This window comes from Gossypium raimondii, chromosome 1 (assembly GCF_025698545.1).
Source record: "Gossypium raimondii isolate GPD5lz chromosome 1, ASM2569854v1, whole genome shotgun sequence".
Taxonomy (NCBI): Eukaryota; Viridiplantae; Streptophyta; class Magnoliopsida; order Malvales; family Malvaceae; genus Gossypium; species Gossypium raimondii.
Genome location: NC_068565.1, coordinates 11,668,555 through 11,740,643, shown reverse-complemented (window position 1 = coordinate 11,740,643; position 72,089 = coordinate 11,668,555). Strand labels below are relative to the sequence as shown.

The 72,089-nt window shown below is 35.2% G+C and overlaps 2 protein-coding genes and 1 pseudogene across 3 annotated transcripts; all 3 read left to right on the top strand.

Annotated features, from left to right (window-relative positions):
• Positions 1-36,474: 36,474 nt before the first annotated feature.
• LOC105782444 (uncharacterized) lies at positions 36,475-39,584 on the top strand. 2 transcript variants are annotated; one of them, XM_012607188.2, is made up of 3 exons: positions 36,480-36,943; positions 37,816-38,004; positions 38,441-39,584. In XM_012607188.2, exons 1-3 carry the CDS (start codon positions 36,764-36,766, stop codon positions 39,017-39,019), a joined length of 948 nt encoding a protein of 315 aa, XP_012462642.1. In that variant the 5' UTR covers positions 36,480-36,763; the 3' UTR covers positions 39,020-39,584. The 2 variants fall into 2 exon arrangements, with proteins under 2 accessions (XP_052487770.1, XP_012462642.1); XM_052631810.1 differs by lacking the exon at positions 37,816-38,004 and having other exon boundaries at positions 36,475-36,943.
• A 1,248-nt stretch (positions 39,585-40,832) lies between these two features.
• Positions 40,833-67,510, top strand: LOC105782438 (uncharacterized protein At4g15545-like; annotated as a pseudogene).
• Positions 67,511-71,480: 3,970 nt separating this feature from the next.
• LOC128040464 (secreted RxLR effector protein 161-like) lies at positions 71,481-72,071 on the top strand. The gene has a single exon (XM_052629223.1). It carries the CDS (start codon positions 71,481-71,483, stop codon positions 72,069-72,071), a length of 591 nt encoding a protein of 196 aa, XP_052485183.1.
• Positions 72,072-72,089: the final 18 nt, after the last annotated feature.

Below are 72,089 nucleotides of genomic sequence, written 5' to 3'. Positions count from 1 at the left end.
TTTGGTATAGTTAAATACTATCAAACCAAAGTTTCATTATCCAACAGTTGCAAGTATTAGCATATATAACAAAAAAAAAAAATACTCTGACCAAGGTTTTCTGAACTAGACTGGTGGTCAAACTGGTTAGGCCACCGATTCGACCACTTTGACTAGTCCGCCTGGTTCAATTAAATAAATCATTAAAAATAAAAAATAAAAAAATCCTGTTCAACTGCTCGGGTCAACCATTCTAGTGGCTTTCTTCGAACCAATACCCTTGTTGTTTCTCATCCAACTGGTCGATCCGTTACAGTTCAAATAACATTGATTCTAACGACTATTCTCATTATCAAATGGTTGGTCTAATGTCACGTATTCATTATGATTTTAGGGGTTTAATTTCCATTAAAAAGTTAATTTTAATCCCACATTGACTAGAGAACACTCCCATATCTCACTTTCACCTTATAAATAAGTGATAATTTCTTCCCTACTTTCATAAAAAAGTTAATTTTAATCCACATGGACTAAAGAATACTCACATAGTTCACTTCTTTACTATTTTCATTAAAATTTAATTTTAATCCTTCATTGACCAGAGAATACTCTTATAGCTCAATTCTTTACTAATTTCATTAAAAAAATTATAATACTTAAAAAGTTCATTTTAATCCCACATTGGCTAGAGAACATTTGTCACATCTCAAAAATCGGGTTAAAAGAATTGGGCTTATGAAAACCGAAAGTGGTCATGCCCCAATTTATAATATTATCTTTGAGTATTTATAAATCGAGGGTTTGAAACGAATATCAAAATTAGGGTCATAAATAAATAATTAAAAGTATTAAAATAATATAATCGTATTATTATATTAATTAATCTAAAATGAAACTTGATTACAAGGTTTAATTTGAAAATAATGTGTTTTAATTGAGTTAGGACCTAATTGGAAAATGGGTAAAATTAATTAAAATATTAATAATGAGACTTGACTATGATTATTAATTATTCTATATAAACTAAAATAGGAATGTGTTAAAAACTATAAAGTTAAATAAGTTAATAAGAAAAAATGAGTAAATGTGAAGCTAATAAAAATATGTAAGTTGAGCTCGAAATAAGTATATTCAATAAATAAAAAATAAGACATAGATTGAATAGTTAAGTGCTAGCTTCCCTCCCTAAAGAGCTTAGGTTTAAACCCCACTCCTCCCTCTCTTTTTTTTCCTTTTAATTTCAGCAACCTAGGATAAAAACCACACTAAGATAAATACTATTGGGGGTAAAAACTAAATAAGAAATAGGTTTAGGCCTAATGGTTAGCACACTAAAACCCTTCATACAAGTCTCTACATCTTTTTATCTTCTTTTCCCAATTAGAATTTCAATTTGTCCCTTTTCAAATCCTAATAGAATTTGCCCTTCATCCTTCTATTTATTTTCTTTCTCCTTTCTTTACACCATATTTTGAATTTTTTATTGATTATTTTTCTTTTCTGGATTAAAACATCCTCCATTCAATCGTTCTTTCTCTTAGATTTGTGATTGACATCAATAGCATCTCTATTCTTGCCAAGAATCAATAAGTACATCTTGTTTCCAAAATTTAGATCCCGAATTTTCGTAATATTACTATTCGACGCTAATCTGACATTCGATTAATCAATTCTTTATGATTCTTGCAAAATCTTCATTAATCTTGTTAAATCTTGATACCCAATGTTAATTCATGTAAATTTTTCGTTGAACGACCTGATTTGGTCACTCGGATTAGATTTGGTCGCAAAGAACATCGATCGAACTCCTGATGAAAGGTGTGTGTTCTTTTACAGCGAATCTAGACAAACCGTGCCATGGAATAGGGCCACACAGGTGTGTGGACCACACAGTCCCTCACACAACCATGTCTCTCCTGAAACCTTAGGTTTTTCAAATCTCACACTGCTTAGGACCCTTCACACTGCTTGAAACATTGTCGTATCTACCTTGTAGCTTAATTTTGCATATTTCACACAACCATAGTCTGTTACACAGTCTAGCCACACAATCGTGTACCCCTCCAAACATTTCGATCACATGGCTGTGTGTCCCTTATATCTCAGATTTTACAGTTTTGGCCCAAAATTTTTTATTTTGTTCAGTTTAGTCCCTAATTGATTCTCAAACTATTTTAGTATATTATATTATTCAATTAAGTCTATGATAATATGAAAAATGTTAGAATCCATGAATTGACTGACCGTATTAATATGATGTTTATATATATTTGCATGAATTGTGAACAATTCGTGTGATTATTGTTTCGATGCTGATGATTGTATGTATAGTATGCTTTATGGCATTGTTAAACCAATCATATAAAAAGAATGAATTTTGCTACTAAGTGGATTCGTCTAACTTCTCTTTAATGTGTTGTCTTACTCCTCCAATTACTAATATACCGAAAATTATTGAAATTGAATTGATTTGACAATGACTTAGTGTGAAAATAAGTTTTTAAGTTGACCCTAAGTTAATTGTTGAAATTCATGCACTTACCTAATAGGAACATACATGAAAAATAATTAAAAATGCGATATGAATACAATATGATATGAATAAATAAACATATTAAAATTTATATAATACACTAGTTGATTGAGTAGAAACCTAAAATAGGAAGTACCTAAAATAGGAAGTAGTTATGACCACCGAAGTGAGCTAATTACCCATGCTTAGATTTGGTTGAGTTACTTATTAATTTTTCCGTTCTCATTATTTTATACATGTTTTATTATTTTCTTATAAAACTTAAATTCTTTTACTTTACATTTTGTTGTAATATAATTTATTTAAAGTATTAATTAGATCTATTCACGTTTAAGTTAATATTAATTTAGTACTCGCCTCTATTGGGTACGATCCTCGGAGTACTTACCAACTTTGTTGTAAAAACTGTATTACAACCTGACCCGAATACTTGCAGACACCGCCTCAATTTCATATATTTAGTTGCAATATTTACACTCTGGACGTTAGTACGTCCAGAGGTGGTCAAGTTTTTACAATAGAGGATCGTACTCAAGGGAAGCGACTACTAAATCAATATTAACTTAAATGTGAATAAATCTAATTAATACTTTAAATAAATTATTTTACGACAAAATGTAAAGTAAAAGAATTTAAGTTTTATAAGAAAAGAATAAAACATGCATAAAATAGTGAGAACGGAAAAATTAATAAGTAAATCAACCAAATCTAAGCACGGGTGATTAGCTCGCTTCGGTGGTCATAACTAATTCTTATTTTGGGTTTCTACTCAATCAACTAGTCGTTATCCTAGGAAGATCTCTCGATCTTCCACTAAACTTACGAGTCGACAATAACTACTTATCTCTCAACCTCACAGTCCAGACCGGATTGGGCTAAGGGGTTCATGGATAGGCAATACCAATTTTGGGTTAATTCCCACCTGAATGACTTCCTAAGGTTGTCAGGCCTATGGTTTAAGTTCTTCCTGTCCCAAACAGCTGATCTGCTAAGAAAACCCTATATAAAAATTAATTCATCACACATCCACTCGCTAATTCCCTAAAAGAGGATTAGTTCCTCATGAATTTCATAAACGATACAAACTTGATAAATAAAGTAAACATGAAGAACGATTCAAGAATAAAGGTTTAAGAAGAATTCTTGATTGTATTGATTGATTGAAGTGCAGAAATCCACAAAGTGTTTGGTTGAATCAACAAATCAAAATTTCTGAATATCATTGTAACACCCCTAACCCGTGTCCGTCGCCGGACTAGGGTTACGAGGTATTACCAAACAATACACAGTTTAGATTGGACAATCTTTACAATTCAAACGCCTAGTAATGTATTCTCTTTTATAAAATTTTCTGAAATAAATTAATTAACCAACCTCTTATTTATACAAGTCAAAAGCATCTATTTGAATCATATATCTAACCACACAAATCATTCTTTATCGAACATTCTCTTATACGAATTATAATTCAATATCTAATCATTTCAATTACGTTTGCTAATTCAAAACTTTCAATCCAAGCAATCAACTATCAAAACCGATTTGTACATGATTCATAATTATAAAAATTCAATTACCAAATCATAGTATTTTAAACATTATAACCTTATGTACATTTTACTAAATCAAACTTAACTATTTTCTAAGTCAAATGCCAAGTCATAAAATATCTAATTTGCAAGCTAAATAACATATCTAACATGTTATATTCAATCACACAGATGAACCACATACCTAATTCGCATGCAATTATCATGCCTATATTTCATATACACAACCAATTAATATTTTCAATAATCAATCCTCCAATTTAACTTCCATATCAATTAGATCATATACATTCTTTTCATTCAAAACCGAGCCTAAATAGTCAATTACCATAGCCAAACATATAACTACTTATATATATAACACATTTTATAACCATTCATTGAATCAACGATTTGACCTTTTTAAAACGAACTACAAGCAAACATTAAATAGGCATAGGTATTCATATCTCAAATGTCCAACAACTTAAATAAACAACCTTTTGGTTATCAAATTTAACTCAATAAATCATAACATTTCCATCACTCAATCTATAAGCTAAACATATTATCTCATATCTTAACATCAAAACAATATGCCATTTATATCTATTCAAATGACCCTTTTACCAAACCATATTATTACCACTTTCATGCTACCAAAATGAGTTAATTAATAAGCCAAATATATATACCCTACTTACCACTCCTCATTACTAAATCGTATAACCAACATCACAACATATTTACCATAAATCATACCTCTCAATTAAGTTTCTAACATGACCAAATATAGTTACTAACATTTGCATCTTGAACAAGCCATTTTCGCATGGTTGTATACTTATACAAATTTCAAAACCAAATATATCAAAACTAGCCTATACATGCCACATAACCAAATCTTAAAGTATTTATTTACCGAAACAAATACTGGATAGTGTGATGAGATCTCCCACGACTTCAAACCCGAGCAAGTCTCCGAAACTCTATAACATAGGAAAAATACACAGAGTAAGCTTTGAAAGCTTAGTAGCTCAAATCTTAAGAAACTTAATATAACATATAAATTTATTACAATGCCATAAGCATACAATGCCATCTCAAACGTCAAAACACAAATTATCTCAAGTTTATATCATGATATCATACCAAATCATCACCATTTAATAATATACTTACTTACTCACGACTTTAACTTTTACAAGTTTATTCATTTCTATTCTCATATAACATTCAAGTCTCATTTTCATGTAACCGATTAAGCACAATATGAGAAATAATATATTTAATCACATATCATTTTCATATGATTTACATATCATCACTTATATCCAAATTCATTTTTCATTCATATAATATCGACAATTCACATATGTCACTTTTTAAATCATATCTTATTCATTTGTTCATGCTCTATATGTACATATTCACAATCCATTTGCATACACATTACATAACATTCTTTGCACATATATACTTACCTTTCAATACCAAATATTGTATCTATTTCAACGTACCTGAATCAGAATGTCATTCATTTATTCACTTATTTTTTGGAACGCCCGTTAGACCGTTTGGAATTAATAACGATACTCAGATAGACAGAAATATCGTACAATGCCAACATCCCAGACGTGGTCTTACATGTAATCTTATATCAATTCCACTGTCCCAGACAGGGTTTTACACGAATCAAATACGATGCCAATGTCTCAGACATGGTCTTACACGTAAACACAAGTCGATGCCAACGTCTCAGACGTGGTCTTACGCGTAAACACAAGTCGATGCCAACGTCTCAGACGTGGTCTTACACGTAAACACAAGTCGATGCCAACGTTCCAGACGTGGTCTTACACGTAAACACAAGTCGATGCCAACGTCCCAGACGTGGTCTTACACGTAAACACAAGTCTATGCCAACATCCCAGACGTGGTCTTACACGAAATCATATCTCAGAATCCTACGTCATGACATATGTATCCTATACCATTCCTAGGGTTCGTACGGAACTTTTCTGACGTCTTCATGTTATCTAAACTTTCTCGTATTCATATATTCTGCTTCTCAAACAATTCAATATCAAATTTCATAATTTAATAACACTTCCACTCCAATTATCTACTAATCATACATTAATTTATTCCATAATGTCACATTCCATAAACCTCCATTCAATTAAATTAACTTATACCTCCATAAACTTCCATTCATTTAATTAACAAATGCATTAGGGATATATATATATATATATATATATTAAGGCATCAAGTAGCAACTAGATTAATTAAACAATTTATAAAGCTCAAGTTTGGGGACTACGAACTTACCTCGTTCGCAGTAACGATAAATTAATTCAACTAATCCGATACTTTGATTTTTCCTCGATCTAGATTCGAATTCCACTTTTTTCCAATCTAATAAATATCAAAATTAACTTAATTATTCAACATTTTATTCAATTTCATCTAAGAACACATAATTTGGGTATTTTGAATTTTAGCCCCAAACATTTCACATTTTCACAATTTAGTCCCTAATTCAAAATAACACAAAATACACAAAATCTCATCAAACCAATGTTCGGTCGAATTTACCTTAAATCCCTAGCAGCCCATTAATTTCATTTACTTCACATTTTGAACTCTCAATTTACAAATTTCTCAATTTAGTCCTTAATACATATTTTTAACAAAAATCACTTAATTAAATATAATAGTCTATCAACAAAAATTTATATTTCATCATCAAACCACAAAAACATTAAACTATATCAATGGCAAATCTCAAATTCTTCAATAAATCCAAAAATTAAGGCGTGGGTCTACTAGTATTTGAAGCAACGATCTCAAAAACGTAAAAAATTATTGAAAACCGAGCAAAAGCCACTCACCAATTAATCTTCAAAGCTTGGCCGAATGTAGCGTCATCCATGGCTATTTTTTTCAAGCATTTTCGGTGGTGGATGAATTAATGAAGATGATATTTTGGCTTTATGATAATTATTATGACATTTATTAACCATTTACCAATTTAACCTTAAAAATAATTCAAAATTTCATTTATGCCAAACCATTAACATCCACTAACATAGAAATGGTATATTTACCACATAAGGACTTTAAATTTAAGGTTCTATAGCTATTTAATACCTTTAGCTAATAGAACATAAATTTTACACTTTACGCTATTTAGTCCTTTTTACCGAATTAAGCCTTTAAATGGTAAAATTTCTTAATGAAATTTTCACACAATAATTCTATCATACTGCAAACCATAATAAAATATTAAAATAAATATTTTAACTTTGGATTGTGGTCCCGAAACCACTGTTCCAACTGGGGTCTAAACCGGGCTGTTACAATCATGAACGGAAATAAAACTAAAAATAAATCCTAAGTCTAAAAAGAAATAAAAACTGAAAACTAAATTGAAAGGAAAATTTTAAGTTACAAAAGAGGTCTCTTCTCAAGTGTTTAATAAGCCTATTTATAATGTTAGGGTCGTCCTAAACCCTAAGTTGGTTGTTGATTTTACGTTAATTTTAATTTTGCAGACCAAAATGCTTTTAGCTCGTTAATGTTTTTACGTATAGGGCCTATATCGTGACACTAAAGGCAGTTTGCTTGGCTCAAGCTTAGCTTCAAGGGTGTGTTGCGGCACCCACTAGCTTTGTCACGACACCAAAGGCAAACTTGGTATTTTGGCAATTTGTTCACTGTTTTGCAACATTGAACTCCTCGTGTTGCAACATTGCAGCCAGCCTTGAGTCCTCATGCCTTTGAATGGTGTCTTGCATACTCACTAAGTATGCTAGTCTTCCCTTAGGCCTCATTCGGCCCCTAAGGTCATAAAATGACTCAATTACACTTTTTATTAAATGAAAACTAAGATTGGAAAAACTAAATAAAACATAATAAATTTGCTCATATTCAAGCTCCTTAAGTATGAAAACTAGTTTAATTTGTTACAACGAATTGTGGCAGATCAAGCTTCCCCACACTTAAGTCATTGCTTGTCCTCAAGCAAAGAAACATAAAAACAAAATATGAAAGACGACTCTTGAGTAACTAGGATACAAGGACAGGTTTTAGAACACATAGCTAGGAAAAATCATATCTTCAAATAATTCTGGCATGATATATAAACGACTTACCCTTTTCAGTATCAAACACCTAAGTTTAGTATATTACAAAATATATAAACAATAAGTTCCTCAAATATATGTATCCATCGATAAATCATACAGGTAATTTGATTATCCTAGCAGAATACAAACAATTATTATTTTAATTACTTAATATAATGTCAATTCATGAATAGAGTTACCTAGATCACATAAGGCTTTTCGGCTTGTAACGTTCTGAGGCTTGGGATAGGTATGGAATTTAAGGGCAGGAAGTATTAAAATAGTTTTAAACACGAAAGTAGTTTGGCACATCATATTGTTCCATATTTCACCCCTTAACAACTCTTGCCCGCTCATCGCCTTATTTCTCCTTCTCTCATCTTTCTTATTTCTCCACGTAGGAAGTCACAGCATAATAAAGCAATTATGGCTAGCTCACAAGTTTTTGTGCATTAATGACTGGTTTTTCTAATTTTGTTACCTTGTCACATTTGACTTTTTCAATACATCACACTCACAATTCTTTTTTTATTCATTGCTCAAGTACTTTTTTCTAGTCGTTTTCATCTTTTTCTAACTTTTCTTTTGTTTCACACATGTTGGCTAACCTATAATCACTACACCACACTGCTTCTTCCTATTTCACTCTGATTTTTACAAAATCCTTCATGATTTATCTACCTATTCGTCAATACGTATGGCCAGATGTCTAAATTCGTGCAATTCTGGGACCAAAGAAAAAATGGTAAGTACAAATTGATATTTTGACTCGGGTTTTGTATGAAGGTTCATCAAGAAGTGTTTTTTGGCCTAAAATAGGTACTAAGGTTCACTGAATAAAGTTAGCTTTTTGACTCTCAGTTATACCAAACAATGCCTTAGGTCATCCCTAGGTATTTCAATATTCACAAATTTAATCAATCCAATAATTAAAAAAATAACTATTTTTCATACATACTAACATGCTCGTTTCTTTGTATTTTCTATATCATTTAGTATATTTAATTATTTAATGCTTATTTACAGTATAATATATAGAACTTAGTAGTCTAATAACCAAACATTTAAAATCATTCACTATCATGTTAAATTTATAGTAAATACAATCAACCTATACACATACTCTTAACCAATCACTTGTATTTCTACAAGCTTAAGCACACTTTGATAAGAAAAATAAAAGCAAAAACATAAAAACAAAATAAGCAAAATTTCCTAAGTTACCTTCCACACTTTAGATAGCAGATTATCCCTAATGTGCAGACCTATAGATAAGGAACGAAGTTACCTGATTGATCGTGACATTGTTGTAGTCTTATGGTGGGTGCTCCTTTCTTTATTCATTGTAAGCTCAAAAATGTCTTGCTTCTTTCATGTGAGGTTCTTGCATATAAGACTTTTGAAAAAAGAAAATACATATTAATCTATTGTTAATCCTACTCCTAAAAAAATAAAATTATCCCAATTAATGATTTACAATCCAAAAATTAAAATTAAAAGTTCAATCAATCATCCTCCTCTTCTTGAGAATCCATCTCATCCTCCTCCTCTTCAGTTTCATCATCATCACTATTTTCCCTTTCCTCACTATCTTGCTCTTCTGCATCACTATCTTCCATGCAAATTCTTGAAGAGTCGAGCCCGTCTCTTGCATCCATCTTATCATCGATTACATCTATGGAATGCTACTCTTTCCTTTTTTTTGAGGTGTCGATTTTTTTCGTTTAAGTGAAGCTGGATCATCCATCCTTTCCTTTTGGCGTTTGTTCCAATCCCTTATTTACTTTTGTTGAAGCTCCGTATATTACTTATATAATGAATCTCTATTAGACTCTTGGATGGCTTCATGACTTGTTAAGTGGTTGTCATTGGAACTCTGACCTTTTTGCAAAAAGCTGTCACTAAGTAGGGGAAGAAAACCCCGATTTTCTAGCCACTAATGCACCGCTTCATATAATGATAGATCCATGTCCCGATGCACACTTGTTTTTTCTGCAAAACAACATATAAAAAATCGCTCAAAAAGTATTGAAGTTAGACACATTCAAAGTAGGAACAATTCAAGTGCATAAAAATTGCATCCACATCTTTGCAATAGGGAACATAATCGTTTGATTAAAAGACATAGGGATATCATCACCAAGGAGATTTTTCCATTCACCCCTACCATCTGTTAAATAATTTATAACATTATCCATATTAATATCTCTAAAATATTCTAAATCGCTTTTTTCCACAAAATTAAATTCATAATATGGTGCGTTATAAAATTCACAAATCGCTCTAGGGGTGACTCATACCTCCTTCCTTCGTACTGATATAGTTTCCCAATTTGTGCCCTCTAGTCTCCTAGGCTCTTGGTCCCTAAAAGATGCATAGAATTCTTGTAATACTGGGGCCATAGCTGAGTCTTTAAGGGTTACGAAAAAACGTTCCCATTTATAGTATTGTACCAGAGGCCAAATTTCCTTACATAGAATCATTGAGGGCTCAAACCCCCGTTCTTATATAAACGTCTTTCCAGGAAGTTCCAAAAAGAATTTTTCGCCGTTTGGATTTGGAAAATTTGAGGGGTTTGTAACCATCGATGGTTCGGGTTCATTAATTCTTCTAGTTTTTCTAGGAGACATTTTTTTTAATAAAATTTTTTGACTATACAAATGAACTCAATATCAAGCAATTTGTTTCAAGATAAGTAAAAACAATTCAATGGAACAGTAAGATTCGGTTGGGAACCCTTAAACTTGTAGAGAAATCTATTGGTTCCTTGCGAAAAGCCTGTTCTCTTTCCACATTAGTGCAATTTGTTGTTCTTGCACCAAACAGAAGCACAAGGGAAAGCAAGAAAATTGCAGCAAAAATAGGAAAAAGGAGTAAAGGGATTTTTAAGGTTTAAGCATTTTGAAGGGTTTTAAAGAGGATTTAGATGTTAATGGGAGTTTAGAACTAAGTAAAATTAATTTTAGGTTAAAAGTTTTGTATTTTTAAGCTTAAAATCAGGTTAAAGCAAAAGTTAATCTGTCGGGTTGCGCGACAGGTCGAATCAACCCTGCAGAAATTTGCAGCGATGTCTCGACATGAAGGGATAAATGAAGCTAAGCATTATTTATTCAAATACTCATATTTATATCATTAAAATATTCATGTTTTATATTAGTTTAAAATATGTCATATGTCCCTATACTCTTCGTACAATTGGAATTTAGTCTTTATACTTTTATTTTTGGGAACTTAGTCTTTTTACTTTTTAGATTTCAAAATTTAAGTTCAACTGTTAACATTATTAAAATTATTTTATTAAATTCAAGTTTATTACAATGTCATTTTTAGTCACATGGCTACTAAGCGAATTTTTTATTTAAAAGTTCATGTCAACAAAATTGATAAAAAATTAATAGCATTAACAATTTGACCTAAATTTTATAATTTGCAAAGTTGATAAGCTAATCTGCGCTTGGTTTTAGAAAATAGAGGCCATTTTCATTTTCTTGAAAAATGGAAAACATAGAAGAAACATATTTGGTTGAAAACTTTAAAAACCATTTTGGGAAATGAAATGAAATATGTTAAAATTATAAAAACAATAAAAAATATTTTCACTAAAAATTCTTTGGAAAACTAAAATGATAAAAATAAGTGGTTTTAACTTTAAATAAATTGACTCTAGTTCAAACCCATATAAATTTAGAATTTCTTTTATTTTATTTCTCATGTTCCTATTATAGAAAAATATGTACCAAACATGTTTCTTATTAAAACCATTTTTTATTTCTTTTACTAAACATGATGTAACATCCCAAACAGCCTAGATGTTATGACCAGATCTGGAGATGTTAATGCAACTTATTTGAAAATCCAGAATCCATATGACTTGTAAAACATTACTAGCTCTTGTTAAGAAAATTTTGAGTTTGTTTGGAGAAAAATACATTTGTTGACTAATTTGATAAAATTTTTGATTGTTTACTTGCAAAACACTTACGTTTGCAGCAGAAATCCTTAGTTGAGTCCAGTTTTGAAAAACGCGGTTTGTTATTAAAAAATCCAATGTTTTGCAGATCAAATTTTAAACCAACCAAAATCGTTTAAACAAATAAAAACGGAAAATAAAACCCAAACCTAAAAACAATCTGAAAATAGTCCAAAACAAAATAGACCAAAATAGAATGGCATAATTAATGCAAAGTTGTTTAACCGAGCTCCCGTCATTGACCAGTCCTAAGTCTAGGGGTTACCTGAAAGTAAACAGGCAAAGGTGAGCTTTCGTGCTCAGTGTGTAACTTAAAAAAAAACGGAAACGCACATTTTAATTTCAGACATGTTCTCAGAAATCATCACACATATTATAACAGAGCAGAAACAAAATCTATCAGATGCAAATTTATAATCTTATCCCCATCCGCTACGCACCATCTTCGTCCATCCCTACACACCACTTAGTATCGGTATGACACTTTTCAAAATATTCGCAGCCAAGCTGCCAGATCAATAGGCGATATTTCGCCAGTAACAGAAATCTATGTGTCGTTGAGCCACCAGATACGACAGATCAATAAATTGATTTAACTGCCCACACTTCCTCCACAACATATACCCCACCCAATGCATATTCATAAATAACTGATATCGAATATGTATATGACATATATGCTTTTTATGACAGATATAGAACATGCTTAACAGATAACATATTTTACTTATTTTATTGTAGAACGTACTTATCAAATTACTAATCAAATATGGCATGCAACATAATAATTTTGCATACGTATGATACATAACAGATACAGAACATTAGAAACCAAAGTTTACAGTCCAATTTGTACCATACGGAGCCTATAGGATGTAACAGCCCTAACCTGTATCTATTGTCAGAACAGGGTTATGAGCATTACCAGAGTTTATAGATCAATTAATCAGACATTTCATATAATATAACATTCATATTAGAAATCAATCAAAATCAAACATATTGTCCCTTATATGAGCCATCGAGGCCCAAAATACACATTAGAAACAAGTCGGGACTAGATCAGGTACTCAAAATTTTTTTGAAAAACATTGAAATTTTTCAAAGTTGTAGCGGACACACGGCTGTATGGCCAGGCCGTGTGACTCACACGGTCAGGAGACACACCCATATCTCAGGCCGTGTGGTCATTCGAAATAGGGATACACGGCTGTGTCCCAGCCCGTGTAACTCTCTGACTCGAGTCACACATATAAACACATCAAAATATACCAAACACAAGTCATTCAAGTGGCTAGTCTTAACAAAACAATTATATGCCAACATTGGCCAAATTAACCTATACATACCATTAGAACTGGAATTAATTTACTGAAAGTACCAAAAGAGCCGATGGATAGTGTGAAATAACTCCGACTAGCTTCCAACCCGAACGAGCTTCCGAATTACTATAAAACATAGAAAATAACACAAAGTAAGCATTTAAGCTTAGTAAGTTCGTATAATACAAAAGTTAACTTACCATATTTCCACAAAATAGGTAAGTAAACATAGCATATCTCAATCAATTTGGCCAAAAGCCTAAACACATGATCACCAACATATTAGCCATGAAAATCACATATAAAATCCAACACATATGGTTGAATTCATCAAAAAATCATATTTCATGTATTTCATGTATATATCGGAAATAGTTCATATCAAACTCATATGATTTCATAACAGAACTGTGCCCGTTGAACTATTTAGAATACCGTTGGATACACGGGTAGTACACATGAGGTGTACTGAGCTGTAATCCGTCAATTCATATTCATGTATACTCATATGAGCTGTAAGCAGTAAGCTCTTTCCGAGCTGAATAATGGAAAGCTCATGCGAGCTGAATAACGAGAAGCTCATACGAGCTGAATAACGGGAAGCTCATGCAAGCTGAATAACGGGACGCTCATGCAAGCTGTGGTGTGTCCGCAACACATGCAGTACCCCAACCAAATCGGTAACCCTAATGACATATCATTTGTATCCTACGAATTTCATAAGGTTCAAACGGAACTCAGTATTGTCGAATATACAACCGATATTTATTCATGGCAATTGTACAATTCACAAACAATAATTCAATTTAACATATATTAATGTACAATTTAATTACACGAACTTACCTTGACGAGTTTATGTAGATACTAAGGCGACGAATCCGATATTTTTCATTTGCCTCGACCTAACTCCATACTAAGTCTAACTGGATCTATACGAATGAATTTAACTCAATTCAATATAATTCATATTCAATTTAGTCCAACAACACATTTTTGGCAAAATTATTATTTTTCCCTATACTTTTAATTTATTACAATTTAGTCCTTAGGCTCAGAAAATGACTTTCATGCAATTTAATCCTTACTCAAGCCTAGTCAATTTTTATACAAATTAATAGCAGCCCACATAATTTACAATTTCATAATTTTACCATAAATTTATCATCTTTTTAATTTAATCCCTAGTTGATAATTTCATCAAAATTCTCTTTGTAAAAGTTGTTTATCTAACATCAACCTTTCATTTTCTATCATAAAACGTTAAAATTCAAGCATACTCGTAAATGGAAAAACCTTAATACTTTAACAATTTTACAAATTAATCCCCGAGCTAGCTAGATTAAGCTACTATGATCTCGGAAACATAGAAATCATTAAAAATAGGACAAGAATACATATCTAATTAAGCAAAACAAGCTTGCTAATATCTCAAGCTTCTGTGGCTAGGTTTTCTCTTCTTTTTTTTTTTTGTGGAAGATGATGATAGATTTTTTTATTTTATTTAATATCACTTTAATTAATAATTTCCAAAATTAACTTTAATGTTTCATGAAATTTCCAATGATGAGTATTCATGCTTAACCACTAAGCATTTTAATGGTCTATTTACTATATAAGGACCTCCGATTTCAAATTCTATAGCTATTTAATACCAATAGCTATTAGAACTCAACTTTTGCACTTAATGCAATTTAGTCCTTTTCATTAAATTAGGTATGTAAACAATAAAATTTTATAACGAAATTTTTATACGGTATTTCTATCATACCGTGGAACATATAATAATATAAATTTTCTGACTTTGAATTTGTGGTCCCAAAACTACTGTTCTAATTTTAGTGAAAATGGGTTGTTACATGGGAGGCTTACATTTGACTTGTATGGCGAACACGACCTTAGGGAGAAATTTCTATATTTAAGCCTACATGTCCGTTTGGCCCACATGACTACTTGGTCAGCCCGTGTAGCCTACACGTTCTAGCACATGGTCTTACAGACACCAATATAGCCCACACGGCCCAATAGGCTCAGACCGTGTGTCTCACATAGTCTAGCACACAGCCTGTCACACAACCGTGTGTCACACATGACTGTGTGGTGTCAACAGTTTCAGTTTTTGACTTTCGTCGTTTGCTAATTTCTCGAGTTTTCGTTACACACCTGGGTATTTTTTTATGCGAATTCAACCAAGATATTCTCAGAACCTAAAATAACCATTTATACGATTAATTTCAGTATTGATTACTAATTCCAAAGTAATACACTCGATCACAACACTAACGAATGCATTAATAAACTGAGATTTAACCCTTAGACGTTCAAAAATTTACCCAATCGTCCGCAACAACTCCCAATACAACTAATTCAAAGGAGGGAAGTTTTGATTCTCATGATCGCCACCTAAAAACACAAATCCTTTGCAAAATCAACCTCATGCTACTAACCAATTAAACAACTCACCCATTAAAGAAACCCTTTATAGAAATTCATCAAAGAAATATATTAATAGAACAAAACTAAGACTTACCCAACTCAAATATGCATTGAATGCAAACCAAAGGGAAAGAATTAAAGCAAAAAAGCTTCGTACGATGACACTCTTGGAAGAAGATCTAGAAGTAAAAAGATAACAATTGAAACCCCCTTGCTAACCCAAAACCCATGTGAAACAGGGGAAAGAAAGAAAAAAGAAAAAGATGCCGAAGCAAAGAAAATGGGAGAGGGGAGAGGAATGTGCGTGAGGAAAAGAGAGTTTTTGGGAAAATAAAATAAAAATATATAAAAAAACTTTTTGTAAAACAACCCATATATTTTTAATAAAATCTAAATCCTAACCAAATAATCTTCCAACCACTTGACAACTTATCTCATAATTTGATTTAAGCACAATTTTTGACTCTTGGACAACACAAGTAAAAAGTAAAAATATTTTCACTTGCTCGTGCAAAGATTCAAATATAAGACCTTAAGGTAAGCTAACACTTTACCATTGAACCAACAGGCTCATTCTGAGATGGATTTAACGAAAATATAATTTAAGTCATAAGGACCAAAATAGGAATAGAGACAAAAATAACAAAATTTTCTAAGAGTGAGATTTAAACCTATGACCTCTAACACAATCAAGGCACTTAACCACTGAAGCAGATCACTTAAATTTCGATAGAATTTAACAAATCAAATATTCAAATTGTTGGGGCGTTACACATGACATGTTTTTCAATTAAAAAGAAGAAGAAAATGGACATAAGTTTTTGAAATGAAAATAGAAAATATTTTCAAAAAACAAACATACCTTGTAACACCCCTAACCCCTCTCCGTCGTTGGATTAGGGTCACGAGCATTATTAACAAATCAAAACAAGTAATCAATCATAATTAAACATGTAAGCTAGCCATTAACACTATAATATACAGGGGCAGGTCCCAACAACTAATACTTTCATGTTAGAATCTTATACTTTTGAATAATAAATCATTCTATGCATTTCTAAACTTGGTCTTCCACTATCTACACTTTTATCACTATTTATCCCTTCTTGAATGCTAGAAGTTGGTTACACACAAGATTATTCCAATTATTAGCATTAGAGTATAGGTCAATACTTCGACTATTTATTTTCTTCATTTTCGATGATGTTAGTGGAATGCACTTAATTTAGGTTGGCTAATCCATTCCAATTCAAAGTAAAAGTTACTCTTCCAGCCCTTATTTTGAGTCTACAGGACCATAAAAATAGTTTAGAAATAGACAGGGACTAATTTGGAACAGTTCTGGAAGTTTAGGGTCAATTTCAAAAATTTCTAAATACAGGGGACACACGACCATGTGGAATGCCCCATCCCGTGTGACTCTCGAAGTTGGGACACACGCCTGTGTCTCAGCTCATATCTCTGCCCGTGTAACTCACAAACTTGGGTCACACGCCCGTGTGTGTTGCCCTTGTGTGACACACGGCCGTGTGCACCTAAAAGTAACTTAAAACTCAAGTTTACCATTTCCTACTTACTTAGACACGAAGCAATTCAATTACCAATCATTTAACCTATTCAAAACACGATTCTACCTGCTCAAAATATACCAAATCCATCACCTAATATGCCTAACCAATGTACCCTCATTGGTACCACATTTTATATGTTCAAACATTTCAATAATGCATCAACCATTCAAGAATTTCATCGATATGAAATTTTCCAATATTGAACTAACATCTAGCTACTTAGGATATCAAGCTTTAAAACTAAAAATGCATACCAAAGCCCAACTTCAACTTTAACCATATATACATATAAATATCATTTAACTAAAAAACCAAAATATCATCATTATAAACTTGTCAACAAGGACTCCCTAGGTACATGCCATTACAAAATAATATATCACCACACTTGAGCTTGAGATTTGTTGTTTGATACTAAGTTGGGGCTACGTCAAAAAGTACCTAGCCTGTTCACGAAAAAAAAACGTACGCTGAGTAAAACTCAGTGGTATTTCTATAATCCAAACAATATAACTGAATATGAGTTGTTGACATCATTTTTTTGTGAAAACGGGATCGACTTGGATTTGAAAATAAAAACGAGCAAGGGAGTCGCCACCAATCCTTTTTAATAAGGTGTGATCGGTTCACCTTGAAAAGTGGTTGTTTTTAATAAACAATTTCATTTTATTAAAACAACGATTTTGGTCCATGAAATTGAGAAAAACGAGTTCGGGAGTCGGTTATGTACGAGGAAGGATTAGCACCCTCGTAACGCCCAAAATTGGTACATAGTTGATTAATTAATGTCTTAGTGTCGAAGATTTAAAACTTTAAAGAGATTTAAAATACGATCTTTATTGAAATGTTGAAAATTTTCGGGAAAGTGGCATATTTCACGTTAATCGAGAAAGAGAAATATATCTAGTAAGTTAGGACACAATGTCTTGAATTCTCGATGTGCGAATGAATGTAAAAAATTTACTTATTTAAAAGATATTTAGCTATCTTGGCTTTAAAAAAGGGATCATGCCCAGTAAGTTAGGACACTATCGTTTCTTAATTCCCGAGATCGTTTAAAACTTGAGAAAAAAATGGATCATACCCAGTAAGTTAGGACACGATCTCTTCTTAATTCCCGAGATCGTTTAAAACTTGAGTTTGAAAAGATTCGTGTATTTAGATTTATTGTGAAAATTGAAACCGCATAAGTTAGGATACGACTTTTCCGAATCTCAAAATACGAAATGTTATTTATTTGAAACAGGTTTTGATATATCGAGTAAAAAATAAAACACGAGGTTGTAGTAAAAAATGCGAAAACAAATTACATTGTTGGTATGCATAACAAAACAATAATGAATACGATGATGCAAGCATAAATAGCACGAGCGACAACAAATAAAAGATAAATAAAAAGACGAATCAATTATGTAAGATAGTAAGTAAATAAACAAGTCGAATTAAAATGTCTTTGAAATAAAATGGGCACATAAATAAAAAGGTAAACATCATGCGAAGCAACGAAACAATAAAGAAAATAAATAAAAATTATAAAAATATAAAATATATATGTATGTATATATTTTAAAATTATAAAACATAAAAATAAATGTAAGTATGTATATATAGGGGTGAGCATTCGATCAAATCAAAAATTTTCGAGTTAATCGAGTTTTCGAATCTCATTTTATCATCCTAACTTTATTTGAAGTTTTCTCGAATCGAGTCAAGTGAGATGGAATTCGAATCGAATCGAATCGAATATATTTGTTCGAGTTAAATTTAAAAAAATAATTTTGGGTCCTTGTAACCATTGTCACCCATCGTAATAAAATTTGTCCACATTAATCAAATTTTTTATTAACTTTCATCACTTCATAATTTATTTATTAATTTTTATATATTGGTTAGCTTCTTTGCTTGCTTAGTTGTTTCAATTATCTTGATTCTTGTCACTATGTATTTTAGAATTAAAAATATATTAAATGTAAAAATATGATTTTTAATAAAAGTTATTTTAAAATAAAATGTGAAATTAATACCAATATAAAATTTTAACACGAATATTTTATGGCATAATTAATAATTCAATTTTAATATAAATATTCAATATGACTAAACAATTCAATAATATAAATAATATAAAATGTGAAATTTAATTTAATAATATAAATAGTAGATATAAATAAAATTATTACTATTTATGTTTAGTGATTTTTTGGATAATTTTGATTTTTATTTGAGAGTAAAGGTGAGAAGTAAAAGTTTAGGGAAAAATAAAAGTTTTGGGGAATAAAAGTTTGAGGGAAAGTAAATAGGGGAGTAAAATTTTGGAGGAAAATATTAAAAAAATTGGAGGGGGGAGGGTTTGGGATAAATGGGAGGTGGGATGGAAAGGAAATAAAAGTTTTAGGGGAAAAGTGGGAGGGAGTAAAAATTTTGGGGGAAAATAAAAGGTTTTGAGGGTTTTTGGGAGTAAAATTTTGAGAAAAAACAAATGGGAGAGTAAAATTTTGGTGGGAAATGGATTTTGGGTAGATTGGGGGGTTGGGAGGGGAGGAGAGTAAAAGTTTTGGGGGGAAAGTGGGAAGGAGTAAAAGTTTTGAGGGAAAAGTAAAAAGGTTTGGGAGTTTGGGGTAAAAATGTAAAATATTATAGTTTGATATTCGAATTATTCGAATTATTCGAGTTATTCGAATTCGAAAACTCAACTCGATTCGAACTCGAAATTCGAAAAAAAAATTCTAGTTGATTCGAATAACTCGATTAACTCGAATAACTCGATTCGTTTAACTCAAAATTCGAATTTTTTTCGATTTTTTCGAGTCGAATCGAGTTTTGCTCACTCCTATGTATATATACATATATATATGTATATAAAAATTACAAAATATAAAAAATATATAAAAGTATGTGTATATATATTTATAAAAATTAAAATATCTACGCATATATATATTATAAAAATGTATGCATGTATATATATATATATATATACATATATAACAAAATTTGAAATTTAAAAGTATAAATAAGTAAATAATAATACAAGATTAATGGTATAATATAATAATGACAATAACATTAAAATAATTAATTAAATAATAAAATAACTAGAATAACAAAAAGAGGATTAAATCGAAACTAAACAAAATTTTAGGGCCGAAATCAAAAATGAAAAACAAAGAAAAGGACTAAATTGTGACGTGCGCGAAAGGAGGGGGACCAAAAGAGTAATAAACCCAATTTCTAGGCCACGCCAAAGGGTCCGACGAATTGAGGATCGAATTGAAAACAGTGACAAACCTACAGTTTAAATTACAGAACACAAAAAAAAGGAAAAAGGACTAAATCAAAACAAACTGATAATGCGGAGGGGCCAAATGAGCAAATAGCCCAAAACCTAAAAATGCACGAATCCTCTAGTTGAATCGAGTCGACGCACGAATCCTGGGGGCAAAATGACGCCGTTTGGGCTGTTGATGCTCAAGCCTAAAACGACGTCGTTTCATAGGCCTATTTAAGTTAAAAAATTTTCCAAAAAAACTCACTTTTCCCTCCTTCAAGAAAAAATTCTGAAAATGCTCTCCCTCCCTCTTTCTTTGTTTGTTATTTCGAAATAACAGAGATAAAAACTCATTCTTTCTTTGTTTGTTATTTTGAAATAAGAAATGAAATGAAAAAAAAAAAGAGCGAAAATAAAAATAATAATAGAACAAAGCACCTTTAAAAATGATTTCTCTTTTTTTATTTCTCAAATGTTCGTGTGTTTTTTTTTTTGAAAAAATCCCCCCGTTTTAATCATTTTACAAGTTTTTGTATATTGCTCATCTGGCCATTTTTACAAAAGTCTTTTAAATCTCTTCTATGCAGTCCTTTCTATCTTCTTTTGCAGGTGCAAGTGGCGACGTGACAGTGGCAGTGGCAGAAGAGTTAGTGGTGGCTGACCTAGGGCGGCGGCAGTAGGGTGGCTGTCAGAGGCTAGGGTTTTTTTTTTGTTTTTCTGTAAAAGTTTAGGTTTTGGGCTTGGTTTGGGCATTGAGTTTGTTGGTAATTATCGGCTGTAAATGGACTGTTTATTTTTATTTGGTTTGCTTTCTATTTTGAGCCTGGGAAAAATTGGGCTACTACAGCTGCCCCTCTTTGCTCGTTGTCGTGCAACGAGAACAGAGCAAAGACCAAGAAAGGCCAATTTTGCCCGGTCTCGCCGAATCTTGACTTTTTCAGGCAGCCTTCTTGCAGTCCACTAGGTCTTGTTGCTTCAATCTACTCCACTGCACTTCAGAGAAATATGGTTTGTAACTTCAATCCACTCTGCTGTAACTTCAGGGGGACGAGATTCGTGGTTTTAGTTTGCTCCACTGTAACATTAGGGAGATAAGACTTGTTGCTTCAACCTACTCCACTGCGATTTCAAGGTGATAATGTTTGATATGATAAGATCCGCTATCTACAGTCTACTCCACTACAACTTTAGGGAGATAAGACTCATTATGGTAGATTTAATCCGACCTACTACAACTTCAGAGGTATAAGATTCTTCGCTTTAATCCACTCCACTGCAACTTTAGGGAGATAGGATTAGTAACTTCAATCTGCTCAACTGCAACTTCAGAGAGATAAGATTTGTATCTTCAACCTGCTCCACTGTAACTTTAGGGAGATAAAGTTTGTAGTTATCTTCAATCTACTCCACTGCAACCTCAGGGAGATAAGACTTGTTATGGTAGACTTAATCCAACCTACTGCAACTTCAGAGGTATAGGGTTCATTGTTTTAATCCGCTCCACTGCAACTTCAAGGAGATAGGATTAGTAACTTCAATCTTCTCCGCTACAACTTCAGGGAGATAAGATTGGTATCTTCAACCTGCTCCACTGCAACTTCAGGGAGATAAGGTTTGTGGTTATCTTCAGTCTACTCCACTGCAACCTTAGGGAGATAAGACTTGTTATAGTAGACTTAATCCGACCTACTACAACTTCAGAGGTATAGGATTCATCGTTTTAATCTGCTCCACTGCAACTTCAGAGAGATAAAGTTTGATATGATCTACTCTACTACAACTTCAGAGAGATAAGATCTGCTATTTTCAGTCTGCTCCGCTTCAAACTTAGGGAGGCAAGGCTGGTGTCTTCGATCTACATTGCTGCCAATACAAGAAGACAATATCTACAATATTCTTCAATCAATTCCACTACAACTTTAGTGGTATAGGGTTTGTGGTTTCACCGATCTGTTTTGGGGAACATAACTTGTAGAATCCATTTCATCGGCCTACTTATGCCTAGTGATTAGAATATTATGATCGGAATGAATCAAAATCTCCGAACTAAATGTGCATGCATGAATGTAAAATGTCATGAAAATGATCCCTCAATATTTGAATTGTTATTGCTCATTGTCCAATAAGACTTTATTGCCAACATGTCAGAATGCTATCTTGTCCAGTTGGTAATGCTCATATCTTACTTAACCAAATTGCCCCCACTATAATCTTCAAGGTTCAATTCACTGTAATCTTCAAGGTTCAATCCACTGTAATTTTGGGACATAAAATTTGAACCATCCTCTTCCCACTATAATTTAGGAGTATAAGATCTGACTCTCTCAATCCTCTCCTACTGCAATTCAAGGATACAGGATCTGAATCTCTTTGGCCTTACACCATTCCCAAGGTGTCATACCAAATGTTTATGCATAATTGTAGAACTTTCTCTTCTGAGAAACCTCTTCTTATCACTTGGTGATCATTGCTTGTTTGTTCATTGAAGCTTTGTCACCAACACGACATCCTGTCATTTTGTTCAATCAATGTTTTGACAACGAAATCTGAAGGGATTGTCTTAGGCTTTCCTTTCTTAGATATTTCAACCTTTAAACTTGGTGTGTTCTAAACAGTAGTCCTGTTTCAGGTTCTTGTATTATTTAGAAACTTCTAGAGTAACATGCAAAACTTCCCTTGTGAAAGTATTATTAGTCCATTAATCATTATTCCAAAGCAACATGCCTGTAAAAGATCATAGCGATGGATAAAAATAGAATTGATTTGGGAGCCTAGCTCGAAATAAATTATCAATGATAGCAAGAATAAAAGAGGAATTGATTGGAACACTTATCTTGAAAAAGAATGAAGTATTCCAAGCACAACAAATTCAATATAAATAGTATAAAGATTAGGTGACCCAGATATCGTAGCTTTTACTTCTCTGTACAAACTCTTTGAAAGACCATTCTGACTTTGACATGTGTTTAGGAGATCTACAGGACTTTGTCGATGCCCCAAGATGTCGCCTACCCTTTCCTGTTGATTCAGGTATAACAAGATCACCACATGCCCCAATCTGATCAAAATTTAAGCCACTCTTTTTGGGTTTTCAACTCAAATCCCTTTTGGTCTCAAAGTGCCGTTTGCGGGTTTTCACCTTGGCCTTTCCATTTTACTTTTTCCCCCTTTTTTTTCTAAGCGCCCTTTGCGGGTTTTCACTTTGGTCCCTTTCCTTCTTCAGGTGAAATATTTTTTAACTGAGTCCAAGTTTACAAGATTTGGCAGGCTTTTACCATCCATCTCACCCAAGATTAAAGCTCCTCCAGAAAAGGCCTTCTTTACAACATAAGGTCCTTCCCAATTTGGCATCCATTTCCCTCTAAAATTCTTTTTTAGAGGAAGAATATTTTTCAACACCAGGTCCCCCTTATGAAATTCTTTGGGACGAACCTTCTTGTTATAGGCTCGCATCATTCGTTTCTGGTACATCTGACCGTGATGAATAGCTTTTAGCCTCTTTTCTTCTATCAGGTTCAATTGAGCATATCGAGATTGAATCCATTCGGCCTCATCTAACCTTAGCTCAACTAACACACGGAGAGAAGGGATCTCAACTTCAATGGGTAACACTACCTCTATCCTGTAAACTAGAGAAAAAGGTGTTGCCCAGTAGAAGTCCTAATAGATGTTCGATATGCAAGGAGAGCAAAAGGTAATTTATCATGCCAGTCTTTGTAGGTTTCAGTCATTTTCCCTACAATTCTCTTTATATTTTTGTTAGCTGCTTCCACGACTATAATAGCCCGATTTTGACCCTAATCGGAACGGTGGTTTCGGGACCACGAATTCAAGTTGGAGAAATATTTTAAAATTATTTTTTTGTGTTTATTATGTGAGAATTTACTTGTGTGAAAATTTCGTGCTTTAGTTTCGTCGTTTGAGTGTCCGATTAAATAAAATGACTAAATCGCGTAAAATAAAAATTTAGTGGTTATTTTTAGAAAGGCCAAATAGTGGTTGTTCTTTTAATATGAAGGTTTCATGTTGCAATTTTGCCATTGAATTAATGAATGAACGGCACTATGTATATATTATATAGTTTTTATAATAATTATAAAGGTTATAATAATAAATAATATATTATAAAGTTATTATAATAAAAACAAACATAAGTTAAAAAGCCATTATCATCTTTTTGTTTCTACCAACCGAATGTAAAAGAAAAGAAAAAGAAAAGAACAAGCTAAGGGTTCAGCCATTGTTGAGTTTGATTAAGGCATCTAACTAGCTCGGTTTTTCGATAATTTTTACGTTTTTGAGATCGTTGCTTTGTGTTTTAGCTAGCCCATGCTTGAATTTTTGAATTGATTGTGTATTTTTTGATTTGCCATTGAAGAGAGCTTGTTGTTTTTGTTGTTAGATGATGGAAAATAAATATAAGTTGTTAGATTTTTCATGTTTTAATTAGTATTTTTTGATAAAAATGTGTATTAAGGACTAAATTAAGAAAAGTGTAAGTTGAGGGACTAAAATGTGAAATAAATAACATGCAAGGACTTATATGAGCTTAGTGTATATTCGGCTAAGCTATTGTGCAATGAAAGTTTGTTTATTTTGTATTTGTTGTGAAATAGAGACTAATTTGTGAAAAATGTGAAATGTTAGGGGCAAAAGTGTAACTTGCCCATTTATGTGCTTTTGGATTTAATTGAATAAATATGTGGTTAAATTAGTTAAATTTGAACTTATTTAGATCAAGAACAGAAGAAAACGAAATTAGATTGGGAAAAGTTGAAAGTAGTCGAGTAGTCGGCTGTGTCTGTCGATATCCGAGGTAAGTCGATAAGCATTTAAATGTTGTTAAATTCTAGAATATATAAATAATAAGTGATAACTTAAATTATTTTATTTGTTATATGCTTTGGCCAGATGTGATATTTGAAATATGAATTTTGTTTCGAGTTTGATTCGATCGATAATCAATGTTTGAAAGCCCCGTACGAACCCTAGGAATAGATAGGATCTTATGTCCTGACATAGGACTCTAATATGTGTTTTCGTGTAAGACCACGTCTGGGACGTCGACATCGATATTTGATTACATGTAAGACCCTGTTTGGGATAGTGGCGTCGATATGTGATTACATGTAAGACCACGTCTGGGACGATGACATTGTACGAGCTTTCTGATTATCAGTGTATCCTTTTTAATTCCGAACGGTTCAACGGGCAATGTCAAGTGAAGACCGAATGTGAAATTGAAATAATAGGGTTCAGGTATGTATTTATATCATGCTATGAAATTAAGGTAAGTTGTATATTGAATTAATGATTCAAAGTTAATTAATATATGAATAATGTGTGAGCATATTCGTGCTTATACGAAGCATTTGTGATATAAGAAGATTTGGCCTATTATTATAGTCTTAAATTATAAAATGTTAAGTATACAAGTATTTGAGTATTTGTGCATTAAGCTTCATAAAGTTAAACGTTTACTTATATTTGATTTGGTTGGCTTGGTAAATTGGTTTGATATTAATGTTAAAATGAATAATGTCTGCTTACGACTTACTAAGCTGCAAAAGCTTATTGCGTGTAGGTTTATTCTTCGTTTTATAGATTTTGGAATTCATTACGAGCTCGGGGATCGTCAGCAAGACTTATCACACTATCGATAGTTACTTTCGGTACTTTATTAAATTGTTTTTGAGTATATGACAGGTATAACATAATCGAAATGTTGATTTTGGGTCAATTTGTATATGAAATTAATAGCCATGCGAAAATGACTTATCTCCTTTTGTTTGAGTTTTGTATTGATGCATATAATGTTGGATTGATTTGGCTATGAGATCAACTAAATACCGAATGTATTTATAATGAATAATATTAAGTTGAATGTGTGTGTGGATTGGTATTAGTAAGTATGTCATATATGTATGGTGTGTTTGGTTTTGGTATTATATAGGTTCGATTAAGGTATGTAGGCAAAGAGTTAAGTTTGGTCTTTATGCTTTTTATAAATTAGCTTGAAACGATATTGTTAATTATGTATATTCGGCTATGGTGGTATGAGTTCTTGATTATGCGCTTATTGAATTTGCTTTTAATAACTTGGCCTTAGCTTATTCTATAGGAAACATAGTTGATATGTTTATGTTTATGCGTATGATTTCAGTCATGGTAAGTTCATGTGTAAATTGATTTAATATATTTTGATAATGGGTGATAAATTAATCATGATTTATGGTAAAAATAAGTCTTAACGTGCGTCTTGAAAATATTAAGTCATTAGCTAAGTTATTGATAGGTAATAGTTGGTATATATATATATTCGGCCTTATGGGTAGCTACAAAATTCGGCTATAATGTGCTTGTGTAATTGGATATGTGATATATTAAAATGATTAAATATATGGTTGGTTATGTTGCATATTCGGATATATTAATTAATTAAATTAGGCTGGTCATTGTATTATATAAATGTCTTGTAAATTGAATAATTTTTATGAAATGACCAAATATGCTTTTGTTAACTATGTAGTGATTATGAAATATGGATGGTTGAATTTGCAACTTAGTTTTGTTTTGAATGGTTCAAGATAGGTAATTAGAATTGACTATTAAGCATACAAATTTGATATACTATGAATTGTACTTGTGATTTTAAATGTTTAATGTGAACATAGTGCTTGATGCATAACATAGTGATAGCAAAAGTATATATAGCCACATCATAACGTTGCATAAGTGATTAAATTTTAAGTTGGATTCTTACCAGTTCGAATTTGACAAGTATGGAACATGATCTATTGTTTTGATATAAGATCGAATTTTCTAAATTCATAATATTGAATAGTGCTGATTTGTATAATATGATTAGTAATATAATTGATATGTGGATATTTAAGTCTGATAATGTTATAAAGGTATAGCTATTCTTTGGTGCATAAAGAGTGTTTAATGATTGTGCTAAATCATGCTACGTCTGGTAATGCCTTGTAACCCTAATTCGGTGATGAATATGGGTTAGGGGTGTTACAACGGCACCATTCATTTTTGGGCGATACAGTGACAAATCGTAGTGTCTGATTTTGAATTGATTACAGACCTCAGCTATCATGCTATTGTTCAAGTTCAGCGTATTGTCCAATATGATCCTCTCTGGCATTCTATATCGGCATATGATGACATTAGCATATGAAGCAACCTCTACTCGTTTGGTGAAGTAATTAATGACCTCAAAAATGAAACAATGTCTATTAGAAGTCTTCAGTGATATTAGCCCGATGACATCCATGCCCCACATAGAGAAAAGCCATGGACTCCATTTATTCTTTGTAAGGTAGGATCTATTTCTCATCTTGTTCTACTATCCTCAACAAGTCCGGAGATAGGCTACAATCTATGTCATCTTTAAAGTCATAAGATCCATCTAAACACATGTCTCGCTCAAAAGGAGATTCTGAGTCTGTAGCAGCGTCACTCATGTCGTTGATATTCAAGGACCTATTGTAGGTACAAAAGAATATACAAAGAATGTATAAATTTATGAATAATTATTTGTACAATATGGTTATGAATGAATGAATGAATGATTTGGAAGAAAAATTCAAAAGAATGAAAGAATCGTAAAGAATGAAAGAACATTAGCTCAAAGATTATTGCAATAATGTATCTCATTAAAATAATGACATTCAGACATGAGCCTATTTCACAAAGGAATTCCTATTGCCACTATGCTAAAAGCAACAAATGTGTTCTGGACATTACTCTAAATAAGCTCTAAATACTACAGAGATTTCTTCTGCAATCTGATTACTAAGAACACTCCAAAGTTTATAAGGGTGAATATCTAATAAGGTCCCTTTTCATTTGTGTTTTCATATGTAGCATTGATGTGAACGTTTCCCTACACTTTTTCGTACATCGCATTCACTCCATTATCAATATGATTGGGTAACGAATTTTTTACATTGGATGAATCATTAAATTTGACAATGCCCATACTGATGAGCCTTTCGATCAGTTTCTTGAAAGTGGTGCAGTTTTCTATAGAATGTCCTACAATTCCTGCATGGTATTCGCATTAGGCGTTTGCATCATACCACTTTGAGAATGAAGGTTGCACAGGTTCTTAGTAGAATGGGTATACCACATGTGCATCAAACAAAATTTGATACAACTCCCGGTATGGCATTAGAATTGGCGTAAATTGGGGTTTCTCAGTGTTTTGTCTCATGCCGGATTCCTGTCTTGATGGACCTTGTTGATTAGTAGCCACCTTTCTCGGTTGGTTCTCCGTGATCGATTTTGAGTAACCCTGGTTATAGGTGCTTATGTTGTTCACCTCATTTTTCTTTTTCTTCAGAGCCGTCATGCGATTACTTTCTCCATCCTCGATCTTCCCACTCCTTATTGTGTTTTCAATCATTTCTCCATTCATAACTATGTCAGAGAAGTTTTTCGCGGCACTTCCCAACATATGTGTGATAAATGGTGCCTTCAATGGTGTTAATGAAGAACATTGCCATCTATTTTCCAGGAGCAGTGGCTGGACTTGAATGGCAACCTCCCTCCACCTTTGCGCGTATTGCCTAAAACTTTCATTAGGCTTCTTCTCCATAGTTTGCGGTGTAATTCTGTCAGGTGTCATGTCTGTTACATGATTGTATTATCTCATGAAAGCTTGTGCCAAGTATTTCCATGAGTGGATATCGGCACGGTTCAGTTGGTTGTACCATTTGGGAGCTGACCCAATCAGACTATCTTGGAAGCAATGAATTAGCAGTTGATCATTATTAACGTATCCTGTCATTCTTCCACAGAACATCATGATATGAGCTTCAGGACAACTAGTCCCATTATACTTTTCAAATTCTAGAGTCTTGAATTTCGGCAAGAGCACTAAATCTGAGACCAAACACAGATCCCTAGCGTCAACCTCGTGATGGTAGTCAGCAATTTCTATTGCCTTAAGTTTTTCCTCCAACCACTTGTACCGATCTTCGAGTTGTTTTGGAAATTCTACTCTTTCTTTTTCTATTTCATCTAGATCAGGAACTACAGGATTGGTTGGATTGTCCCCCGGATTGGAGCCTGAGCCTGTCGGGTAGTTCACTGGCATTGAGGTACCAGCCTGAAACTGTTGAGGCCTGATTGTGACAGAGGACCTACGTGGGTGTACATCAGCTCGGGGTTGTGCATGCGAAGGAGTAAAGCTTGGAGGGTAGAGGGGTCCATCATTATCTCATTCTTCAATATTAACCATGGGGTCATTTCCTTTGTCATTTCCCCCAGCCAACAGTTGTGTTAACTGAGTCACCATGTTCTTCTAGAACTCCATCATCTTTTCCACCATATCTTGCTGAATTTTTTCTAGCCGCTCTTGCATTTGGTCTTGCATCTCTTTTTGGAGCTGTTCGAGTCTTTCTAATCTTTGATCCATGTTTTTCAATTTTGCCCGAGTACCGTAAGGGTGTTGATTTTCCAGATTAACTGAAATAATTTTACTCAATTAGGGTCTTTTAATGGTCCTTAATGCATATGATGTCATGTAATGCAAATGCGTGAAATGAATGCAAAAAGACGTTGACTCTGATTCAATTCCATTTAGAAAACTTTACTAAAAAATAAATTTCTTTACATAAAGCGGATGCATGTACGGCCTTGCCCTCATACTCCAAAAAACAACATTGATCTTTCCCTTTTATCCGGATGTTAAGATAAATCTTGTAAATTACCAATAGATGCCACTACTAGCTCATTCTTTCTTGATCCTGGTTGCGATCCATCGTCTACCCATCCTCGTAATGCTCATCAGCTTCCTTAAGGAAGTCAGAATGTCGGTGCCTCTCAAATAATTAGCTTGAATCCTCGGGCCGCGAAGTAAAGTCATGTACTCTTCCATAACCCTTCTTTTGTTGTGTTTCTTGAAATATATTATGACGACCATATTGTCTCCCACTTTATCAAGAAATCCATTTTCCATGATAAGCTCTCTATTTAGTAATTGAACGTGAGTCAACACCTCTTTTTTATGATGAAAAATGCAATGCAATCATAACCAAAACAAAAGAAAACACGTTAGTACAAAACATAAATAACAAAAAGAGCACCTATTTGGATGACCACTAGGGTTTGGCATGGTTCTACCTAGGGTAGGCTCCTAAGGTCTTCTACATTTGGTTTGGTTCTAAAGTTAAGGGTACCTGAACCAGCAGATTCCTCTATCTTCACCCATTATAGGCTCATATGGACCGAGTTCAGTTCAGGGGAATACATTTCCCTATGGCTGCACGGAGATGAAAATCTCACGAAGACATAGGTATAGATGTATCCCAGAAGCGATCCACTATCCTGCACGGAGGTGAAAACCTCATGAAGGAGTAGCTTCTCACTCCCACTTAAAAGGGTATGACCAATGGTCATGCAATGCAATGTGTAGAAAGATACCAAAACATAAACTAACACAACAATTATAAACCACAATAATGACTATCATAATAAAGACGGGTGAAATGCAATGAAAGGATCGTATATTTAAATCAAGTTTTTAATTTTTAACAAAAAGACAAAAAATAATCAATTCGTGGCTTGACTCTCTTATTTTGGGTCCCCAATGGAGTCACCAAGCTATTGACACCATTTTTTGTGAAAAAGGGATCGACTTGGATTTGAAAATAAAAACGAGTAAGGGAGTCGCCGCCAATCCTTTTTTATAAGGTGTGATCGGGTCACCTTGAAAAGTGGTTGTTTTTAATAAACAATTTGATTTTATTAAAACAACGATTTTGGTCCACGAAATTCAGAAAAACGGGTTCGGGAGTCGGTTACGTACGAGGAAGGGTTAGCACCCTCGTAACGCCCAAAATTGTTACCTAGTTGATTAATTACGGTCTAAATTACAAAACACAAAAAAGGAAAAAGGACTAAATCAAAAAAAACTGATAATGTAGAGGGGCCAAATGAGCAAATAGCCTAAAACCTAAAAATGCACGGATCCTCTGGTCGGATCGAGTCGATGCGTGGATCTTAGGGGCAAAACGATGCCGTTTTGGCTATTGATGCTCAAGCCCAAAACGACGTCGTTTCATGGGCCTATTTAAGTTAAAAAATTTTCCAAAAAAAATCACTTTTCCCTCATTCAAGAAAAAAATTCTGAAAATGCTCTCCCACCCTCTCCTTTCAACCCAATTTTCGACCAGGGCTCCGGCCATCATCCGTTACGCCGGCCACCGGTCGCCGGTGCTGGCACCGCCGTATACGGTGGCAGGAAGCTAAAAAGTTTCCTTTTTTCTTCCGACGCACTCCTTTTGCCCCACGTACCCCTCCGGCTACGGCGAACAGAGGTAAAAACTCCTTCTTTCTTTGTTTGTTATTTCGAAATAAGAAAAGAAATGAAAAAAATAAGAGCGAAAAAAATAAAAATAATAATAGAAGCAAAGCACCTTTAAAAACGATATCTCTTTTTTTATTTCTCAAATGTTCTTGTGTTTTTTTTTTGAAAAAATCCCCCCGTTTTAATCCTTTTACAAGTTTTTATATATAGCTCCTCTGGCCATTTTTACAAAAGTCTTTTAAATCTCTTTTATGCTGTCCTTTCTATCTTTTTTTGCAGGTGCAAGTGGCCGATGTGATAGTGGCGGTGGCAAAAGAGTTGGTGGTAGCTGACTTAGGGCGGCGGCAGTAGAGTGGCTGTTAGAGGCTAAGGTTTTTTTTTGTTTTTTTGAAAAAGTTTAGGTTTTGGGCTTGGTTTGGGTATTGGGTCTGTTGGTAATTTTGGGTTGTAAATGGACTGTTTATTTTTATTTGGTTTGGTTTCTGTTTTGAGCCTGGGTAAAACTGGGCTACTACATGAGTAATCAAAATGTGAGAATATAACAAGAAATGTTAAGCACTTATGAATAAAATCAATAATACAAATATTCTCATTCTTTATTACATCCACTAAAATTTCACATATTCAAGTATATATATATCAATGGCATTTCATATAATATTTGAGTATATCAACTCATGCAATGGCATGATTCATCTCTTTGGTCACTACTTGAATTCATTTCAAGTTTCACATCACATCACATCTCATCTCATCATTTCATATTTCATTTATCATCTCATATTCATTTCTCATCTTTGCCATTTCAATATCAATCACATAAACTTATTATTTAATTTCCCCTATTAGCATGGCTTAGACTCGGACGGCTACACGGATCCAACCAACATACCAGTTTGGCACCCAGTGCCTCATCGAATAAATCTGAAGTAATAACTGCACTCAGCGCTATATAAATTGACACTCAGTGTCTCATCAGTTAAACCGAAGCAAATTGGCACCCAGTGCCTTATTGACTCGAGGTTGAAGAAATCCCTGAACTCTTCTTAGCATATGGCATGCCATCTATATCCGACTCAGTCCAATACAGTTAATAGGGTTTCATTTCACTTTTCAATACAACCAATGTCTCAATTTCACATATATACATATGATCACATATAAACATATATTCAATTTGATAATAACCACATTTTCTCAATATTCAATTCAACAATCATAAAATACTACATTTCATGATATTCATAATCAAGTCATTTTAATAATCATTTGATTATTTCTACCCAATGTTCAAAATTTCTCACCTCATGATGTACCATGCACAATAGTTCAAAATGTAACAATTTACTAGAGTTTGAATTATAGAAACACAAGCCGTGAATTTCGAGCTATTCGACGTCGATTTTATCCTTCCCTTTATTACTTGAGGATTTCGGTACAACGTTAGCTACAGAATAAAACAATTAAATCATATTAATATTACACATTTTAGTTTCACATTAAATTTCAATTTTCACACTATCTTTTGCTTATTCTTCAATTTACTCCCTAAATCAAGGCTAGTTTTTAACCTTCACATTTAATTTTATATTTTCATACTAATTTCACTTTAGACTAAATTTTGCTTCCTCTTTTCCAATTCGACCCCTTAATTTTGAAATTTTCTCAATTTAGTCCATATTGCTCAAAATCAACAATTTATTCCACAATTTAGTCCCTTTTCATTTCTAACTTAAAATCTATCTATTTAATCCCTAATACTTAAACTATTCAACAATTTCAACATCTAAAATCTTGAACAATACTAAAAATTACAACATGGGTCAGGTAACCCTAAGTACTGAGATTCCAAAAACGTAAAAATTACAAGTATAGGGACTAAATTGCACTAACCATTTTGGATTTGAACTTCAAAGCCCCAAAGCCGCGCGTTCTCCTTGCTTTTTCTTTCTTTTCTTTGATTAATTTTGCATGTATCCACTTTCATTTCTTTTTCTTTCTTTTATAATAATAATAATAATAATAATTTTTATTATTAACTTTATATTATAACATATATAATATATATACATGCATTACACTTAACCATAACCGGTCACCTATACAAAATCATTAATTAAATTACATAATTGCTACTTTATCCCCTTTAGTTTATTTTAGTTTATAATTGAACTTTTAACCCTTAAGTGATTTAGTTCTTGTACCTTAATGACTTCTAATTTCACGAAATTTACTTAACCAGAATCTAATTCACTACTAACTAACCTTGTAAATATTTAATATAAATATTTACGAGTTTATTTCGCGGGAACAGAGTTCCAAATCTCACTTTCCGACACCCCTAACTATCGGGTTGTTACATACCTTAAATTTTTAAAAATAAAAATAGAGGGAATAAATTTCAAAATTTTGAAATGTCCATGTTCTTATGGCATATTTTAACTTTTATTCTATAAAAATTTGTCATTAATATATTTATAGTTGTAATATATATTTATTATTAAAATATTAATATAAATATTTTTCAAGAATATTATTTTAAATTTAAAAGTATTATTTTTAAAATAAAATTGTAATATTATGCAAGTTATTAAAATAATAAATTATATTAACAATATTAAAAATTTATTATATTATTAAATATAGGGTATTTTACCAATAAAAGCCTCTTTTTTTCAAAATTTACCGAAATGGGCCAACTATTTAATTATTTACCGGAATGGTCCATTTTCCGCGAAATAGCGTCCACGTCAGTGCGATGTCAGGGTACGCGCCAGGAAATCGCGTCCACATCAGCGCGACTTGCTGATGTGGATGGAAATTGCGCCCTAGAGGATGCGATTTGCTGACGTGGCATGAACATTTTATGTTTTTTAGCTTGAAAAACTTTGAAAGGCCATAACTTTTGGCTCGGTTGTCCGATTGAGACGATTTTGTTTTATTTCGAATAAATTTTCGAGATCTACGCGCTGACAAACTGCTTAGAGATGAATAGGGACTAATTTGTAAAGTATAATTTGTTAGTTACGAGTATAGGGACTAAAGTGTAATTATTTCAAAATTAGCATGAGATTTTTGTATTTAAGAATATTTGAATGTTATGGAAGGATGAAATTGAATTTGAATTGAAAAACGAAGCTTAGATTTGAAAATATGACTATTTAGGTTTTAGGGACTAAATTGAATAAAATGGAAAATTTTAGGGAACTTCTCAAAAGTGGAATGAGCTGACTTATACCTATAACAGGATGATATAAGACAATTCTGTAAAAAAAAGATCCGGTGTTTACTTCAAATAAATAAGGAAAATAATGATTTGAATGTTTCAAAATTCAATTTTAAACCGAAAAAAATCAAAATTTAGGGGCAAAAAAGGATCTTTTTCGACGAAAATTGCGGCAAACCGCCTTCGGCTGTTTTTCAGCGCTTAGATCTCAAAAATTTATTCGAAATCAAAAAAAATCGCGTCCTCGTAGGCGCGATTTGTGTCCACGTAAGCAAATCGCGCTGATGTGGATGCGATGTCCTGACACGTACCTTGACATCGAGCTGACGTGGACGCGATTTCGCGGAAAATGGCCCATTCCGGTAAATAATAAAAAAATCGGCCCATTTCGGTAAATTTTGAAAAAAAACGGCTTTTTTTGGTAAATTGCCCTTAAATATAAATAATTAAATATGTATGTTTAATAATATTAAAAATTATAATATTTTATATTGATATTTTAAATATTTTTTAAAAAAAAATATATTATTAATATAATAATATTAGGTTTGATTCAAATTAAATTTTATATAAAAATAAAATTACTCATAAAAGAGTTTTTTTCGAAATGACTTACCCTCTTAAAAGGAGAAAATTATATTATAGGCTTATTTTCCATTGATTTGTAAATTATTTTCATTGGTCAAGCTACTTTTATGAAATAAATAAAAATAATTAAATTTTTTTTTGTAAGTTATTTTCTATGAAACAAACTAAGCTTAAATAGATTAGTAATGCAACTAGGGATGACAAAGTCTAAACCGCCCGATGGATTTCGAACCACTTTGAACGGAGTGGATTTTTTCTTTTGGATAGTAGATATGGTACGGTTATGATAATTGTTTGCCTCACCCCTACCCGTTCTACTATATGAAATTATCATTTTATCCTTGTATATATAAACTATTAAAATGATAAAAATGTAATAAAAACTATTTATATTTTATGTTTAAATACTTTTTTAAAAATTATGTTTAAATATTTATTTGATTAAAAAATTAAAATATAAAAATTAAATTGAAACGGAACGGAAGAGTATTTATGCAATAGACAATAACTTTTAAAATTATGTATCTGTAATAAAAGCAAAATTTAACAATATCTATTGTGGCTACGCACCATTCCCAGCTTAAAAAATCAAACTACCCCTTTCTCACCCTCCCCTGTTTTCCACGCTAACCTTTTCCCACTAAAATTTCAAAACCCCGAGTTGAGCCCACTTCATAATTAAAACCCAAAATCAAAATAAACACACATAAAATCCCCAGCCTTAACCCTCACTAATCTCATCCTCAATTATCATTTCTGGGAACGCCTCCTCACCCTTTCTCTTTCTTATCATTTTGTTTGATTTGTTTTCTGTTCCATCCCAAATCCCTAACTGTTTGACCAGATCGGAGGAACCCAGTGGCAGGAGCGGGGAGGTTGAGCATGGCCACAGCGTCGTTTAACAAGATCGAAAGGGCCCACCAGATGTATAGAGAAGGGAGGTACAACGAAGCTCTGGGTTACTACACCGAGGCGCTGGCTGTTGCCAAAACAAAGCCTCAGAAGATCGCTTTGCACAGTAACAGAGCCGCTTGTTACTTGAAATTACATCATTTCAAAAAGGTTTCTCTTTTCTCTTTTTTATTCTTTTTCCTTTTATCATTACATTGGTTTGCCTTTGATTTTGCCTATTGGGTTTTACTTTTCAGTAGTTTTTAGTAATTATCGTGTTTCAGATTGGACTTTCCGGACTTCGGGAATTTCGAAAAAAAAGTTTATTTTACTGTTTTATTTCGACATTTTCATGGGTTTAATATAATAATTTCATGGACGAAAGCTGCTTTGTTGGGGGGCGGGTTTATTTATCTGTTTTTAATGGATTAAAATGAAAATGTAAAATAATTTTGGCTCTCTTATTATTTTTTTTTCCTTTTCATATAATTTAGTTGGGATATTATGTGTGTCCTATTTTCAGTACTCTTAATTGGATGTTCTTTTCATTTTTTAGAAAATCTTATTTAGAAAGTGAAATATTCTTTCACCATAATTTTAGCAAGGTTGTGATATTTGAGTGATCTCAAGAATAGAGAGGGAAAGGGACGAGCGGGAACCGTGAGTAGATAACAAGGTTCTTTGTTTTATTAGACTATTTCAATAGAAATAATTGTTGAAGATGATATTAATTAAAAAAATCCAGGTTTTTAATTTGTGGCAAAAGTTCTTGTTTTGATAGTTTTGCTTTTACTCTGGATTCTAATAAGAATCAGCGTTTGTTTTAATGTTGCATTCTACTACTTTTGCTAGGGTCATATCTTGCGGAAGATCATGTTGAAAAACTGATAAACAAATTCTGTTTTCTTCTACCTGTTTCTTTATATGTTTGGCATCTTAATGCGCTTTCACTATTCATGGAATGCATGCGTATTGGGTTATCCATTTTACTTTAATGCACAGAAACTGTTATCTGTAAACTTAAGTTGTTAATTCAACCTTAGGCAGCAGAAGAATGTACCTCGGTTCTTGAGCTTGACCATAAGCACACTGGAGCTCTGATGCTACGAGCACAAACACTAGTCACACTAAAGGAGTACAATTCAGCTCTCTTTGATGTCAACCAGCTCATAGAGTTGGATCCCTCTTCCGAAGTTTATCATAACCTTCAAGCCCGTTTAAGGACACAAGTGGTATACCCCCTTATTTCTTTTTTCTTCTAGATGTTTCTCTGCTATAGTCTATCTTGTCTTGTTAATTAACTGGGTACTTTTGTCTTTTTATTTCCCTTAATACTTCTCAATTGTCTGCCGTTAGCTTATTCTGAACCATTTGCTTCCTCATTGTTTTTGGGAAAGCTATTACCAAAATTGGTCCAATAATTCTGCCTTAAGCTGGCTTATATTTGATATTCTGGATGCCAGTAAGAAAGTGTACTTTGTTTTCTTTGCTTAAGGAGAGTCACTTGCTCCAATATCTGGTAGCTTATACTAAATCAATTGCTTGCTCATGGTCATTGGGAAAGCTATCGCCAAAATTGGTTCCACTAGTTCTGTCTTAAGCTGCCTTGTATTTGATATTCTGGATGTCAGTAAGAAAGTGGATTTTGTTTTCTTTGCTTAAGGAAAGGCACTTGCTCCGATACCTGAATCTGAAGCAGAGTTGGAAGAAGAGGAAGAAGAACATGAGCAACCCGATACAAGTGAGAAAGAAGTGAGACAAGACGACAAAAAGGAAGACCTAGTAGTGCCAGCAATTGGGAAAGATCTGAATGCTGCTGAGCTTAATGAGTATCCAATTAAAGAGAAAATAATTCCCTCTGAGAAATCTGAGGTTAAAGAATATGCTGAGCAGGAAACAGATTGTAATAATATGCCTGAAAGAAATCCTGGAGTAACTGCCCTTCAAAAACCAAATGAGAAGGATTCCAAAGGATATCAAGCAATTCCTAAACCCAAGGAATATTCAGGACAGAAGAATGTGCCCCAAAGAGTTGGAGTTGCTGATCCTTTAGGAGAGGGCATCAAAGATTCCAAGGGATGGCAGGCGATCCCTAAACCAAAGGGACACTCAGCTCTCGATTATGCACGGTGGGACAGAGTTGAAAATGACTCCAGTGAAGATGATGATGACGACGATGATGATGAAGACTCTCAGCCTCAGTATCGGTTCCGGGTAAGAACTGTTGGCATACGGTCAGTGAAGTGAAATGGGATGAAGTAAAAGTTATAATGATGTGAATAACATTTCTGATTCCTTAAATCTTCACAATGAGTCTCCTATGTCGAGTAAAGTGTGGTTTGAGAAACTTTGTTTGGTATATCATGTTTAAACATCCGAAGGCAGGGGCACCACATATTACAGTTGCCTCCCTGGTTTGAGTTCTTCCATATCAAAGTGCCATTCAAATATTCCAGGCTGCCTCCAATACTTTGGAAATGGCTGCACATATTAACGGACTATCCTCATTGATTTTAGTGTCAGGTAATCATTTCTGGTGCTGTAATTATTTACAAATCTCTCTTCTGGTTGCTTAATTTTCTTAAATGGAGATGAGAACTTTGAATCTATCAGCTGGTTTGCATTGGATGAACAATTATATACATCAATAATTGTAAAATTTTTCTGGATATTTGTATATTAATCGCTGTAGTTAAAGTTGTTGGTTATATTTGATCCGAATTTTGATTATTGTGTTCTGGTCAAGTCAATAAAAATTGAACAGATTGTAATTTTTGTTGTTTATTATTTGAATAAATTTGTTTGATTCCAATGTATAGAATTTGAATGCATAGCTTGAATTACTGATCGTTAGGATATGTATTAAGCCTGTACTGTTATGGACATGGATTTTATATGGCCGTCTGTAACAATTGACAATTTCTGCCTGGAAGGAGCTATTGATTGTAGATAAGAATCAATGTCAATTGCTTTATTTATGTGTCTTCCAATATCCAAACATACAGTTAACAATTGGAAGGACCAACAATCGGAAACAACAGGCATGATTCCCCATGGCAAATCCCAACATTAGAACCCCAAGGGTATTTTTATAGCGTTAAAGTGGTGTTATCCTACATAGGTTGAATCTATTGTCTATGATCTCTCTTTCAAGTTGGACTTTTACATTTATTATCAACCAAATTTAGGTTGAATGCTTGACATGGCATGAAAACATGTATTGTTCTTACATGTTACTCATGCCTGAAATTCTTTTATGAGTGTCGCTTGGTAAGATCTTCCATCTTTTTAACACATGTAAAGGAACTTGTTAAAATGGTTTTATCTCACATTCCCAGTTATTTTATACTCGTATTGATCTCTCTACCCATTATTGATCAGGTTAGATGCTTTATAGAAATATGATTATCACCGAAGGAATCGTTGTAACTCTTTTCATGAATCTTGAGTAAGGCTTTGTTTAGCGATACTTTTCAAAAGTAACTTTGGAGTGTAAGCAATTTTAGACAGATAGTTTTTGAATCTAAATGCCAAAGAGTTTGGAAAAAGCACTTTTGAAGTCAAATGATATGTTTAACACTAATGTATAATCCAATGTATTTTTATGTAATATTTATATTGAGTATACGATTAGTCTGGATTGGACCGATTAATTTGTGAATTGGTTGAGTTGATCGATCAAATCGATTTTTCCTATTTTTTTAATTTTTAATGATTTATTCAATTAAATTAATCAAACCAATCAAACTAAGAATTGACGAACTGACTCGTTTGATCATTGATCCAGTTCTTAAAACATTGTTAATGATACAAATTTAATAAGATGTCATTTAACTAATATAAATAAATAAAAATTTCATTAAAATAATTGATATTGAAAAAACGATATTCCCATAGAAGGGGGTGGATTGTGTTTGGTTTAATATTTGGAGGGAAAAGTTTAAAATTAAGAAACCAACCCCACAGTAATTAAGCCCAAAATCCAACGACCAAAATAACAGTACTTGTATTTTGTACTCTAATTCCTTTTCTCTCTCCTATTTTAAATGTTTCCCTTTCACCAACAAATCAAACCCGACCGCCGAAGAAGAGACAGCATCAGCGATGTCGCAGGGGGGCGGCATGGATTTCAATCTGGCGGAAGAGGTCCTTGCAGTCATACCCACTGATCCTTACGAGCAGTTGGATCTGGCGCGTAAGATAACTTCTATGGCAATCGCATCCAGAGTGTTAAATATGGAAGGGAAGATGGGGAGGATGAGGGCGAAAATGTACGAAAAAGATCATATCATTTTCGAACTGGAAGATAAACTATCAACATTGCAGCAACTTAATCAAGATGCTGAGTCTAGATTCAAGATTGCTTTCGAGGAAAATGTAAGTCCTTTTCATTTTTCTCTTAATTTCTTTTCACTTATTGAACCATTTTTGGGTGTATTTTCACAGTGTTAGGAATGCAGGTTTTTTTTTGGGTGGGGGGGTAATGGATTAGATTGGTTTCTTTTTTTTTTTTCTTCACTCTCTCCTTTCCCCCTTATTTTCTTTCGAGGTTATTTTTAACAATCTTGTTTCTGAATTCCTGTTGTTGGTATTATTTATTGAGTACAAATTCGATCTTTCTAAAGGTATTTGTATAAAATTGCGGGTTGTATTGTTCATGATTTTGACGACTTTGTATTGCTTATTGAAGATTAAGCTTTCGGAGGAGCGTGATTCATTGGCAATGACTGCAAAGAAACTTAGTCGTGATTTCTCTAAGGTGAGATTGAAAATTTTAATTTTATTTGCACTCATTTTTTTTTCTAGAGATTAATTAAATAATCTACTTACGAAAATATGGTGAAGTTCATTAAGGTTTATAGTATTTAGTAACGTTAACAATTTTGAGCTTTTGCTAAAGATTAAAACTCAATCGCAGCAGGAGTGGATCAAAGTTATTATGATTAAGAAATAGATACAGTTAAGTTTGTTGATTTTTCTAATTGCTTCTTACAAAATTCTTTAATGATAAAGTAGCTTAAGGTTTGCTTTAATTTAGATAAGAAATGGATTTAATAGTTAATTTTAATTAATTTAAAAATCAATTATTGTTTGAAATCTGTGGCTTGCTGGATTCCTAAAAGTTTAGTAAATTGTAGTGTAATAGGCCCAATCTGCCTGGCCCGTTAGTGAAATAAACTAAATAAACAAATAAATAAAATAAAACCAAATTAAAATTTAAAAGTCCAAAAAATAACACAGTCCAGTTCTTTACATCAACAGGCCCAAATCCTAGTAGGCCCAACTAGCCTAAAGTTTCAGACACCCTAAACCTGAACACATTAGACCCACTAAGCCCAAACATTACAAACCCAACACCAGCCCAATACCCATTTCAAATCAAGGTCAAACCCTAGCAATGAGCAAGCCCCAGCTACAAGCAGCAGCCTAACTCCCCGTGCGTGCCAAGCCTCCGCTCAGACAAGCATGCACCTTCGCCGCCTCCGTACCTCCACGCCGACTTACGCTTCAGACACTGCAAATGGGACGAAACAACGCAAAGAGAAAATAGAAAAATTGTATTTTTCAGATTTTCATTTTTTGTTTACTTTTTCTACCTATAAAACAAAAGGCGAAACCTTTGTAAACGGTTACGCAGACAAACACAAAAAAAATAGCAAGAGCAATCAAAAAAGAAAAGTTTGCTGAAGATGACTTCTTTTTTCTTTTTTTTTTTCTCTCTTTTCTGTTTCTCCGATTCGCTTATTACTCTCGATACTTGTAAAATAAAGATAGGGGAAGAAAGACTTACCTCTGTGTTAGCGTCGACCGAAACCTCGTTCACTTCGCCTCAATCAAAGTTCGGGCGAGGGCTGTGAGGCCGAAAATCGGCGGAGCTTTCGGTGATGTGAGACTAGGGTTGAAACCCTAGCGTAGACGAGAGGAGGGGACAGCCCTCTTTTTTATTTTTTTCTTTGTTAAGCAAATTGAGCTAATTTTTTTTTAAGTTTAAATAATATAGTCACATGGTGTCGTTTTGAGCTAGGGTTAACAACCCTCAAAACAGCACCGTTTAACCTGCTTAACCCGATGACCCGACCCAGAAGCGGCTGAGATCCGCGCGTTGAGGCCTTGGTAGGGTTATTTGTGCATTCGGTCCCCCTTACTTCGTAGTGTTTTCATATCAGTTTTTATTTATTTATAAATTTCGCACTTCATTTTGATTTTGTTTCATCGGGGCCCAGATTATATGCTGTGTTTTTGAGGGACGGGGATTATTTCCCATATGGTCCCCAAGTTATCCACGCATTGCATTCGGCCCCTTTACTTTGTTTTATTTTCATTTGGTTCTTTTAATTCTGTTTTTAAGTTAGTATAATCCCTTTCTTTTTTTTATGTAGCAATTAATTTGATAATAATAATACTATTTTTTATTAACCCTAGTATTATTTGTGTTATTATTAAACATTTCTTTTCATATACATGTTGCTTATTTAGATTAATGTATGTATGTTATTTGGTATGTTACACATATTTTTATTTACTTTAAAATTCATTTTAATATTATAATTTCACGTAGTGTTTCTTTTATCTTCCTTCAAATCTATTTCAAATTGCATATATATATATATATATATATATTGTTTGTGATAAAATTTGATGCATGTGATTTATTAATAATTTTCAACTTTCGCCCTTGTATACTATTCACTTTTTAGTCTATTTCAAAAATTGTTTATATTAATTTACCCGATATTCCTTTTAATTCTTATTAATATCTACCAACATATAATATGAGATTCTTGTCATTGTTATATTGTATTGTTTATTTATATTTATTGATTGTTTGACGTTCGTTAGTATACGTTTTAGTTCATGAATCATCATCTCGCATTGTACATCATTAATCAATCCTTTTTATTATAAAGAATTACATTTAATTTCATTTGAGTATCAAAAGCAATTTATCCAAAAACTTTCAAAATAACGCAATACCCGGAATTTGGAATCTTCGAGAGAATGGAGCCCTAATGTATTGGGTTCCAATTTTCCTCGTTGAATCTAAATAATCGAAAATTTTCTACAATCAAAACGCATAAACCAAAAACTCACTTTCGGGAATTCGATACGTCGTGTCCTAATGTATTGGATGTGATGTGTCGTTTTCTCGAAATGAAGATTTTAAAATTTTCTACAATCAAAACGCATAAACCAAAAACTCACTTTCGGGAATTCGATACATCGTGTCCTAATGTATTGGATGTGACGTGTCGTTTTCTCGAAATGAAGATTTAAATAATAAGGGCTATATTCAATGCTAGGAATTTAGAGAAATTGTACCCTAACGTATTGAGTTTCAATTTTTCATCTGACTTAAAGCAACTGAATATCCCTTTTTAACTCCACCGCAAGAGTTTTGAAAATCAAAAGACAAGCTCATTCTCGAGGACTAAAAATGTCTTGTCCTAATGTATTGGGCGTGACATCTTATTACTCTGAGACGAGAAGGACTTTAGCATTCATCTCGATTTATCCAAACATCTTTTATAAAATTAACATTAATAAAAGGGAGGATCATAATTTTTAAAATTCTTCAGGAATTTTCGATATTCGAAATTAATACATTAATTAATCAATTCGGTACAAATTTTGGGCGTTACGAGGGTGTTAACCCTTCCTCGTGCGTAACCGACTCCCGAACTTGTTTTCTGAAATTTCGCAGACCAAAATCATTTTCAAGGTGAGCCGATTACACCTTAATAAAAGGTCGGTGACGACTCCAATTTTTGTTTTATTTTTAAGTCGACTACTAATTTTTTTTGTTTTTAAAAAAAATGGTTTCGACAGCTTGGCGACTCCACTGGGGACCTCAAGAGAGTCAAGCTGTAAAATTGATTATTTTTGTCTTATTATTGAAAATTGAAAATTTAATTTGAAAAATTACGGTCCTCTCATTGCATATGTTTATGCTATGATTACTGTAAATTGAGTTTTATATCTTGGCATCATATTGCATACAGACTGTTTAGTCTTACCCTTTTAAGTGGGAGTGAGAAATTAGTCCTTCGTGAGGTTTTCACCTCCGTACAGGATAGGGACCGCTTTCGGGATACATCCATATATATGTCTTCGTGAGATTTTTATCTCCGTCCAGCCATAGGGAAATGTATTCCCCTGAACCAAACTCGGTCCGTATGAGCCTACAATGGGTGAGGATCAAGGAATCTGCTGGTTTGGGCACCTCAACTTTAGAATCGAACTGCATATAGGAAACACTAGGAGTCCACCCTCGATCGTATTGCGGAAACTCTAGCTGTTACCCCGATAGGTGTTTGTTTTTTTTACTTGCTTGAAGTTGTGTTATTGTATGTTGCACTAACTTATGATGCATTTTGCTATGTTTTCATGTCATTTCATATTCAAGTAGAGGACAATGCTGCTATCCGTATGTGGTCGGAGAAAACACAATTAGAGAAAGGAGATAGTCTAGCCAGGGGGTACACGTCGTAGTTGTGGGACTACACCCGTATCAGTGTAACGCAAAATAGCCTTCAGGAATTAAAGGTAATATGGGATGATTGGGATGACAAAACTAAGCAATTATTCAACTCTAGTTATAAGGATTTGCCGTATCTACTCGACATGAAGGTAGATGAACATCTGTTTCGGGCCCTCGCTCAGTATTGGAATCCCGCATATGGTTGCTTTACCTTTGGAAGGGTTGATTTAGTGCCCACTATAGAGGAATATACAGCTTTGCTTCGTTGCCCGAAGATCTAAGTTGATAAAGTCTACTCTAGAGCCGTTAATGTCCCAACATTTGTAAAGAAGTTGATGAACATCACCGGAATGAGTGAGAAGTTGATGAACATCCCTTGGAAAAGCCTGCAAGAGCTGATTTTGGCGTACCTTGATGTGAGGAAAAAGGTCGACGTCTTTGCTCTGAGCATTTATGGGCTAGTAATTTTTCCTAGGGCCCTAGGGCACGTAGATGAGGTGACCTCAGATCTCTTTGACCGACTTGATAAGTGGGTTACGCCAGATTCGGTAATTTTGGTAGAAACCTTTAGGTCACTGAATGCATGTCGAAGGACGGGTGAAGGCAGATTCATCGGATGTGTGTAGCTTCTACTTGCATAGTTCCACAGTCATTTTTGGAAAATTGATAAGGTTTCGTATCGAGTCTTCTCTGAAAACTATTCGCTATTAAAAGAGATAACAGCTACACCAATGAGAGATGACAAATCAGAAGAGAAATGGTTGGTTATTCTTCAGAATCTTCATGAGGAGGACATCAAGTGGAGAGCCCCGTGGTTGCTTCCGGATGAGATCTTGTACTGATGTTGTAATTTTGATTGGGTCCCGTTACTTGGAATTTGGGGAGCTGTTGGTTATGCTTCATTAATGGTGCTAAGACAGTACAGGTCAAGGCAGTTTATACCTGCAACCCAAGGCTTAGCTGATTTTGAATTCTCATATAAAGACAATGGCTATAAAAAGAAGATTCGAGAGATAACCAGTGCATGGGACCAAACTCGACGGATGAAGAGATTAACCGTAGGCCCGATGACGACTTCTGAATATAATGAATGGTGGGTTAGAAGAATCAATGATAATATCCCAAGACTATGTCAAGGAGACAGTCCATCAATAGAAGAACATTTGCGGGTTGTTCCCTCTGAGTTGGAAATTATAAAGCAAGATTTTGAGAAGAGGAATGCAGAGCTTGAAAAAAAGATCGAGTAGTTGGAAGAAGAAAAGATGCACTTGGGATTAGATGTTGATGTTCAAAAGTTAGAGACTGAGAAATTAAGAAAAGGTAAGAACAAAGCTGAGGAAGATCTGGACAGTTTGAAGACAGACTATAAGAAGTTGAGGTTATCAATAAGAACTGCTGGGCTAGGGAAAACTTCAGAACAGTGGCGTCAAGAGATTCGGGAAGAAAAGATCAAGGCTGATGGATGGGAAAAGAAATTCCGAGAGGTTCAGGTGCGAAATGAAGCTTTAGAGAAGAGTTTGTCAGAGAACCAAAAGGAAAAATGTGAACTAAAAGGTAGAGTAGCTGAGTTAGAAAGATCTCTTCATCAGTACCAAAGTCGAAATTCCGCGATGGAATTAAGAGCGAGCTTGAGCAAGATCGAAGAAATGAAAGAAAGAATAGAAGAGTTGGAATCGGCATTGCGAAATTGTGAGATCCGGACTGAGTACCTGGAAACCAACGAAAGTCGTCAGAGGGAGCAACTTCACCACTTTCAGAATCAAGTTGAAAACAGAGATCGTATCATAAGAGAAGCTGTGGTTTAAATTCGAGAGGTAGCTAATCACCTGCAGACTTTGGCGGTACAAGTCGATGCACTGAGCTTAAAGTATGAGCTGAAATCAAGTCGGGGACAAGAATTAGCTTCGTTACTTAGGAAAATTAAAGTTCTGAGCACTAGGGCAAAACCATATATGTAATCTGTTTTATGTAAAAAATTTTGTTTTCTAGTAAAGTTTTCTAAATGAAATTAAATCAGAATCGACGCATCTTTGCTTTCATGCATTCGCATTCATGCATTCGCATTAGAGTCCACCGAAAGACCCTAACCGGTTAAAATCATTACAGCTAATCTAGAAACTGACAAAAGCTCACCAATTAAGCATCAATACGGTACTCACCAGAAAACTAAGGAAATGGACCAAAGATTAGAGAAATTGGAGCAAATGCAAAAGGATATGCAAGAACGATTACAAGTATAAATGCAAGAGCGGCTAGATAAAATCCAATAAGACATGATGGAAAAATTGATCAAGGTTCAAAAAGATGTGATGGCTGAATTGACCCATCTACTGACGGGGAGAGTAGATAAGGGAAATGGCCTTATGGCCAATCCTGGAGAAGGTAATGAGGATCCGTTGAGTTCTTCGGGTTTTACTCCACCAAATGTACAAACCCAAGCTGAAATATACCCAAGAAGACCGTCTGTCACAATTAGGCTGCAACAATTACAAACTGGTGTCACAATCCTCATGATTTTCTAGGGCGAATTTAGTTTAAGCCCGGGAGATAACCCAATTAATCCTATTATTCTCGATTTTGATGAAACAGCTGAAGAAGGAAAAGCGAACGCGGAATTACCAAAACAGTGGGAAGATAGGTATAAATGGTTGGAGGAAAAATTCAAAGCCTTGGAAAGCGCTGATAGTAATCAGGGAATTGACGCTAAGGATCTAAGCTTAGTCCCAGACCTAGTACTTCCTCCCAAATTCAAAATGCCTGAATTTGAAAAAAACAATAGAACTAGCTGTCCCGAAGCTCATATCACCATGTTCTGTTAAAGGATGATTGGCTACATTAACAATGATCAGCTGCTAATACACTGCTTCCAAGACAGTTTGGTAGGGGCAGCGTCCAAATGGTACAATCAATTGAGCCGTACCAAGATTGGTTCATCGAGGGACTTAGCTCAAGCATTCATGAGGCAATACAGTCATGTGACAGATATGGTTCCTGATAAAATCACTTTGCAAAACATGGAAAAGAAGCGAAGCGAAGCGAAAGTTTTAGGCAGTATGCACAGAGGTGGAGGGAGGTTGCAGTCCAGGTTCAGCCACTCCTCTTGGAGAAAGAGACGACAATGTTCTTCATTAACACCTTGAAAGCCGCATTTATCACACACATGATAGGAAGTGCCACCAAAAGCTTCTTTGACATAGTCATGAATGGTGAAATGATCAAAAATGCTATCAGAAGCGAGAAGATTGATGCAGGAGAAAGTAACCGAAGGTCAGCTTCGAAGAAAAAGGAGAGTGAGGTGAACAACGCGAGTACTTAAAACAAAGGTTACTCAAAGTCGATTACGGTGAATCAACCGAGAAAGGTGACAGCCAACCAGCCAGACTCATCAAGACAAGAATCTGGAACAAGGCAAATCACTGAGACGCTCCAATTCACGCCAATCCCAATGTCGTATAAGGAGCTGTATTAGAGGTTATTCGATGCACATGTTGTTGCCCCTCATTATCTAAAACCCCTACAACCGCTGTACCCTAATTGGTACGATGCGAGCGCGCAGTGCGCCTACCATGCGGGGACTATGTGGCATTCCATAGAAAATTGCATAGCCTTCAAGAAACTGGTTGAAAAGTTGATCGGTATGGGTGTTGTCAAGTTGGATGATTCACCCAAAGCAGAGAACCCATTGCCTAATCATAGCGAGGTGAACATGATGAGTGGAAACATAGGGAGAAATGTTAAGACAGACGTTGTAGAGGTAAGAACCCCTTTGAGATGGGTCTGGAAGGAGATGAAAAAAATGGGGTTAATCATTGCAGATTCAGAAAAGAGTTATGAACAGAAAGGGAACTACTGTGAGTTCCACCATGAGATAGGACACGAGATACAGAAATGTATAGAATTCAAAACTTTGGTTCAAGGCATGATAGATAACAAAGAGACGGAGTTCTATGAAGAAGTTTAAGAGGAATGAAACATATGTATATTGGAATTAACGGCGGGAGTTCCAAAAGCTAATTATCCTGTGGTCATCATAGAACTATGAATGCAACACAACTGTTCCAGAAAAGGAGACTTCGGCTGCTATGGCAAAAGGGGATTAAGGTATAGGCTTTCACAGGCGTAGTGGGAAATGCTACGACTTGATAAACCCCCGAGCAGAACCGACAAAAGAAGGAGCTTCGACAGAAAAGTAAAAGAGTGAAAAAGTAATCGTGCTTGAACTGTTGATCAATGAGCCAATAAAAGAAGAAGAAGCTAAGGAATTCTTAAAATTTTTAAAACAAAGTGAGTACAGTGTTGTGGAACAACTGTATAAACAACTGGGATGTATATCGGTGTTAGCTCTACTCTTGAGTTCTGAGGCACATCGAAGTGCGTTGATGAAAGTATTGAATGAGACGTATGTAGCTAATGACATTTCAGTCAATAAGTTGGATCGGTTGGTCAACAATATAAGTGCTGACAATTTTATCTTCTTCAATGATGATGAAATACCTTCTGGAGGTAGGGGCTCAACTAAAGCTTTGCACATTACCACCCGTTGTAAAGGGTACACGTTGCCGAGAGTTTTGATTGATAATGGATCTGCATTAAATGTATTGCCCCTGTCCACCCTAGATAGACTACCTGTGGATAGCTCATATATGAAGGCATGTCAGAATATAGTGAGGGCATTTGATGGAACTGAAAGAAGAGTCATGGGAAGAATTGAGATTCCGTTGATAATTGGCCCAACCACTTATGAGGTAGACTTCCTGGTAATGGATATCAAACCTTCCTACAACTATTTTTTGGGAAGACCTTGGATACACTCGGTAGGGGCCGTGCCGTCATCACTTCATCAGAAGTTGAAGTTAGTGTCAGAAGGTCGATTAGTGACGATAAGTGCTGAAGAAGATATCATCGCGATAGTAACTAACAGTGCACCACATGTGGAGACCGATGATGAGGCACTAGGATGTTTTTTCCAGTCCTTAGAATTCGTGAGTGCAATGTTTATTACCGAGGGAGATAGAATTTCGGTACCAAGAATATCTAAGACCACGAAGACGGGTCTGCAGTTGATGGTAGGAATGGGAGCCTTGCCAGGAAGAGGTTTGGAAAGGCATCTACAAGGAAGAGTTGAGGCACCAGTACTGAAGGACAAGTTTGATCACTTTGGCCTGGGCTACAGACCAGATATGAAACAAAAGAAGGAAATAGAAAAGAGGCAAGAGAGAAGAAGGGCACGTTTGAGCGAAAAATAAGTCAAATGGGAGCCTATGACCTTTCCCCACATATCCGAGACTTTTGTATCAAGAGGGATTATTCATCCTCAGAGAAGGATACTGGTAAAAGAAAGCATCTATGAGATGTTGGAAAATGTTCACATCGACGCCATTCATGAGGACACAAATGAAGAAGGGACATTATTGGATATCCGTCCCTATGAACCTGGGAGTGTTTTGAATAATTGGATTGCAGAAGAGATACCTAAAGTTTTTAGAGCTTTCTCCGAGTAATATTCAGAACACACTTGTTGTTTTAGCCTAGAAACAATAAGAATTCCTTTGTGAAATAGGTTTATATTCGAACATTATTATCTTAATGAAATTCATCTTTGTAGTTATTTGGAACAGATATTTCTTTTAAGATTCTTTCATTCTTTTATATGAGTAATTACTGCTGATTCTTTCATTTTCTTCCAAATCATTCTTTCATCAATTTTACAATCATACCATACGAATAAATATACTTAAAATTTTCACATTCTTTGTATACTCCTTGGCACCTGTAACAGGTCTCCGGATATCAATGACATGAGTGACTCTGCTATGGACTCAGAGAATCCTTTTGAACGAGACATGTGTTTAGAGAGATCTCAAGACTTTGAAGATGACATAGATAGTAACTTATCTCCAGACCTGTTGAGGATGGTAGAACAGGATGAGAAACAAATCCTACCTCATAAGGAAGTGGTGGAGATTGTGACCCTGGAGGAAAGAAAAGTAGTAAAGATGGGAACACGCATAACTGAAGAAAGGAAGTGAGACCTCATTGCATTACTTCAGGAGTTCAAAGACGTCTTCGTATGGTCATACCAAGATATGCCTGGTCTCAATACAGACATTGTAGTACACCATCTTCCTATAAGAGATGATTGCAAATCAGTTCAGCAAAAACTCCAGAGAATGAGGCCTGATGTTGTGCTAAAAATAAATGAGTAGGTTCAAAAGCAGTTCGATGCTGGATTCCTATAAATGGTCAAGTACTCAGAATGGGTGGCCAACATCGTACCCGTCCCTAAAAAGGATGGGAAGGTACGAATGTGTGTAGACTATAGAGATTTAAATAAGGCCAGCCCGAAAGATAATTTTCCCTTGCCTCACGTCGACACATTGGTGGAAAACACGGCATGATACTCATTATTTTCTTTCATTAACGGTTTCTCGGGATATAACCAAATTAAGATGCATTCTGAAGATATGACGAAGACCACATTCATAACCCTATGGGGAACCTTCTGTTATAGGGTGATGCCATTTGGGTTGAAAAATGCAGGAGCTACACACTTGAGAGCCATGGTGACCCTTTTTCATGACATGATGCATAAAGAAATAGAAGTCTATGTCGACGACATGATTGCCAAATCTCAAACAGAGAAGGAACATGTGCAAGTCCTGAGAAAGTTGTTTCTAAGATTAAGAAAGTTCCAGCTCAAGCTCAACCCAGCCAAGTGTACCTTTGGGACTAGGTCCAGAAAGCTTCTGGGGTTTGTAGTCAGTGAAAAAAGGATTGAGGTCGACCCGGGCAAACTCAAAGAAATACAAGAATTGCCTCCACCGTGTACTCAAAAAGAGGTTCGAGGTTTCCTAGGGAGATTGAATTATATTGCTCGGTTCATTTCACAACTAATTGAAAAATGCGATCCCATATTTCGTCTTCTGAAGAAGCATAACCCAAGTGTATGGGATGAAGAATGTTAGAAAGCTTTTGACAGAGTAAAACAGTACCTATCCAGTACACCAGTATTGTCACCGCCTAATTCGAATAAACCGCTGATCCTATACTTAACGGTGTTTGATAAGTCCATGGGATGCGTGTTAGGTCAACATGACGAGACGGGGAGGAAAGAGAAGGCGATATACTATCTTAGTAAAAAAATCATCGACTATGAAATGAGATATTCGCCTATTGAAAAATTATATTGTGCCTTGATCTGGACGACGTGAAGATTGAGACAATATATGCTCTACCACACCACTTGGCTAATTTCAAGATTAGACCCCTTAAAATATATGATGGAGTCAACTGTGCTGAATGGGAAGATGGCTAGATGGCAGATTTTACTCTCCGAGTTCGAGATAGTCTATATAAATCAAAAGGATTTTAAAGGGAGTGCAATAGCAGACTTTTTAGCCAGACGAGCTTTAGAAGACTAGGAACCTCTGGATTTTGATTTCCCAAATGAAGACTTGATGTGCGTGGCAACTGCTGAACAAGATTCTCAAGAAAATCATCCTTGGAAGCTAAATTTTGATGGAGCTTCAAATGCTGCAGGAAATGGGATTGGGGCAGTCCTGATATCCCCAAATGGAGACCACTATCCTTTTACCAGTAAATTGGATTTCGATTGCACAAATAATATGGCCGAATATGAAGCTTGCATCAAGGGCATCCGTGCAGCCATAGAACGTAAAATTAAGACGTTAGAGGTATATGGGGATTCTGCATTGGTAATATACCAACTCAAGGGTGAATGGGAAACGAGAGACCTCAAATTAGTCAGGTATCAAAAGTTGGTCTTTGAATTGACGGAAGAGTTTGATGACATTACTTTCCACTATCTCCCACGAGATGAGAACCAAATGGCTGATGCATTAGCCACTTTAGCTTCCATGATCAAGGTGAACAAGCTAGAAGATATGAAACCTATCCAAATGAGCATTTATGAGACCCCGGCTCATTGTTACAATATCGAGGAAGAGAAAAAGTTTAATCATCCTTGGTATCAAGACATAGTACAATACGTGAAGAATAGCGAGTACCTTGAGCAGGCAACGGAGAATTATAAGAGGGCATTAAGGAGATTAGCTATAGACTATGTCCTAGATGGAGAGATTTTATACAAAAGAATGAAGGATCAAGTACTACTAAGATGTGTGGATAATGTGGAAGCCAAAAAATCCTAGAAGAAGTCTACGAGGGCATTTGTGGAACGCATGCTAATGGATTTATGATGGCTAGACAGATTATGAGATTCGGCTATTACTGGTCCACCATAGAAGGAGATTGCATCAATTATGCCTAGAAGTGCCATAAATGCTAAATCTATGCAGACAAAATACACGCACCTCCGTCACCTCTTCACGTCATAACTTCTCCATAACCTTTCTCTATGTGGGGAATGGATGTTATCGGGCCCATATCGCCAAAAGCTTCTAACGGGCATCGTTTCATCTTCGTGGTTATTGACTATTTCACTAAATGGGTAGAAGCTACTTCATATGCTAATGTCACGAAATCAGCAGTCAGCAAGTTCTTGAAAAAATAGATCATATGTAGATATGGAATGCCTGAAAGAATCATATTTAACAATGCACTGAACTTGAATAATAGCACAATAGCGGAAGTCTGCAGCCAATTCAAGATCAGACACCACAACTCGTCATCAGACGCCCAAAAATGAAGCAAGCGAGAGAGGCGACTAATAAGAACATCAAGAAAATTGTAGGAAAGATGACTGAGACTTACAAAGATTGGTATGAGAAATTACCATTCGCTCTCCTTGCCTATCGAATAGCAATTAGGACTTCTACTGGAGCAACGCCTTTCTCTCTAGTTTACGGGATAGAGGCAGTATTACCCATTGAAGTTGAAATCCCCTCTCTCCGGGTGCTAGCCGAACTAAAGTTAGATGAGGCTTAATAGATCCAATCTCGATATGATCAATTGAACCTAATAGAAGGAAAAAGGCTAAAAGCTATTCGCCATGGACAAATGTACTAGAAACGAATGATGCGAGCCTATGACAAAAAGGTTTGTCCCAGAGAATTTCATGAGGGGGACCTGGTGTTGAATAAGATCCTTCCTCTACAAAAAGATTTCAGAGGGAAATGGATGCCAAATTGGGAAGGTCTTTATGTCGTAAAGAAGGCCTTTTTAGGTGGAGCTTTGATTTTGAGCGAGATGGATGGTAAAAGTCTGACTAATCCAGTAAACTCAGACTCAGTCAAGAAATACTTCGCATAAAAAGGAGAAAAGACCAAGGTGAAAACCTGCAGAGGGCACTTTGAGTCCTAAAAAAAAAGAAAGATGAAAAATGAAAAAGAAAAATAAAGAGGCCAAGGTGAAAACCCGCAAAAGGCGCCTTAAGACCAAAGGGGATTTGAGTTGAAAACCCGAAAAGGACGGTTCAAATTTTGGATCTGAATGGTGCACAAGGTGACCGAGCAACTTAAATTTTGACCGAATTAAGGCATGTGATGATCTTGCTATACCTGAACCAACAGAAAGGGGTAGGTGACATCTTGGGGCATCAACAGAGTACTGTAGATCTCCTAAACACATGTCAACCTCAGAAGGGTCTTCAGAAAGTTTGTCCAGAGAAATTCAAGCTGCGATATTTGAGGCACCTAGTTTTTATACTATTTATATTTGAATCTATTGTTCTTGGAATACTTCATTCTTTTGCAAGATACACATTACCAATCAATTCATTTGTTACTATCTTTGATAGTTTGTTTGTTTCGAGCTATGTTCTCAAATCAATACTATTTTACCCATTATTACATTCTTCTCCCAAGCATGTTGCATTGGAATAATGATTAATGGACTAATAAAAATTTCACAATGGAAGTTTTGCATATTACTCTTGAAGTTTCTAAATAATATAGTAACCTGAAACAGGACTATTGTTTAGAATGCACTAGGTTTAAAAGTTAAAATATCTAGGAAGGAAAAGTTTAAATTGAGACTATCCCTTCAGATTTTGTTGTCTAAACATTGATTGAACAAAATGACAAGATGTCGTTTCGGTGATAGGGCTCCAGTGAACAAGCAAGCAAGCAATAAGAGGGGGTTTCCTTAGAGAAGAGAATCCTTCATTTGTGCATAGATATTTGGTATGACACCATAGGAATGGTGTAAAGGACCAAAGAGTTTCACATTCTATATCCTTGAATTGCGACAAGAGAGGTTTGAGACAAGCCAAGTTTTTCTACTTTTGGGTTACAGTAAGAGAATGATGGTACGAATTTTACGTCCGAGTGGATTGAACTTGGGGGTTTACAGTGGGGGCAATCAGACTAAGTGTTTCTTCAAAAAAGCCAACCGGGCAAGAATGCGTTGTAGCATGTCAATGATAAAGCCTTAACAAACCTCGAGCAATGATAACTTAAGCAATGAAGAAGGATCATTCTAAAAAGTGACATTCCACATTCATACATCATTCATACATGCCTAGTTAGGAACATTTGACTCATTCTGATCATGGCATCCTAATCACTAGGCATAATTAAGTTCATAAATGTATTATACAGGTCATGTTCCTCAAAGAACAGATCGGTGAAATCACAAAACCTAGCTCCCTGACCAGCAGTGGAATAGGTTGAAGATTGTAAGTCCTATCTCCCTGACCAGCAGAGGAATAGGTAGAAGATTGCAAGTCCTAACTCCCTGACCAGTAGTGGAATAGGTTGAAGATCGCAAGTCCTAACTCCCTGACCAGCAGTGGAATAGGTGGAAGATTGTATGTCCTATCTCCCTGAACAGCAGTGGAATAGGTTGAAGATTGTGGATCCTATCTCCCTAAGCAGTAGTGGAGCAGATCGAAGACGACGAATCTTACTTCCCCAACGTTGCAGTCAAATAAATTGAAGCTACGAAAACGAATCTTATTTCTCTGGCGTTGCAGTAGAGCGAATCGCATCAGACTTCTCTTCAAAGTTGCAGCAGAACATGTTCAAGCTACAAGTCCTATCTCCCTGACGTTGCAGTAGAGTGGATCGAAGCACCAATTCCTACACCTCTGAAGAGGTAGTAGGTTGGAATAAGGCTACCAAGGTCCGACACGACTGGGCAAAATTAGCCCTTTTTAGTCTTTGCTTCATTCCGGTTACACGACAATGAGCAAAGAGGGGCAGCTGTAATAGGCCCAATGCACCCGGCCCGTTAGTGAAATAAACCAAATAAACAAATAAATAAAATAAAACCAAATTAAAAATTAAAAGTCCAAAAAATAACACAGTCCAGTTCTTTACATCAACAAGCCCAAATCCTAGTAGGCCTAACTAGCCTAAAGTATCAGACACCCTAAACCCGAACACATTAGACCCACTAAGCCCAAACGTTACAAACCCAAAACTAGCCCAATACCCAGCCTAACTCAAGGCCGAAACCCTAGCAGCGAGCAAGCCCCAGCAGCCCTAACTCCCCCGCGGGTGCCAAGCCTCTGCCCTCACGCATGCGCCTTCGCCTCCGTACATCCACGTCGACTTCTGCCCCCGTACACCTGCAAATGGGACGCAAACAACACAACAAAAAATAGAAAAAATTGTATTTTTCGTGTTTTTCATTTTTTGTTTACTTTTTTCGGCCTATAAAACAAAAGACGAAACCTTTGTAAACGGTTACACAGACAAACACAAAAAAATAGCAAGAGCAATCAAAAAAGAAAAGTTTGCTGAAGCTGATTTCTTTTCTCTTTTTTTTCTCTCTTTTTTGTTTCTCCGATTCGCTTATTACTCTCGATACTTGTAAAATAAAGATAGGGGAAGGAACACCTACCTCTGTGTTAGCGTTGACCGAAACCTCGTTCACTTCGCCTTAATCGGAGTTCGGGCGAGGGCTGTGAGGCTAAAAATTGACGGAGCTTTCGGTGATGTGAGACTAGGGTTGAAACCCTAGCGCAGACGAGAGGAGGGGACGGCCCTCTTTTTTATTTTTTTCTTTGTTAAGCAAACTCAGCTAAAATTTTTTTTAGGTTTAAATAATATAGTCGCACGGTGTCGTTCTGGGCTAGGGTTAACAACCCTCAAAACGGTATCGTTTAACCTGCTTAACCCGATGACCCGACCCAGAAGCGGCTGAGATCCGCGCGTTGAGGCCTTGGTAGGGTTATTTGTGCATTCGGTCCCCCTTACTTCGTAGTGCTTTCAAATCAGTTTTTATTTATTTATAAATTTCGCACTTCATTTTGCTTTTGTTTCATCTAGGCCCAGATTATATGCTGTGTTTTTGAGGGACGGGGATTATTTCCCATATGGTCCCCCAAGTTATCCACGCATTGCATTCGGCCCCTTTACTTTGTTTTATTTTCATTTGGTTCTTTTAATTCTGTTTTTAAGTTAGTCTAATCCCTTTCTTTTTTATGTAGCAATTAATTTGATAATAATAATAATATTATTTATTAACCCTAGTATTATTTGTGTTATTATTAAACATTTCTTTTCATATACATGTTGCTTATTTAGATTAATGTATGTATGTTATTTGGTATGTTACACATATATTTTTATTTACTTTAAAATTCATTTTAATAATATAATTTCACGTAGTGTTTCTTTTATCTTCCTTCAAATCTATTTCAAATTAGCATATATATATATATATATATATATATATATTGTTTGTGATAAAATTTGATGCATGTGATTTATTAATAATTTTCAACTTTCGCCTTGTATGCTATTCACTTTTTAGTCTATTTCAAAATTGTTTATATTAATTTACCCGATATTCCTTTTAATTCTTATTAATATCTACCAACATATAATATGAGATTCTTGCCATTGTTATATTGTATTGTTTATTTATATTTATTGATTGTTTGGCGTTCGTTAGTATACGTTTTAGTTCATGAATCATCATCTTGCATTGTACATCCTTAATCAATCCTTTTTATTTTAAAGAATTACATTTAATTTCATTTGAGTATCAAAAGCAATTTATCCAAAAACTTTCAAAATAACGCAATACCCGGAATTTGGAATCTTCGAGAGAATGGAGCCCTAACGTATTGGGTTCCAATTTTCCTCGTTGAATCTAAATAATCAAAAATTTTCTACAATCAAAGCGCATAAACCAAAAACTCACTTTCGGGAATTTGATACGTCGTGTTCTAATGTATTGGATGTGATGTGTCATTTTCTAGAAATGAAGATTTTAAAATTTTCTACAATCAAAACGCATAAACCAAAAACTCACTTTCGGGAATTCGATATGTCGTGTCCTAATGTATTGGATGTGACGTGTCGTTTTCTCGAAATGAAGATTTAAATAATAAGGGCTATATTCAATGCTAGGAATTTAGAGAAATTGTGCCTAAACGTATTGGGTTTCAATTTTTCATCTGACTTAAAGCAACTGAATATCCCTTTTTAACTCCACCGCAAGAGTTTTGAAAATCAAAAGACAAGCTCATTCTCGAGGACTAAAAATGTCGTGTCCTAATGTATTGGGCGTGACATCTTATTACTCTGAGACGAGAAGGTCTTTAGTATTCATCTCGATTTATCCAAACATCTTTTATAAAATTAACATTAATAAAAGGGAGGATCATAATTTTTAAAATTCTTCACGAATGTTTGATATTCGAAATTAAGACCTTAATTAATCAATTCGGTACCAATTTTGGGCATTATAAGGGTGCTAACCTTTCCTCGTGTGTAACCGACTCCCAAACCTGTTTTCTGAAATTTCGCAGACCAAAATCATTTTCAAGGTGAGCCGATTACACCTTAATAAAAGGTCGGTGACGACTCCAATTTTCGTTTCATTTTTAAGTGACTACTAAATTTTTTTTTGTTTTCAAAAAAATAGTTTCGACATGTAGGTTTCAAATTAAAGCAACAAGTTTTTTTTTTGTGTGAAATATGTATATTCAGAAGGAAAAAAAAGAAAAACTCCTCCAATCGTTTTTGTTCAAAGGAGTACATTTCCGTACTTGTAAAAAATACAGAATTAGAATATGTATTTTAGTTACAAATATATCTGCAAAGTAACTGCTAACCACTGTACCTGTGAGATTTATAACTTCAACCGTGAAGTATTTGTTACTTTAATATTCTTTCTATGTTCTTTTATATGCTCCATTTGCTGGGAGGTAAACATGTTAAATAAACTTAAATGAAAGTTAAGAGTTATGTAAGTGAAAGGTCAAGAGTTGAAAGGTCAAGAGTTATGTTGTTTTTAATAGGTTTAAATTAGTAGTTTTTTGTTTAGGAAAATGAAAGGTCAAGAGTCATTGGTTTATGGTTATTATTAGATTTTAATATTTTCAGTTTTTTGTTGTTTTAAAGGGTAGACTATAGCCTATAAATAGTTTGTAAGCTTTTGATTTTATAAGAGAGAACAATTTTATATTGAGAACATTTTCTACAATTTGGTATCTGAGCTATGGAGAGTGTGACTAGTAATGAGCCATTACCTCGACTAAAGGTGAACTATGAGAATTAGAGCATCCAAATGAAAGCTCTTCTCGAATCACAAGATGGTTGGGAGGTGGTCCAAGAAGGTTTCATAGAACCGACAACTACTGCGGGATATACGGCAGCTCAAAACAAGGCGTTGAAAGAAATGCGGTCGAAAGATAAGGTGGCATTGTACATGTTATTTCGAGTCGTTGATGAGTCGGGCTTTGAGAAGATTTCAAGTGCGACAACTTTAAAAGAAGCGTGGGACATTTTAGCAAAGGTGTACAAAGGAGCCGACCGAGTTAAACAAGTCCACTTTCAAACTCTTTGTGGCGAGCTGGAAGGCATGAAGATGAAGGAATCGGAAGGTGTCTCCGACTATATCACACGTGTTCAAACCATGGTGAACCAACTCAACCGAAACGGAGAAGCATTAACCGATGCACGAGTTGTGGAGAAGATTTTGAGATCATTAACTAACAGTTTCGAGAATGTCGTATGTGCCATAGAAGAGTCAAAAGATCTAGCAACGCTCACAATCGATGAACTCGCCGGTTCTCTCGAGGCACATGAACAACGTAAAAAGAAGAAGAAAGAGGAGACACTCGAGCAAGCACTTCAAACCAAGGCATAAATCAAAGACGAAAAGGTTCTCTATTCTCAAAGCCTTCGAGGTAGAGGTCGTGGTCGTGGAGATCAAGGAAATGGTCGTGGTGGAAAAGGTCGTGGCCAAGAAGGGACTTATGAGGAGAAGGAGCATTCAAACTAACAAAATTGGTGTGGAAGAAGACGTGGTCGTGGAAGAGGTGGATGGTCGAATTATTCCAATGTCGAGTGCTACAAGTGTGGGAAATATGGTCACTATGCGAAGGATTGTAACTCTGATAAGTGTTACAATTGTGGTAAGGCGGGACATTTTGCAAAAGAATGTTGCGTCTTAAAAAAGGTGGAAGAGACAACCAACCTAACCACGGAAAATGAGGAGGCAAAAGAAGGTTTTCTCTTGATGGCACACAGCGAAGTCAACACCAACAACAACATGGTGTGGTACCTTGACACAGGTGCAAGCAACCATATGTGTGGGCTCAAGCACCTATTCAAAGAGATGCAACAGGTTGAAACGGGATATGTGTCATTTGGAGATGCGTCGAAGGTTAAGGTAAAAGGCCAAGGTACCATTTGTTATTTACAAAATGATGAGTTAGTTGGGTCAATCCATGATGTGTATTACGTACCGGACCTCAAGAACAACATTTTGAGTATGAGGCAACTCATGGAAAAAGGTTATTTGGTACTTAAGAAAGATCGGGTGTTACACTTGAAAGATAAGGAAGGGTGTTTGGTCGCTCGAGTTGAAATGGAGAGAAATCGCATGTTCAGGTTGAATCTGAGATGTGTTCGAGGAAAATGTTTGCGATTTGATGTTGAAGACAAGGCGTCGCTGTGGCATCTCCGTTTTGGCCATCTACATTATGGTGGTCTAAGCGAGTTGGCAAAGAAGAATTTGGTGCATGGGCTATCAGACATGGACTATGAGGGAAAATTTTGTGAAGAATGTGTGCTCGGTAACCATGCGAGAACTTCGTTTCAAAAGAAGGCAGAATATCAAGCTAAGCAAGTTCTCGAATTGATTCATACCGACATATGTGGGCCAATCACCCCCGAATCTTTTAGCGGTAAAAGGTATTTCATTTCTTTTATCGATGATTTCTCACGAAAAACTTGGGTTTATTTTCTTAAAGACAAATCTGAGGCATTTGAGGTGTTCCATAAGTTCAAAGTGATGGTTGAAAAAGCAACTGGTAGACACATCAAATCTGTACGATCTGATAGAGGTGGCGAGTATACTTCGATGGCTTTCATGGAGTATTGTGAGGAGCAAGGCATAAGACGATTCCTAACCGCACCGTACTCTCCCCAACAAAATGGTGTGGCCGAGAGGAAGAATCAGACTATTCTCGACATGGTTCGATCAATGCTCAAGAGCAAGAAGCTGTCGAAGGAATTTTGGGCGAAAGCCGTGCAATGTGACATCTATGTGCAAAATCAATGTCCACATGCGAAGTTGGATGAACAAACACCACAAGAGGCTTGGAGCGGACAAAAACCATCAGTTTCTCATCTTAAATATTCGGTAGTGAGGCCTATGCACATGTGCTAGATCAGCGAAGAACGAAGCTCGAAGACAAAAGAAAAATGTTTATTTTTATTGGGTATGATGAGAAAACAAAAGGATACAAGCTACTCGACCCGATAAGTAAGAAGGTTGTGGTAAGTCGTGATGTACGATTCAATGAAGCAAGGGAGTGGGATTGGAATAACTCAACAGAGGTTATCATCAAAGATTGAGGATCATCAATCGCTACACCAACAATCATACCGACAAATCCTGAAACTACCGATGATGAAAATGAACCGCAACAACCAAAAATGCGAAGTTTGCAAGATTTGTATGATTCAACAAATGAGGTACATATTGTATGTCTTTTGGAAAATTCCGAGATTATAAGTTTTGAAGAGGCGGTGCGATACAAGAAGTGGCAAATTGCTATGGATGAGGAGATTAAAGCAATTGACCGCAATAACACATGGGAGTTAACGGAATTGCCGAAAGGAAGTCAGCCTATTGGTGTGAAGTGGGTGTTCAAAAGAAAGATGAATGCTCAAGGTGAGTTAGAATGGTACAAGGCACGACTTGTTGCAAAAGGATATAAGTAAAAGGAGGGGATCGATTATGATGAAGTATTTGCTCCCGTTGTAAGAATGGAAACAATCCGGTTGGTCATTGCACAAGCGGCACAATTTAAATGGCCAATATTTCAAATGGATGTCAAGTTGGCATTCTTGAATGGTGTGCTCGAAGAAGAAGTCTACATCGAACAACCACCCGGGTATATGAAAAATGGAGAGGAGAAGAAGGTGCTGAGATTGAAGAAGGCACTTTACAGGTTGAAGCAAGCACCGCGGGCATGGAATACTCGTATCGATACATACTTCAAGGAGAATGGGTTCAATCAATGTCCTTATGAACATGTCCTCTACGTGAAGAAGAATGGAGGTAATATGTTATTTGTTGCTCTTTATGTCGATGACCTCATTTTTATGGGGAACAATGGTGAGATGATACTGGATTTTAAGAGCAAAATGACACAAGAATTCGAGATGACAGATTTGGGTTTAATGAAATTTTTCCTTGGTTTGGAGGTTCGACAAGAAAGGACAGGTATTTTTGTGTCACAGGAGGCATATGCAAAGGAAATTTAGAAGAAGTACAAGATGGCACATTGCAACCCGGTATCAACACCAATGGAACCAGGTGTAAAACTCTCAAAATTCGATGGAGGAGAACGAGTCACGCAAGTAAATACCGAAGTTTGGTGGGAAGCCTTCTCTATCTCACTTGCACAAGGCCTGACATTTCGCTAACTGTTGGCATTGTAAGTCGGTTCATGGAAGAGTCGGTTTATTGACATTGGAAGGCGTTGAAGCAAATCCTATGGTACATTCAAGGAACGGTGTCACTCGGGTTAGTTTATTCAAATATGGAAGATTACAAGTTGATTGGGTATTCCGACAATGATTGGTGCGGAGACTTAGATGATCGGAAAAGTACATCGGGATATGTGTTCTTTATGGATAACACATCATTTGCTTGGCTTTCAAAGAAGCAACCAATTGTGACACTATCGACATGTGAAGCTGAATATGTGGCAGCATCTTGGTGTGTGTGTCATGCTATATGGCTTAGAAATTTTTTGGGCGAGTTGGAGCAACAACAACTTGGAGCAATTGAGATACGAGTTGACAATAAATCAACGATTGAGTTGGCAAAGAACCCAGTGAATCATGAGAGAAGAAAACACATTGACATTCATTTTCATTTCATCCGAGATCATGTAAAGGAAGGAAGTGCGAAATTAGTGCACGTGGCAAGTCGAAACCAAGTCGCGGATATCTTTACAAAATTGCTACCGATGGTACTCTTCGACAACTATAAGAAATTAATCGGCATGAAGGATGGCAGAAGCATTTAAGTTTACAGTGGAGTTTTGTTAAATAAACTTAAATGAAAGTTAAGAGTTATGTAAGTGAAAGGTCAAGAGTTGAAAGGTCAAGAGTTATGTTGTTTTTAATGGGTTTTAAATTAGTAGTTTTTTGTTTAGGAAAATGAAAGGTTAAGAGTCATTGGTTTATGGTTATTATTATATTTTAATAGTTTCAGTTTTTTGTTGTTTTAAAGGGTAGACTATAGCCTATAAATAGTTTGTAAGCTTTTGATTTTATAAGAGAGAACAATTTTATATTGAGAACATTTTCTACAAAACAGGCCGTTTTGATATCCAAATAGTTTTACTGGCTGTTTTGATATTCATTTGAAATCCAGTCAACAATTTCTAATAGCAAATTGCATGCTAATAATAATTTACTCATTAACCAGTACTCGTATTTTAAAATGACTTTCTAGTTAAAGAAATTTAAGGAATTTCTTTCACCAAGATATGTATGACTCTAGTTTATTTGTTCTCGATGTTAGTGAGTGGGGTTCTTACTAAAACCTGGTTCTTTATTTCTGTGTGACACGATGATGTTAAAGGCTTAAGAGTTCACTTGCATTCTGTATGTTTGGTGTGTTACATTATGGTTGCTTAATTAAAGCATTTTGAATGATTACTTCCACATTGGAAACTTTTTTTTGATAATTGGGGTTGGAGGTAGGGATGCTAAGGATTGAACTCAAGCTCTCATACCACACAACACAAGACTCTTGCCACCTGGTATATGTAAGCATGCTTTGCTTGTCTAGTAGCTAGTCTAACTGTTTGGACATCCTTCCTTTGTTGAAGAAATTTCTACTATAATCATGGTTGTTCATTGTTCTCTCTCTCCTCCTCCTCCTCATCATCATCATCATCATCATCATCATATTATTATTATTTTCATGTGTTTTATTCTGAAATTTGAAGCATAAAGAATAACATTTTCTAGTTTTTTGACAGTTGGAGGCTTTTAAGTGACAACTGATGCAATCTCTAAATGATGACCATGCATCTGTAAGATTTTCATATTTAGCCATTCTTGTTTTAAATGCATTTCTGTTACTTCTATTTAAATTTTGGTCAACTTTATCTGCACTTCATTTCTCTGTTTACTTTCTATCTGTTGAGATATTTGAGAAGAAATCGTTTTCTTTTAACCTTGCTCTCAATCCTTTATAACAGCAAGCTGAAACGGTTGATATTAGGACCTGTGATCAGTCAGTCCCTAAAGCCTATCCTGATCAGGGTATTATTTGATTTCACATATTGCTTCAATTTTCTTCTTTATTTTCCTCTTTAATCATTCATTATTTCTCACTTCAGAAATTCAAGAATAGCCTATCTCCTCCTTTTCTTTTCTTTCCATGACTAACTTCTATCTTGCTGCCAATATTCTGATCAATGCTAGTACCTCCTGCCACGTAGATGATGGGATAAATGACTTCACATCAGTTCGTTCTTCTAATGGTTCGATGGACATGGCAAGCACAATTGATGAAGGTAATTGGACAAGTCTACTAATTTCTTTGCAGTATGTTTATGTCTATGTATCGTAGGATCTTAAGGAACCAGCATCTATGTTGGAAATGGTTTAGCATCTTGTTATAAGATTGGAAACTGGACAGAGCATATAAATTGGCATACTTTTTAGTGAACAAATTTAGAGGATTTTTGTCAATAACTATTGTGCTTTTTTTATTCTAGTCCTTTTATATTTTAAATATTTCATTGGATCGATTTCTCTTTAAAGAAAACCTGAACAACATTTGGATTTAAAGCTTTAGACTTACTTTTAGAATTTCTATACTGAAAACCAATTATGCTAGAAGTCAACAATGAACTGAAGTTAAGGATGATTTTTTTTTAAATGTGTTGCATGAGCTCATTTGCAAATAAGTATACGAGTCTTTGTGACATATGTGGTATATATTTATCAGGTAGTCATTGTTAATGTGGCAGCCTTTCTCCAAACCTTGCCTTAAGAAATTAAAACCTTTACAAATCTAAAGAAACATAAATAATTGTGTATTGTAAAAAATATATATAATTTGACAGAAAATATGTGATTGCTTAAGTTATTTGACAAGTTTGTGGATACTTTTGTCCAAATTATAATTTGTCTCAAGCCACTCGTTATACTGTTGTATAGATTATAGATATAATGTTACAAAAGAACATAATAATGCTCTTTTTCTTCTCATTTTTTCTTTTTTTTTTCTTTGTAGAACTGGTAAAAATAGAATTTATTTCAATCTTTTGGTAAGTATCCTAAACATAAGAAACAAGAACTTCCCTTCCTACTACTTTAGAAACTAGGGGTGAGTGTGGTTATTGTGACTCTTGATCAACTCCGTTTAATGGATTTTGATTGATCCAGTTTGGATCTGCAGGTATGTTCATGGTCTAAAATTTTAAAAGTAACATTGTTTGGGTCAAGTTGTAGTTTTGGATGGCTACCACGTGTGACTTACTTGAACATGAAATCAGGAGACTTATCCTAGGATCAGCCTATCAATTTCCTCTTGTTTATTTGCAAGAATCTTAACTGTGAATTTGATATTCGATCAACTTAATGAATTTAGGATGCTTTATAATTTTGTTTTATGTCTTTTTCTATTTTCCTGACCCGTTTCTCAAGGTTTTCAAGTTTGTAATGGTACATTCAGTGTTATAACTTATCACGATATGCATTTTATTGGTAATGAGAATATCTTTACCCAAACTGAGCTAATTACTTTACCTCTATAGTCAGTGTTTTCTTGACGTGGAACTGACAGTAGGAAACAGAAAATGTAAAATAAATTATTAAGTTTTGGGATTGATGTGCTCCTCAAGGAAGCTTAAAGGGATTTCATAAATTATATAGATAAAGATACGAAGTTGTATGTTCTACTACTTCAATGCATTCTTTAACTTGTTTTCAAATACATTAACAAGTTACTGGAATGATTCTGATCAGTAGTTATGCCAAAATTTGGGAAAGAATCATACCTGATTGGTTTTCTGGAAAAAGAAACTGAAACTTCATTAAAAAGCTCTATTTTGATATGGATTTTAAGCTGATATTTATCCAACAGCCTCAAGACATGCTGGACAAATATTTTCTAGAACTCTATATATCGCACCACGGTTGACTCCTACTGGAACAGAAATTACATCCACCAGTGGTTCCCCTAGTGGGTATTCTGCTGCTGGGTCTCCCCCGAAAACTTCAGGTGCAACTTCTCCAACAAAGCCTCAATATGATGGGCAGACTTCAGTCTCATGGTACTCATGAAGCCACCAGTTGTCTGCAGTTGACTCTCCTTATCGTAGGCATTCACCGCCAGGTTTACAAGAATTGCAGTTATTCTGATAGACCAACTGGTTTTGCTTTCTATTATTAGTTATCTGTTTTCCTTTTTTTTCTTCTGAGCCATTTTTCTTGTATTTTAAAAAAATTTTAGCTCGGATTCCTCGAATTGATGGACAGGAATTCTTTTGTCAAGCTAGGTAAATTTTATTCTTTTCTCAAGCAAGAGTGTAGATACATTTTATGATCCCCTGAGAGTTCCTGGATCTTCTCAAGCTGATCTGAAGTATTTGTAGTGTAGGAGTCAACTTTCCTATGAACAGTTCAGTGCATTTTTGGCTAACATCAAGGAACTGAATGCTCAGAAGCAAACTCGAGAGGTAATGAGTTGTTGAGTTATCAGAGACTTTATGCTAGTTCAGTGTTCTTTTTCTCCAGGAAACTTTGAGGAAGGCTGGAGAGATATTTGGGACAGATAACAAAGATCTGTTTCTATCATTTCAAGGACTGCTAAATCGCAGCATTGCTAGATCTTAATTATCTCCTGGTGAGATACTTCACCATTACCAGTACGTCTAATTCTAGACACCATCTATGTGGTTTGTGAAATGCCATATTATTCTTAGCATTGGCCAGATGCTATCTGCCTGTCCATTATAAGGTTCATGTAATCCTTTTCTTGAGCTGCTTCCGTGTAGTCTGGCCATAGACTCAATAATTATGACACCTGATATACATTTCGTGAATTGTAAGAACCTTTTACCTTCATAAATTCACATGCTTGATAGAAAACTTTGTGCCTCTTTACTGAAACAAATAATGCATGCTCTGATGAATGATTGGCGAAGGATTTTTTACCTTGTTCCAATGTCTCTTTTGCAACGGCGCTGTTAAAAGGTTTATCTAGACAAGGATAAAGGAGTTGAAGATCTATTGCTTTGTGATTGTGGAAGCTATCACCGCTTCTTAGAAATTGAATTTGTTAAAGATAGTTCCCATGCAACCAGCTTCCCATGCAAAGCTGGCCATGCAGGGAACGTACTTCAAGCAGCAAACTAAAGCTTTTTCATTTGATTTAGTTTCTTTAATGGATGTTTTGTTTTTCAGTTTGAATCAAACTTAGTTGGTAGCTGCATTTTGATGTAATTAGGTGATGAATGACAAGTTTAGGTAGCTTGTTATGATATTCAAGCAAGTTTATCAAGTTACTAGGTAAACTAGTGGTGTTAGGTATAAGTTTAGGTACTTGTTTGTTTTTGAGATTGTTAACTCATATATGTAATGGCTTTATGTCTTTTGTCAAGTTAATGAAAATTCAGCTCAATTTTCATTCAAAATTATCTCTTTCTTTTCTTGCAAAATTTTCTTCTTCTTCGATAGTTTCTTCAGCAAGGCTCGACACTTGCTATCCAAGCAAGTGCAAACTAGTTTGCTGCTGCCCTTAAACACCAAAAATTGGTATCTAGAGCTGCATTCTTAGTGGACCTGTTGTATCAAACCAAGAAAACTGAATGGCTTCCTCAAGTTTTTCACCAGCAGCCCCACCAGTCTTCAATGGAGAAGGCTTCCATATATGGCTGGTGAAGATGAAGACTTACCTGCAGGCCTTTGATCTGTGGGAAGTTGTCAACACAGATGCTGAACCAGCACCACTGAGGGCAAATCCCACAGTAGCACAGATCAGACAACATGCTGATGAGAGGACCAAAAGGCACAAAGCCATGTCCTACATCCAGAACTGTGTGTCAGATGTCATCTTCACCAGAATTATGGCCTGTGAGACTCCAAAACAGGCCTGGGACAAGCTTAAGGAGGAGTTTCAAGGCACAGAAAGAACAAGGCAATAGCAGCTGTTGAATCTAAGAAGAGACTTTGAAAATTTGAAGATAAGGGAAGAAGAAACAGTGAAGCAGTATGCAGATAAAATCATGGCAGTGGTCAACAGCATAAGACTTCTTGGTGAGCACTTTGATGAGGCAAGAATCATGGAGAAAGTCCTCTCCACCTTGCCTGAAAGATATGAGGCAAAGATATCCTCCTTAGAGGACTCAAGAGACCTTGCTAGCATCTCTTTGACTGAGCTAATTAACACTTTCTATGCTCAGGAACAAAGGAGAGCTAGCAGAGCTGAAGACCACCAGGAAGGTGCATTTCAAGCCAAGGCCAGAGAAGCCTCGAGCATCAATGCTCATAGAGGCAAAAAGCCTTGGAAAAACAGGCCTAAGCCTGATGCTGCAAGGAGCAGTGACCAGCCCTGCAGATATTGCAAGAGGCCAGGACATCCAAAAGATAGATGCTGGTTCAGACCGGATGCAGTATGCCAACACTACAAGAAGAAAGGCCATGTTGAAAAGGTTTGCAAAAATAGAACCAAGCCAAGGCAGAGCCAATTTCAACAACCAAAGGTTGAAGCTCAAGTAGCTGAAAACAGTAGTGACCAAGAAGAGCAGGTCTTTGCTGTTTCTTGCTTAGCTACTGAGAAGAAATGTGCAAAAGGTTGGTTATTGGACAGTGGTTGCACTAACCACATGTCACCAGATGCCTCCTTGTTTAAAACCTTGGATAGAAGTTATAAAACCAAGGTCAAGGTTGGAAATGGTCAGTTCATAAGGACTGAAGGAAGAGGAGAGGTGTTGATATGTACTCCTACAGGCAACAAAGTCATTCCAAATGTGCTATTGGTGCCTGAGATTGACAGAAACCTTCTCAGCATAGCTTAACTGCTCGAGAAAGGTTATTCAGTTGTGTTCAAGGACAAACAGTGCCACATTGCTGATCTAAGCGGATCAAGCCTTATGACAGTCACAATGACTGCCAAATGCTTTGAGATTCATTGGCCTAATGACTCAAAGTCAGCATACACAGCCTCTGTTGATGATTCCAAGCTTTGGCATCAAAGGCTTGGGCATGCCAGCTTCAGATCAATGGCTCGAATGACCAGTGAAGGTTTGGCTGAGAACTTCACCAATTCAGTGGAGTATGATAACATGTGTGAAGTCTGTTAGGTGAGGAAACAGGCAAGACTGCCATTTCCTACAAACTCAGCATGGAGAGCCACTGAAAGATTGTAGCTGGTGCATTCTGATGTATATGGACCTATGAGAACTGAATCACTCAGCAAAAACAGGTATTTCATCCTCTTCATTGATGATTTTACAAGGTTCTGCTGGATATTCTTCTTGAAACACAAGTCTGAGGTAGCTTAGGTGTTTGTAAAGTTTAAAATTATTGCTGAGACAGAAACAGGCTGCAAGCTGAAATTGATAAGGTCAGACAATGGCACTGAGTACACCTCAGCTCAGTTTCAAGCCATTTGCAATGATGTTGGCATTAAACACCAGCTAACAAATGTGTACACACCTCAGCAGAATGGGGTATCTGAAAGAAAGAACAGAAGTCTGATGGATATGGCTAGATACTTGTTGTTTGAGAAGAAACTACCCAAGACCATGTGGGCTGAAGAGTAAACACTGCTGTCTACCTTCAAAATAGGCTTCCTACCAAAGCTCTTGCTTCTAAGACACCTTTCGAGGCCTGGTTTGGATTCAAGCCTTCCTTAGCACATCTGAAGGTGTTTGGTTGCCTATGCTATGCATAGATTCCAGCAGCAAAGAGGGACAAGCTTTCAAAAAGAGCTCAACCAGGTGTCCTAGTGGGCTATAGCTTAGTTAAGAAGGGCTACATGATTCTGGATCCCTTGACAAGCAAAGTCCAGGTGAGCAGAGATGTTATATTTGATGAAAAAGCTTGCTGGAATTGGGAGAAGAATGAGCCAGAAGCAGTTTTAGAAAACCTGGTGCCTAATCAAGCTGAACTCGAGTAGCTTGGTCCTGAAATGGATGTGGATGATGTGCCTGTGAGAGGGACAAGGTCCCTAGGTGAAATTTATGAAAGGGCATAGGTTGCTGGAGCCGAACCTACCTGTTTTGAAGAAGCTGAGGCAGATGAAGGCTGGAAACAGGCTATGGTTGATGAAATCAACATGATTGAGAAGAACCAGACATGGGAGTTGGTTGAAAAGCCAGCTAACAGAAAAACCATTGGTGTAAAATGGGTCTATCGAGTGAAGCATAATGCAAATGGAAGTTTAAACAAGTTGAAGGCCAGGCTAGTTGTGAAGGGCTTCAATCAGAGATATGGTCTGGACTACATGGAAACATTTGCTCCAGTAGCCAGACTCGATACAATTAGATTACTGGTTGCTGTAGCTGCTCAGAACCAGTGGACAATCCACCAAATGGATGTGAAGTCTATATTTCTCAATGGATTCTTGGAAGAGGAGATGTACATCAAGCAACCTCCAGGATTCACAATGCCTGGCAAGGAACATTTGGTGTATAGGCTAATAAAGGCCTTGTATGGCCTGAAGCAGGCCCCTCGAGCTTGGTATGCTCGAATTTACTCATACCTGGTCAATTTGGGATTTGAAAGGAGTGCTAGTGAGCCAACACTCTATGTTAAAAGAAATCGAGAGTGACTGGAGGAGTTGGCTGATTTCAAAACAAAAATGAAGGAAATGTTTGAAATCTCAGACCTGGAATTGATGACATACTTCTTTGGAATAGAGGTGAAGCAGACAACAAAAGGAATCTTTCTCAGTCAGAGTTCCTTTACTATGAAGATCCTGGATAAGTTCTCTATAAAGAACTGCAAGCCAACAAGCACACCAATGGCTGTTGGAATGAAGCTATCGAGGCAAGGGAGTGGTGAACCAGTTTACGAGACAATGTACAAGAGTCTCATTGGCAGTCTATTGTATTTGACTGCAACAAGACCCGATATTATGTTTACTGTTAGTGTGATATCTAGTTTCATGAATTGTTGCAATGATCAGCACTTTCAAGCAGCTAAAAGAGTGCTGAGATACATCAAAGGCACTATTGATCATGGTGTGTTGTTTAAAAGGTCTGAAAACATGAAGCTGATAGGCTATGTTGATAGTGACTGGGCTGGATCATGTGATGACATAAGGAGCACATCTGGATATGCATTTAGCATTGGCTCGGGCATGTTCTGCTCGAGTTCTAAGAAGCAGAATTTAGTTGCACAAACAACAGCAGAAGCTGAATATGTTGTTGCTGCATCTGCTGTGAACTAAGCCATATGACTTAGAAAA

Excerpts from the sequence above, each read along its gene's own strand:
- LOC105782444 (XM_012607188.2), top strand. The coding sequence starts at position 36,764 with ATGGCCACAGCGTCGTTTAACAAGATCGAAAGGGCCCACCAGATGTAT. Across the intron at positions 36,944-37,815 it reads AATTACATCATTTCAAAAAG|GCAGCAGAAGAATGTACCTC; the intron begins GTTTCTCTTTTC and ends ATTCAACCTTAG. Across the intron at positions 38,005-38,440 it reads CCCGTTTAAGGACACAAGTG|GCACTTGCTCCGATACCTGA; the intron begins GTATACCCCCTT and ends GCTTAAGGAAAG.
- LOC128040464 (XM_052629223.1), top strand. The coding sequence starts at position 71,481 with ATGAAGGAAATGTTTGAAATCTCAGACCTGGAATTGATGACATACTTC.